The sequence below is a fragment of the Lithobates pipiens genome, unplaced genomic scaffold (assembly GCF_037356315.1).
Source record: "Lithobates pipiens isolate NorthernLeopardFrog02 unplaced genomic scaffold, aLitPip1_a1.2 Scaffold_19, whole genome shotgun sequence".
In the NCBI taxonomy this organism is placed as follows: Eukaryota; Metazoa; Chordata; class Amphibia; order Anura; family Ranidae; genus Lithobates; species Lithobates pipiens.
The window spans coordinates 293,357,626-293,429,714 of NW_027507764.1; positions in this window are offsets into that span (position 1 = coordinate 293,357,626).

The window sequence follows — 72,089 nt, forward strand, 5'->3', positions numbered from 1 at the left end:
CTCCCCTCCCTTCCCTCCTCTCATCCTTTGCCCCGGCCCTCTCCCTACCCTTCGTTCCCCTCTCTCCCAGGATCGTAACTGAATTATTATTAATCCATACCATAGCATGAAGCAGTGAAACAATAATGGTGGTATTTATTATTCCTACAATACTATGTATCACTAGCGATAGCTATATTGTATTATTGATGTACTGTCACTTTATGTAATTCCCCTTGGGCATTATGGATCTGTTGTTCTGATTGAGGTTGGACCATGTCGGGGGTTTCGCTGGCTTCCCGGCACGGGGAGGGGACGTTGGAGCACTTTTTTATTGCTTCCCGTCCCCGATCTCCCTAGGCTAGGTTGAGCTGGGGGTGGTAAATCCCGTGCCGGCGACATTCCGTGATCGCTGCTGGACGTCGCGGTCTGCGCAGTGCGCCTGTGCGGGCTATGGGGGGTCTTGAACTGCGCAGGCGCGCACGCATAATTGCGACGTCAAGTGGGTTGCATCGGAGACGATGGGAATTCCGGGCCATTATGTGCCTTCCGGAACGCCGAGGAATTGACAGGAGCCATAAATATGGCTCTGATGGTTGAGAGCAGCAGATGGGTGGAGAGCTGACACACCCCTAAATAGAAGGAGAATTCCACCTGTATCTAATTTAACAAACAAGTAAGTGCTATAAATAAGGTGTAATAGCCAGGACCTTTTCATTTGAGTCCTGGAACACCATTCAAACAGATCATTGAAACAGGTATGGAGTATGCTGAAGAGAGATATCTCCCTTTTCGCTGCATCTCTTTTTATTGATATAATATGAAGTTTGGTAACTTTATCACTTTTGATTTAGCTTTAGGGCCATTGAGGCACTGGGGGCTTTTCGTTATTCGTTTTAAGGGGCTATTTTACTTATCTGCAGACTACAATATAAGTGCGGCAGATACAATACGCAGGTAATACATTATTATTCACTGACGCTCTTAATATTTTTTATCACTATTCATACTATCACTTTTTTAGGCATCACCACATGTTTATGGGGTTATTGATTCAATACACACTTTTATGGGGTTTTTTCATTTCCTTTCTCTTATACACAGTCACGTATTTTGGTTCATTTGCATCACTAGTTTATTATTATTATTATTATTATTATTATTATTATTATTATTACTATTATTATTATTGTTATCATTTTTTAACTACATTCACACTATTCAGCATAATACTGATTGTCACAATATGGAATATCACACCTGTTTATTATTTGTTTAAACATTACTTGGGAAATAAAGTGGCATTCCCCTCTCATTTCACTATTCCCACTTATCTATGCTTTTGTAGATTAGCACAATATACACAATACTCCACTCAAATAACTAGTTATAATATACATTTTTTGTGATGTATTTGCTCCATATGATATTGTATTTCATTATTTTTAGGTGTGGCCACTTTGGGTGTCCGAAGAACCTCCTCCTCTGTTCCTCTGATCACCCTGGGGAAACTCCAGACACTGTAAATTCTTGTAAGCTAGCGTTTGATGCCCCCGTGAAGTCGTGTTCTGCCTTTTTTCTCCCCTTCTTTTGTCCCCCCCCCCCCCCTCCTGTGTCCATCTTGGTGGGTGGCTGAGGTGGGTCAAAATAGTGGGGCAGCGGATCCAGGATGACCCTTTGAGGGAAGGCACTGTTCCGTTTTTCAGATTTTATTAGAAGTCCCTGGTTGAAAAGCATTGGTTCGGTGGAACTGGTAAATGTTATCGAAATAAGTTTTGATATTACATACATTTTTCGGTTAAAACCTATTATATTGAAAGTCTTTTTTCTTTGATTACCTGCAGAATATACAATATAACTACTCCTTTCGCCAGGGCTTTGTTGCTTTTTACCCCCTGAAGAAGACCCTGACTCCCTGAAGGTCGAAATGCATTGGGGCAGCCCGGGTGCTATTTTGCAACTTTTGAAAAAGTGCTGTACTTGTAAATTGTTCCTGTAACCTATTTTGTATTAAATGTTGCATATACTGTTTATCCACTGATATGCTATAACATTATATACCAGAGCCTGTATTTTTAATCTATGATGGCAAATAAACCGTTGAATTAATAAAATAAATATAACTTTTACAGATTTATCTCTGCTTCTTGTTGCTGCCTGAAAACCCCAAGGGGAACTCTTCTTTTTATTCTCTCTAGAAGATTAGGAGGATTGTGTCATCATGAAGGTGGAGCCTGGCACTCAGCATCAGCAGCAGTCTTTTAGGGATGATTTACAGTCCCAAGGGACTTGACCCAGAGGACTCCAGACCGAATGCCTCAGCTAACCTACGCTGCATGGCCTCCCTGATCCTGCAAAGCCTGCAGAAGGATCCTCGTATTTAGCGGATCAAGGAGAGGGATCATTACTGGCTGTCAACTCTCCTTGATCCACAGTACAAGGGTAAGGTTGCGGACCTTATATTGCCGTCACAGAGGGAGCAGAGGATGAGACATCTTCGGGAGGCCTTGCAAAAAGGTCTGTGCAATGCGTTCCTAGAGACTGGGAGGTTAAAAATTCCTGGTCCTGGACAATGTGTTGCTGAGGCTTCGGTGAGTCACAGAAGGCGTGGTGGAGAAGCTGGCCATCTGACCGATGCGTTCAGACAATTTTTTACTCCGCAGCCCCAAGGTATGATCGGTTCCAGCAACCATTGCCAGCATCTGATTTACATGGTGCAGGAATACCTAGGGGCAAGATCAGACTTGGACACCTTTCCTACCAAAAAATCCTCTGGGTTACTGGGTCTTGAGGATGGATCACTGGCCAGAGCTTGCACAGTATGCAATTGAGCTACTGGCCTGTCCTGCATCCAGTGTTCTTTTGGAACGCACATTCAGTGCTGCTGGAGGCTTTGTAACCGGTCACAGGGTGCGCCTGTCCACTGACTAGGTTGATCAACTGACCTTCATAAAGATGAATCAGTCTTGGATCACCATCAGCTACCAAGCACCTGAAGCTGATGTAACCGAATAATTTTTTTTGAAATGTCAGATCCCTTCAAGACTGCCTATGCTGATGCAGAGTGACTATCCTGTTTTGCTGACTTACTATCCTCTTCCTCCTCAATGATCATTAGTGATGGACGAACTTCAGATGGGACGTTTCGCGAACCGCAAACGCAGCCAAAAGTTTGCGAACTGCGGCAGACCCCATTGACTTTAATAGCAGGCGAACCTTAAAAACCTCCAGGCCATATTTTCAGCCACAAAATACTTACCAGCTGTGCACACATAGTCCCACAACATGGACACTGACATAACAAAAGTATTAAGTGAATCTGGGATCGACAACGACAAGCATTCTTTTTTTGACAATTCAGGAGCGCATGAAGGCCATGGAGGAGAGGCAAAGTCAGGGTAGGCTAGGAAGGGGGTGCAGGAGATGATCAGTGCTACAGTCAGGGCAGCGGAGTCCTGTGCTAGTGTCCCAGTGTGCCAACCTGTGCTTAACCACTTGCCGACCGCCGCACGACGATATACGTCGACAGAATGGCACAGGCAGGCATATGGCCGTACCTGTACGTCCCTGCCTTCCCGCGGGTGGGGGGCCCGATCGGGCCCCCCCGGTGCCAGCAGCGGTCGGTATCCGTTCAGGAGCGATCCGGGATGAGGGGGCGGCCATTCATTCATGGCCACCCCCTCGCGATCGCTCCTGACGAATGGAAGTGAAGCATTGCATCACTTCCTCTCCTGTAACGTAAACACAGGCAGAGGAAGTGATGTAATCTCTCCTCCGTGTCGGTATTTTTCGTTCCGGCACCGAGGAGAGAGGATCGGTGAGTTGCACCAACACGACACTACACAGTAGAACATGCCAGGCACACTCACACCCCCCCTTCACCCCCCGATCACCCCCCCAATTACCCCTGCCCCCCCAGTCACAGTGACACCAATTGCATTTTTTTTTTTTTTTTGCATTGGTGTCATTTGTGACTGTAATAACTGTTAGGGCAGTTAGGGTTAGCCCCCTTTAGTTCTAAGGTACCCCCCTAACCCCCCCAATAAAGGTTTAACCCCGTGATCACCCCCCGTCGCCAGTGTCACTAAGGCTGGGTTCACATTGCAGCGGTTTATGAGAACGGATGTGATTCGCACCGCACTGCAGTGCAAATCACATCCGATCTCTGTGCAATTCGAGTTCAGCCATACAGATAGTATGGCTGAATTTGCGCCGCACCCGCCGCAAATTCGCACGGGACCCTTTTTTTGGTCCGCAGCAGAATCGGATCGCATGGGTGTTCACACCATGCGATCCGAGTTTGCAGATCGCACTGCGATATGCGAACTGATCTGAGGGTGTCATTAACATTTCACTGACACTCCCAGCAGTTCGCATAGGGCAGGGTGAACTTCCGCCGGGAGGCATGCGATGCGGGAACCCGCCGCGGATTTGTGGCGTTCCCGCATCGCTCCAGTGTGAACCCAGTCTAATAAGCGATCGTTTTTCTGATCGCTGTATTAGTGTCACAGGTGACGCTAGTTAGGCAGGTAGGTATTTAGGTTCGCCGCAGCTTTTTATAGCGCCAGGGACCCCCATATACTACCGCATAAAGCCCCCTGATTGCCCCCTAGTTAACCCTTTCACCAGTGATCACCATATAACTGTTACAGGTGACGCTGGTTGGTTAGTTATTTTTTTAAAGTTTCAGGGCACCCGCCATTTATTACCTAGTCTCACTAGTGTACCCCTAAATTTAGGGGTGTCTACTTTCCAAAATGGGGTCATTTGGGGGGGGTTTGTGCCATCTTGGCATTTTATGGCCTTCAAAACTGTAAGGCCGCGTACACACGCGCGGACTGTTCGCCCAACTTTGTCCGCTGAACAGTGTTTGGGCGGACAGTCCGCTCGTGTGTGGGCTTTCAGCGGACAGTTTCAGCGGACAGTTTGACGAACAAGGTTTTACGGAATTTCCGAAAAACTGTCCGCTGAAACCTTGTTTCAGCGAACAGTACGCTCGTGTGTAGGCTTGTTCGTCAAACTAAGTTCCGCGCATGCTCAGAAAGGATTTACACGCCGAAAGTTATAATGCAGTGTATAGGACGTCGTATTTTTGTCCCGTCGTACGTGCCGTTCACGTCATCGCGCACGGTTTCAGCAAACTGTTCGTTCGTCGTGTGTGGCCATGTCCGTCCATGCTAATTTTGAGCGGACTGTTTGCCGAAACTGTTGGACGGACAAAGTTGGGCGAACAGTCCGCCCGTGTGTACGCGGCCTAATAGGTAGTGAGGAGTGAAGTCAAAAATTTACTCCCTTAGAAAGCTTGAAGGCGGTGCTTGGTTTTCGGGGCCCCGTACGCGGCTAGGCTCCTAAAAAGTCCCACATATGTGGTATCCCCGTACTCAGGAGAAGCAGCAGAATTTATTTTAGGGTGTCATTTCACATATGCCCATGGCATGCGTGAGCAATATATCATTTAGTGACAACTTTGTGAAAAAAATAAATAAATAAAAAAAGTTTGTAATTTTCCCGCAACTTGTGGCAAAATATAAAATATTCCATGGACTCAACATGCCTCTCAGCAAATAGCTTGGGGTGTCTACTTTCTAAAATGGGGTCATTTGTGGGGGTTTTGTGCCATCTTGGCATTTTATGGCCTTCAAAACTGTAATAGGTAGTGAGGAGTGAAGTCAAAAATGTACGCCCTTAGAAAGCCTGAAGGCGGTGCTTGGTTTTCGGGGCCCCGTACGCGGCTAGGCTCCCAAAAAGTCCCACATATGTGGTATCCCCGTACTCAGGAGAAGCAGCAGAACTTATTTTGGGGTGTCATTTCACATATGCCCATAGCATGTGTGAGCAATATATCATTTAGTGACAACTTTGTGAAAAAAATATAAAAATAAATAAAAGTTTGTAATTTTCCCGCAACTTGTGCCAAATATGGGGTCATTTGTGGGGGTTTTGTGCCATATTGGCATTTTATGGCCTTCAAAACTGTGATAGATAGTGAGGAGTGAAATTACAAATGTATGCCCTTAGAAATCCTGAAGGCGGTGCTTGGCTTTCGGGGCCCTGTACGTGGCTAGGCTTCCAAAAAGTCGACCACATGTGGTATCCCCGTACTCAGGAGAAGCAGCAGAATGTATTTTGGGGTACAATTCCACATATAACCATGGCCTGTGTGAGCAATATATCATTTAGTGACAACTTTGTGTAAAAAAAAAAAGAATTTTTTTTTTGTCATTATTCAATCGCTTGAGGCAAAAAAATAAAATATTCAGTGGGCTCAACATGCCTCTTATCAATTTCCTTAGGGTATCTACTTTCCAAAATGGGGTCATTTGGGGGGGTTTTGTAGTGCCCTGCCATTTTAGCACCTCAAGAAATGAGATAGGCAGTCATAAACTAAAAGCTGCGTAAATTCCAGAAAACGTACCTTAGTTTGTAGATGTGACAACTTTTGCGCAAATCAATAAATATACAGTTATTGACTTTTTTTTTACCAAAGACATGTGGCTGAATACATTTTGGCCTAAATGTATGACTAAAATTGAGTTTATTGGATTTTTCTAATAACAAAAAGTAGAAAATATCATTTGTTTTCAAAATTTGCGGTCTTTTTACGTTTATATCGCAGAAAATAAAAATCGCAGAGTCAGTCAAATACCTTTAAAAGAAAGCTCTATTTGTGGGAAAAAAAGGACGCAAATTTTGTTTGGGTACAACATTGCATGACCGCGCAATTACCAGTTAAAGCAGCGCAGTGCCAAATTGTAAAAAGACCTCTGGTCATTGACCAGCAAAATGGTCCGGTCTGAAAGTGGTTAAGCCCCTCCCTCTGCCCGGCCTTTACCCCCACCTATACAGGGCTCCACTGCGGTGGTCCGGAGGTGCCAGTCCAGTGCTGATCCTCAACCATGGTGCTGGCACTGCCTGCTGATCGGCTTCTCCGCTGCTATTTCCCTCACTGACACCAGCACTGAGATAGAGACTGAGCACTGACACCAGCACCGAGATAGAGAGCACTGACACCAGCACCAAGATAGAGAGCACTGACACCAGCACCAAGATAGAGAGCACTGACACCAGCACCAAGATAGAGAGCACTGACACCAGCACCGAGATAAAGAGCACTGACACCAGCACCGTGATAGAGAGCACTGACACCAGCACCGTGATAGAGAGCACTGACACCACACCAGCACCGAGATAGAGGTCACTGAGACCACACCAGCACTGAGATAGAGAGCACCAAGACCACACCAGCACCGAGATAAAGAGCACTGACACCACACCAGCACCGTAATAGAGAGCACTGAAACCACACCAGCACCGTGATAGAGAGCACTGACACCAGCACTGTGATAGAGAGCACTGAGACCACACCAACACCGAGATAGAGAGCACTGACACCACACCAGCACCGAGATAGAGAGCACTGACACCACACCAGCACCAAGATAGAGAGCACTGAGACCACACCAGCACCGAGATAGAGAGCACTGACACCACACCAGCACCAAGATAGAGAGCACTGAGACCACACCAGCACCGAGATAGAGAGCACTGACACCACACCAGCACAGTGATAGAGGGCACTGAGACCACACCAGCACCGAGATAGAGAGCACTGACACCACACCAGCACCGTGATAGAGAGCACTGACACCAGCACCGTGACAGAGAGCACTGAGACCACACCAGCACTGAGATAGAGAGCACTGACACCAGCACCGAGATAGAGAGCACTGACACCAGCACAGAGATAGAAAGCACTGACACCAGCACCGAGATAGAGAGCACTGACACCACACCAGCACCGAGATAGAGGGCACTGAGACCACACCAGCACCGAGATAGAGAGCAAGAGGCCACGCCAGCACTGAGATAAAGAGCACTGACACCACACCAGCACCGTGATAGAGAGCACTGACACCACACCAGCACCATGATAGAGAGCACTGAGACCACACCAGCACCGAGATAGAGAGCACTGACACCACATCAGCACTGAGATAGAGAGCACTGACACCACACAAGCACCATGATAGAGGGCACTGAGACCACACCAGCACCAAGATAGAGAGCACTGAGACCACACCAGCACCGTGATAGAGAGCACTGACACCAGCACCGTGATAGAGAGCACTGAGACCACACCAGCACTGAGATAGAGAGCACTGACACCACACCAGCACCGTGATAGAGAGCACTGACACCAGCACCGTGATAGAGAGCACTGACACCAGCACTGTGATAGAGAGCACTGAGACCACACCAGCACCATGACAGAGGGCACTGAGACCACACCAGCACCCAGATAGAGAGCACTGAGACCACACCAGCACCGAGATAGAGAGCACTGACACCACACCAGCACTGTGATAGAGAGCACTGACATCAGCACCATGATAGAGAGCACTGAGACCACACCAGCACCGAGATAGAGGGCACTGAGACCACGCCAGCACCGAGATAGAGAGCACTGACACCACACCAGCATGGAGCTAGAGAGCACTGACACCACACCAGCACCGAGATAGAGAGCACTGACATCACACCAGCACTGAGATAGAGAGAGAGCACTGACAACGCACCATGATAGAGAGCACTGACACCAGCACCGTGATAGACAGCAACTCGCTGCGGGACCCAAAAATATGACACCGCTCAAGCTCTTCAAACAGGAGGGTATGAACATATAGTACGGTGTGCTTTTTTTGTACAAGGAAGTAAGCCAAAGGTAGAAAAAAGGTCCGTGTGCTCGATTAAATAAATTGTTTATAGAGTTATGCATAAACATGGTCTACTGGTCACGTGTTAAATTCCTCCGAGATCCATGCCTCATTCATTTTTATAAATGTGAGGTAGTCAACACTGTCGTGAGCTAGGCGAGTGCGCTTATCGGTCACGATCCCCCCTGCTACGCTGAACGTCCTTTTCGGACAGGGCACTGGACGAGGGGCAAGCCAACAGTTCCGTTGCAAATTGGGCAAGCTCTGGCCAGAGGTCAAGCCTGCCCACCCAGTAGTCCAGGGGTTCATCACTCCTCAGAGCATCCACATCGGCCGTTAACCCGATGTAGTTGGACACCTGTCGGTTTAGGCGTTCCCTGATTCTGTATCCAGATGCGACCTGTCGATTGGTCAGCTGAAAGAATGACCTCATATCAGAAGTCACCAACACATCTTCAAACCACCCTCTTCTTGCAGGCTCTGTTGGATTGATACCTGCAACTCTTTCTATGGGAGTGGGAATTCCCAGGGTATTTGACAACGAATCGCTGCTTGACCAAGTTTAAGACGTGTGCCATGCATGGCACGTGCGTAATTTTGCCCTGTTTCAATGCGCTAAGCAGATTGGCACCGTTGTCGCACACCACTTTACCAACTGTCAAATTGAGCAGTGTTAGCCACTGATCTGCCTGTGAACGCAAAGCTGAAAGGAGTGCAGGGCCAGTGGGGCTCTTGGCTTCCAGGCACAACAGACACAGCACAGCATGGCAACGTCTCACCCGGCATGTCGAATAGGTTCTGGGGGGGGGGGGGGGGGGCAGTGGAAGAGACTTTAGCAGCGTAAAAGGAGGAGTCAGCCGAGGAGGAGAGGGAGGAGGATGGAGTAGGAGGAGGAGAAGAAGAGCCAGGCCTGCATGCAATCCGTGGCGGTATAACCAAATCTACATGGGTGCCACGGGTTACATGCTTGACGGCCGCCAGAAGGTTCACCTAGTGGGCAGTAAATATGATATACCTTCACTGCCCGTGTTTGCTCGACCACGTGTCTGTAGTCAGATGTATCTTGGCACCGAAACTGTGTGTCAGAGATACATTCACTTGCCGCTGAACATGGCCATATAGCTCTGGGATGCCCTTCTGTGAGAAATACTTCCTTACTGGGACCTTCCATTGTGGTGTTCCAATGGCCACGAATTTTCAAAAGGCCTCTGAGTCCACCAGTTCATAGTTTCATAGTTAGTAAGGTTGAATAAAGACACCAGTCTACAATTGTCCCTATTCCTGTACATTACACACTCACATTGGTCCCTACCCTCAAGGAGCCCACAATCCAAGGTCCCCATTCATATACTAGGGCCAATTTTGGACAGAAGCCAATTAACCTACCTGCATGTCTTTGGTTTGTGGGAGAAAACCGGAGTACCCGGCGGAAACCCACGCAGGCACAGGGAGAACATGCAAACTCCAGGCAGGTAGAGTCATGGTTGGAATTCGAACCAGCAACCCTTCTTACTGCTAGGTGAGAGTGCTAACCACTACACCACTGTGCCACCCAAAGTTTATATGGCAGTAGTTGGTGGGCTATCAGTTCTGACAAGCCAGCCGTCAACCGTTGGGCAAAAGGGTTATCTGGCATCATCTTTTTACGCTCAAACATTTGGCCCACGGAAGCCTGCCTATTTGCAGAAAAACATGAGGCTGGCGTAATGGAAGGTAGAGTGGAGGACAATTGTGAGGAGAGAGGAGAAGGAGAAGTAGAAGACGAGGCTGGATGGTGAGAGCCTGGAGTGTGGCTTTGTGTGTTCCGTTGCTCCCACTGGGCTTGTGATGGCAGCTCATGTGCCTTCTTAAGGCGGTTGTCCCTAGGTGAGTGTTGGGCTGCAAAGGCTGCAGATGGCAACACTATTTTCAGCAGCGGACACGTTATAAAAAGCCCACACTGCAGAGCCATGTGCTGGCATCCTGGGAGCACCAGATGTGATCGTACATGGTTGATGCCTCGCTCCTGATTAGCAGTCCGCTTTGTCCCTCCTGTGCAATATAAGTTCTGCCTGCTTCTCCTCCCTATCTGCTGGTCCATATCTCCCTCTGAACTCCCCTCCTCTTCCTCTCTTGTGGGCACCCACGTGACATCACTAGACACGTCATCATCGATGTCACCTTCCCCACAATTAAAGATCTCGGAGTAGGCAGCAACAGCGGGGACCAACCTCCTCCTTGTGCTGATCTGGGTACTGTCATCAGACTGCTGAGTGGCGGTTGTTGCTACCTCCTCTGCCAAGAGCATCGGCAATGTCTTGTGATGGATCGTAAAATTATTCCTGTGACTCAAGCGGAAGGTATATGGTGGTGGTGGTGTTGGTGGTAGTGTCTTTGGGGGTGCACACAGCAGAGAGTGAAGAAGAGGGTGCAGATCGAGAGGATGAGGAGGGTGCAGAAGAGTAAGGCTGAGTGAGCCACTCAACCAAGTCTTGTGCGTCCTTTGACATAATCGCACGCACCTTCTGCAATTTTCCACTTTGGCTCAAGTCTGTTGCCCCTCCCCTACCCCTACCACCCCTGCAGAAGGGCCTGCCTCTTCCTATGCCTGTCATTTTTTAAATGACCCTGTGACAAAAGTCTCTAGAGAAGTGCAGTATGTATGTGGAAGAAGGTATATAACACCGTGCTTCAATCTTTCATTTTTGGGGGCCACTGGTCTATCACACCAGTTATAATACTTTTTTTTTATTGCGTTTGTCACTCTTTGTAGTATCGCTGCTGAACCGTTCAGCAGTCACAATGCTGCACAGTGGAAATACACTATACTATGCTTTCTATATGTGCAAGTATTTAATACGTGTATTACACCACTATATGCTGCACACCAAATAGTACACCTATACCAGTCCTGAAAAGGACCTTTGTGGACCTAATAGTAGCTAGCTAGTAGCTAGTGAATTGCAGACTGTCCCGGCTCCAAAAACCAAACTGTCCCTCCCTACACTGAGAAACAACAGCTGCAGAATCGGTCAGCAGCACTGCATGCAGTGCACTATAATATGCTTTCTGAAAGAAAGTATATTATACGTGTACAACCCTATATACTGTACACCTATAAAAGGACCTTTGTGGACCTAGTAGCTAGTGATTTGCAGACTGTCCCTGCTCAGAACACCAAACTGTCCCTCAGTCCCTACACTGATAAAAGACAGCTGCAGAATCGGGCAGCACTCAGCAGCACAGCAGTCAGAAGTGCACCATAATATACTTTGTATATTTGAAATAAAGTATATTATACGTGTACAACCCTATATACTGTACACCTATATCAGTCCTTAAAATGACCTTTGTGGACCTAATAGTAATAGCTAGTGATTAAACTGACTGTCCCTGCTCCACACAGCGTCCTGTCCCTACACTGACAAAAAACAGCTGCAGAATCGGTCAGCAGTGCACTCAGCAATCAGCAGCACAGCAGTCAGCAGAAGTGCACCAAAACCCTATATACTATACACATATACCAGTCCTTAAAGGGACCTTTGTGGACCTAATAGTAATAGCTAGTGATTAAACTGACTGTCCCTGCTCCACACAGCGTCCTGTCCCTACACTGACAAAATACAGCTTCAGAATCGGTCAGCAGTGCACTCAGCAATCACCAGCACCGCAGTCAGCAGCAGTGCACCAGAACCCTATATACTGTACACCTATACCAGTCCTTAAAAGGACTTTTGTGGACCTAATAGCTAGCGATTTGTGTCACTGCAGTCTGTCCCTGCTCCACACAGCAACCTCTCCCTACACTGACAAAAGACAGAATGTAAAATGGCCGCCAGATCAGGTCTATTTATAAGGTAGGGGGAATGTCCAATTTTCCATGTGCTGAAATGTCTCAATTGGCTTTCCTGTACCCCATGATGGATGTGTCATGGGTCAAAGTTCTTCACAATGTAAACAAATATGGCTGCTGCGAACAGCGCCAGAAGTCCGCCGGTTTGGCGAATCGCAAACTAGCAAAAATTTCCACGAATTAACGGCCGGGCGAAACCGCAAGGCCATCTCTAATGATCATGCTGATAGCTTGTAAGAACATTTTTGGTTCTGGGCGTCGCCACCAGTGGGTAAGGCCCAATTTTTCAGCCCCTGTTTAACAGGGGCATGTGATTACAATTTTTGATGCAATATTTTGCAGGAGGGTTCGTTGCTGCTAGGGATGAGCTTCGTGTTCGAGTCGAACATACGTTCGACTCGAACATCGGCTGTTCGCCCGTTCGGCGAATTCCGAAAGTTATGGGCCGTTCGCGCCAAATTCGTGTGGCGCGCACGGCCCACAATGCACTGCGATTGCGCAGTGCATTGCTGGCTCATGATTGGCCAAGCATGCACTGTGACCCCGCATGCTTGGCCAATCAGAGCGCCGGCAGCGAGGAGAGCCATGATTGGCCACAGGCAGGATGCCTGTGTCCAATCATAGCTCAGGCTGTGTAGTACACGCCCCGCACTATATAAGGCCACCAGCGCGGCGGCCTTGTGTAGTGTGTTGGCCTCTGTAGCAGTTAGTGGGTGTTCTGTGTACCTGCAACACAGTATACACCGATCGTTATCGGCCGATTTTTCATTCTTGCTCTTCTGTAGTGGTTGTTGTCTGCGTGCCCTGACCGCAGTATACACCGCTATATTCACCTATATAGCTAGCTATATTTTTCTTTTTTAATAGAGCTTGCAGTCAGTGTTAGGAGATTGTGTGTGCTGTCTGCGTGCTCTGAACCCAGTATACACCGCTATATCCACCTATATAGCTAACTATCTTGCTTGTTTTAAATAGAGCTTTCAGTCAGTGTTAGGAGATTGTGCATGCTGTCTGCGTGCTCTGAACCCAGTATACACCGCTATATCCACCTATATAGCTAACTATCTTGCTCAATTTAAATAGAGCTTTCAGTCAGTGTTAGGAGATTGTGCGTGCTGTTTGCGTGCTCTGAACCCAGTATACACCGCTATATCCACCTATATAGCTAACGATCTTGCTCGTTTTAAATAGAGCTTTCAGTCAGTGTTAGGAGATTGTGCGTGCTGTCTGCGTGCTCTGAACCCAGTATACACCGCTATTTCCACCTATATAGCTAACTATCTTGCTCGTTTTAAATAGAGCTTTCAGTCAGTGTTAGGAGATTGTGCATGCTGCCTGCGTGCTCTGAACCCAGTATACACCACTATATAGCTAACTATCTTGCTCGTTTTAAATAGAGCTTTCAGTCAGTGTTAGGAGATTGTGCGTGCTGTCTGCGTGCTCTGAACCCAGTATACACCACTATATCCACCTATATAGCCAACTATCTTGCTCGTTTTAAATAGAGCTTGCAGTCAGTGGTAGGAGATTGTGCGTGCTGTCTGCTTGCTCTGAACCCAGTATACACCTCTATATCCACCTATATAGCTAGCTATCTTGCTCATTTTAAATAGAGCTTGCAGTCAGTGGTAGGAGATTGTGCATGCTGTCTGCGTGCTCTGAACCCAGTATACACCGCTATATCCATCTATATAGCTAGCTATCTTGCTCGTTTTAAATAGAGCTTGCAGTCAGTGGTAGGCTAATTCCTGGACTAAAACTAGAGTATATGGGAGAGGTTGCAATGTCGCGGCACCAGCACCAGTGCCTAATGCCCAATTTTCCTGCCCCTGTTTAACAGGGGCGTTTCATTACAATTTTTGATGCAATGCTTTGCAGCAGGGCTAATTCCTGCACTAAAACTAGAGTATATGGGAGAGGTTGCAGTGGCGTGGCACCAGCACCAGTGCCTAAGGCCCAATTTTTCTGCCCCTGTTTAACAGGGGTGTTTAATTACAATTGTTGATGCAATGCTTTGCAGCAGGGCTAATTCCTGCACTAAAACTAGGGTATATGGGAGAGGTTGCAGTGTCGTGGCACCAGCACCAGTGCCTAAGGCCCAATTTTTCTGCCCCTGTTTAACAGGGACATGTAATTACAATTCTTGATATAATATTTCACAGGAGGGCCCGTTCCTGTTCCCACCCAGAGTAACTGTGAAGACTTATAGTGTTGTGGCACCAGCACCACAAGCACCAAAGGTCAATTTTTCTACCACTGTTCAACAATGGCATGTAATTACAATTCTTGATATAATCGTTCACAGCAGGGTGCTCCAGCACCCACCAAGAGTCACTTTCAGGGCTTACAATGTTGTGGCAAAACCAACACCTTGTTCCGCCATTTCTGCAGAGCATATAGGTCAGGCCCCTACTTTCACAGGGGTGATAACCCTTCCCTATGTTTTCCAAAAAGCTTAAAAATAGTTTTTTTGACTGGAGCTACACTTTAAAAATGTACCAGTTGAAAATTACAAACAGATTCAACTTAACACAACAAATCTACACAGTCCCTGTCTTGTTTGCACCGCCTGTATACTGCTGTTATGAGTATATAGGGCCTGGGGGCCACACATATTTCCTTTTTTTAATATGGGTACGGGGTTCCCCTTAATATCCGTACAAGACCCAAAGGGGCTGGTAATGGGCAGGGAGGGCTACCCATGCCATTTTTCTCAATGATTTTCAACCATATTGCAGGAACCAGACATAACATTAAAACCGCAAGCTGTTTGAAATGACGTCATTTCTGTTAAATGTCATTTTGTGCAGGGACTGTTCTAAACACGGGAAACATGTGGCACTTCACAGGCATACTATAGTAACCCCCCAGGCACGATATTTAAAGGAATATTTCACTTTTTTTTTTCACTTTAATCATCATTAAAATCAGTGCTCCCGCCAAAATGGCCATTTTTAAAACTTTTTTTTGCATTGACCCATGTCCCCTGGGGCAGAAGCCATGTCCCCAAACCCTTTTTAGGACAGTATCTTGCATATTAGCTGTTAAAATTAGCACTTTTAATTTCAAACGTTCGAGTCCTATAGACTTCAATGGGGTTCTAACGTTCGTACGAATTTGGGGTCCGTTCGAAAGTTCTGGTGCGAACCGAACCGGGGGGGGGGGGGCGTTTGGCTCATCCCTAGTTGCTGCACTCAACTACAATATCTGTGAGGGGTTGCAGTGTTGTGGCACCAGCACCAGTGCCTAAGACCCAATTTTTCAGCCCCTATTGAACAGGGGTGTGTAATTACAATTTTTGATGCAATATTTTGCAGGAGAGTTCATTGCTGTGCTTAACTACAATATCTGTGAGTGGTTGCAGTGTTGTGGCAACAGCACCAGTGCCTTAAGCCCAATTTTTCAGACCCCGTATAACGGGCGTGTAATTACAATTTCTGATGCAATACTTTGCAGCAGGGCTCATTCCTGCACTCCAACTAGAGTATCTGTGAGGGGTTGCCGTGTTGTGGCACCAGCACCAGTGCCTAAGGCCCAATTTTTCAGCCTCCATTTAACAGGGGCGTGTAATTACAATTTTTGATGCAATACTTTGCAGCAGGGCTTATTCCAGCACTCCAACTAGAGTTTCTGTGAGGTGAAGTATTATGGCACCAGTGCCTAAGCCCAATTTTTATGCCCCTGTTCAACAGGGACATGTAATTACAATTATTGATCTAATATTTCACAGCAGGGCCCATTCCTGCACCCACCAAGAGTAACTGTGAGGGCTTACAGTGTTGTGGCAACACCACCACCATCAAAGGCCCAATTTTTCTGCTCTGTTCAATAGGTGCATGTAATTACAATTATTGATATAATATTCCCCAGCAGGGCTCATTCCAGCGCCCACCAAGAGTAACTGTGATGACTTACAATGTTGTGGTACCAGCACCACCACCACCAAAGGCCCAATTTTTCTACCACTGTTCAACAATGGCATGTAATTACAATTCTTGATATAATAGTTCACATCAGGGCATTCCAGCATCCACCAAGAGTAACTGTGAGGGCTTACAGTGTTGTGGCAACACCAACACCTTAGGCCCAAATTTCTGCAGAGCTCATAGGGCAGGCCCCTACTTTCAGACATCCAACTTACAAATGTCTCCTACTTGCAAAGGGAAGGAGACAACAGGAAGTGAGATGAAATCTACCCCTAGAAGGAAAATTCTTTCCTGCAAGAGTTGATATGGAAAAAACCCCAAATTTTCAAAAAACATTTGTCATTGGGACAGAAAGTGAGGTGAAATCTTCTGAAGAGGTGCACAGACAGCAAACAAAAAATGTTACAGGGGTGATAACCCTTCTCTATGTTTTCCAAAAAGCTTAAAAATAGATTTTTTGACTGGAGCTACACTTTAAAAATGTACCAGTTAAAAATTACAAACAGATTCTCTTTAACAACAAACCTATAGTCCCTGTCTTGTTGGCACCGCCTGTATACTGCTGTTCAGAGTATATAGGGCCTGGGGGCCTCACGCCTTTTCTTTTTTTTAATTTGGGTGCAGGGTTCCCCTTAAAATCCATACAAGACCCAAAGGGCCTGGTAATGGCCTGGCGGGGGGGGGGGGGGGGATACCCATACGGTTTGTCTCACTGATTTTCATCCATATTGCTGGGACCAGACATTACATTAAAGCTGCAAGCAGTGTTAAATGACTTTTATTCCAGGTACGATATTTAACCACTTTCAGACCGGACCATTTTGCTGGTCAATGACCAGAGGTCTTTTTACAATTTGGCACTGCGCTGCTTTAACTGGTAATTGCGTAGTCTTGCAATGTTGTACCCAAACAAAATTTGCGTCCCTTTTTTCCCACAAATAGAGCTTTCTTTTAAAGGTATTTGACTGACTCTGCGATTTTTATTTTTTGCGATCTAAACGTAGAAAAGGCCGCAAATTTTGAAAAAAAAATGATATTTTCTACTTTTTGTTATTAGAAAAATCCAATAAACTCAATTTTAGTCATACATTTAGGCCAAAATGTATTCAGCCACATGTCTTTGGTAAAAAAAAAGTCAATAACTGTATATTTATTGGTTTGCACAAAAGTTGTCACATCTACAAACTAAGGTACATTTTCTGGAATTTACACAGCTTTTAGTTTATGACTGCCTATCTCATTTCTTGAGGTGCTAAAATGGCAGGGCAGTACAAAACCCCCCCAAATGACCCCATTTTGGAAAGTAGACACCCTAAGGAAATTGATAAGAGGCATGTTGAGACCATTGAATATTTTATTTTTTTGCCTCAAGCGATTGAATAATGACAAAAAATATTTTTTTTTTTTTTTTTTACACAAAATGTCACTAAATGATATATTGCTCACACATGCTATGGGCATATGTGAAATGACACCCCAAAATAAATTCTGCTGCTTCTCCTGAGTACGGGGATACCACATGTGGTCGACTTTTTGGAAGCCTAGCCACGTACGGGGCCCCGAAAGCCAAGCACCGCCTTCAGGATTTCTAAGGGCATACAGTGGTGTGAAAAAGTGTTTGCCCCCTTCCTTATTTCCTGTTGCTTTGCATGTTTGTCACACTTAAGTGTTTCGGAACATCAAAACAATTTAAACAATAGTCAAGGACAACACAAGTAAATACAAAATGCAATTTGTAAATGAAGGTGTTTAATATTAAAGGTGAAAAAAAATCCAAACCATCATGGCCCTGTGTGAAAAAGTGATTGCCCCCTAAACCTAATAACTGGTTGGGCCACCCTTAGCAGCAACAACTGCAACCAAGCGTTTGCGATAACGTGCAATGAGGCTTTTACAGCGTCCTGGAGGAATTTTGGCCCACTCATCTTTGCAGAATTGTCCTAATTCAGTTACATTAGAGGGTTTTCGAGCATGAACGGCCTTTTTAAGGTCATACCACAACATCTCAATAGGATTCAGGTCAGGACTTTAGCTAGGCCACTCCAAAGTCTTCATTTTGTTTTTCTTCAGCCATTCGGTGGTGGACTTGCTGGTGTGTTTAGGATCATTGTCCTGCTGCAGAACCCAAGTTCGTTTCAGCTTGAGTACACGAACAGATGGTCGGACATTCTCCTTCAGGATCTCTTGGTAGACAGCAGAATTCATAGTTCCTTTTATCACGGCAAGTCTTCCAGGTCCTGAAGCAGCAAAACAGCCCCAGACCATCACACTACCACCACCATATTTTACTGTTGGTATAATGTTCTTTTTATGAAATGCAGTGTTCCTTCTACGCCAGATATACTTGGACACACACCTTCCAAAGAGTTCCACTTTTGTCTCATCGGTCCACAGAATGTTGTCCCAAAAGTCTTGGGGATCATCAAGATGTGTTGTGGAGAAATTGAGACGAGCTTTGATGTTCTTTTTGCTCAGCAGTGGTTTTCTCCTTGGAACTCTGGCATGCAGGCCATTTTTGCCCAGTCTTTTCCTGATGGTGGAGGCATGAACGCTGACCTTAACTGAGGCAAGTGAGGCCTGCAGTTCCTTGGACGTTGTTGTGGGGTCTTTTGTGACCTCTTGGATGAGTCGTCGCTGCGCTCTTGGGGTAATTTTGGGCGGCCGGCCACTCCTGGGAAGGTTCACCACTGTTCCATGTCTTCGCCATTTGTGGATAATGGCTCTCACTGTGGTTCGCTGGATTCCCAAAGCTTTGGAAATGGCTTTATAACCCTTTCCAGACTGATAGATCTCAATTACTTTCTTTCTCAATTGTTCCTGAATTTCTTTGGGTCTCGGCATGATGTGTAGCTTTTAAGGATCTTCTGGTGGACCTTACTGTGTCAAGCAGCTCCTATTTAAGTGATGCCTTGATTGTGAACAGGTGTGGCAATAATCAGGCCTGGGTGTGGCTAGAGAAATTGAACTCAGGTGTGGACAACCACAGTTATAGTATGTTTTAACAAGGGGGGCAATCACTTTTTCACACAGGGCCATGATGGTTTGGATTTTTTTTCACCTTTAATAATAAACACCTTCATTTACAAATTGCATTTTGTGTTTACTTGTGTTGTCCTTGACTATTGTTTAAATTGGTTTGATGTTCCGAAACACTTAAGTGTGACAAACATGCAAAGGAACAGGAAATGAGGAAGGGGGCAAACACTTTTTCACACCACTGTACATTTGTAATTTCACTCCTCACTACCTATCACAGTTTTGAAGGCCATAAAATGCCAAGATGGCACAAAACCCCCACAAATGATTTTAGAAAGTAGACACCCCAAGCTATTTGCTGAGAGGCATGTTGAGTCCATGGAATATTTTATATTTTGCCACAAGTTGCGGGAAAATTACAAACTTTTATTTATTTATTTATTTTTTTCACAAAGTTGTCACTAAATGATATATTGCTCAAACATGCCATGGGCATATGTGAAATGACACCCCAAAATAAATTCTGCTGCTTCTCCTGAGTATGGGGATACCCCATGTGTGGGACTTTTTGGGAGCCTAGCCGCGTACGGGGCCCCGAAATCCAAGCACCGCCTTCAGGATTTCTAAGGGTGTAAATTTTTGATTTCACTCCTCACTACCTATCGCAGTTTTGAAGGCCATAAAATGCCAAAATAACACAAAACCCCCCCAAATGACCCCATTTTGGAAAGTAGACACCCCTAAATTTAAGGGTACACTAGTGAGACTCACAGGTAAAAAAGCACCTAGGCTGTCAGCGACTGTATCAAAACGCTACAAAAAAAACTGTTAGCGATCGCAGGGATCGGGCCTGACTCTGCGAACGCTGCAGTTATGTGTGTTGTGTTTTGTAAGTGACAGTGATCGAACGATACTGCACTTGGGTGGGCTGGGCTGGGCTTGGCGGAGGGGCAAAACATAGGTGCTAGCAGGTATCTGGGCTGATCCCGCTAACAATGCGTTTTGGGAAACCTAAACTGCTGGCGACGCTAATATAGATCTGATCAGATACTATATTACTATAAGGGAGGTGTATGCTTTGCGCGTGGGTGTTAGCGGTACTGGCACTAACCTGACGCTGCCTGGGGCGACGCAGACCTTATCTGACCCTCAAACTTATATCACCCGCCGGGTGATCAGGGGGTTAAACCTTTATTAGGTAATAAATGGCGGGTGCCCTGAAACTATAAAAAAATAACTAATCAACCAGCGTCACCTGTAACAGTTATATGGTGACCACTGGTGAAAGGGTTAACTAGGGGGCAATCAGGGGGCTTTATGCGGTAGTATATGGGGGTCCCTGGCGCTATAAAAAGCTGCAGCGAACCTAAATACCTACCTGCCTAACTAGCGTCCCCTGTGACACTAATACAGTGATTAGAAAAACGATCGCTTATTAGGCTGGGTTCACACTGGAGCGATGCGGGAACGCCGGGAATCCGCGGCGTTTTCCCGCATCGCATGCCTCCCGGCGGCAGTTCACACTGCCCTATGCGAACTGCAGGGAGTGTCAGTGAAATGTTAATGACACCCCCAGATCAGTTCGCATATCGCAGTGCGATCTGCAAACTCGGACAGGAATCGGATCGCATGGTGTGAACACCCATGCGATCCGATTCTGCTGCGGACCAAAAAAAGGGTCCCGTGCGAGTTTGCGGCAGGTGCGATGCGAATTCAGCCATACTATCTGTATGGCTGAACTCGCATCGCACAGAGATCGGATGGGATTTGAACTGCAGTGCGGTGCGAATCACATCCGTTCTCATAAACCGCTGCAATGTGAACCCAGCCTTAGTGACACTGGCGACGGGGGTAGATCACGGGGTTAAACCTTTATTGGGGGGGTTAGGGGGGTACCCTAGAGCTAAAGGGGGCTAACCCTAACTTCCCTAACAGTTATTGCAGTCACAAATGACACCAATGCAATAATAAAAAAAAAAAAAAAATGCAATTGGTGTTACTGTGACTGGGGGTGCAGGGGTGATTGGGGGGGTGATCGGGGGGTGAAGGGGGGGTGAAAGTGTGCCTGGCATGTTCTACTGTATAGTGTAGTGTTGGTGCAACTCACCGATCCTCTCTCCTCGGTGCCGGAACGAAAAATACCGACACAGAGGAGAGATTACATCACTTCCTCTGCCTGTGTTTACATTACAGGAGAGGAAGTGATGCAATGCTGCAATTCCATTCGTCAGGAGCGATCGCGATCGCTGTATTAGTGTCACAGGTGACGCTAGTTAGGCAGGTAGGTATTTAGGTTCGCCGCAGCTTTTTACGCCCATATGCCTGCCCGTGCCATTCTGTCGACGTACATCGTCGTGCAGCGGTCGGCAAGTGGTTAAAGGAATATTTCACTTTTTTTTTTTCACTTTCACTACTCTTGAAAAAATGGCCATTTTTAAAACTTTTTCTTGCATTGATACATGTCCTCTGGGGCAGGACACGGGTCTCCAAACCCTTTTTAGGACAATAACTTGCATATTAGCCTTTAAAATTAGCACTTTTGATTTAGAACGTTCGAGTCCCATAGACTTTAACAGGGTTCTAAAGTTCGCCGAAATTTTCGGTTCGTTCGCAGGTTCGCAAACCAAACCGGGGGGGGGGGGGGGGTTCACAGTCCACGGTCACAGTATCCTAGTCACAGTATCTTATCTTCTTCCCTGCGGCCATCAGATCCCATCCAGCAAGCAGCACACTGTGTCAGCAGGTCATTTCAAAATATCCAAATCAATTCATCAATGCCAACAATGCCATTGTCTGCTGTCCTCAGGGACAGATCCAATCCAGAGATCGCCCTACAGTGGGATCTCTGTATCGGAACTGTCCCTGAGGACAGCGTATAATGCAAAGTACGGACGGAGCTGCAAAGACGTCACTCCCGCACACGTGTGTGGGAGCCCTTGGTTCTAGTACGGTGTTCTGACATCACCGGCTGCATCTAGTGTGAAAATCTACTAAACCATGCAGGTTTAGGAGATATTCATTTTAACTACATGTAAGCCTTATTATAAGCTTACCTGTAGTTTAAAAACAACAAAGCAGGCTTTACTAGGCTCCCTTTCTTTAGCATTGCACTCTTTACCTTTTAAGTGTTATATCTTATATTTTATCAGCAGCTTTAATAAATGACTTTTAGGTAACCCTAGAGCAACTTCATTTGTGTATAATATTATTATATATAAAAAATATGGGGGGGGGGGTGACACCTTGTTTTACCACACCAGGTGACACCAACCCTAGTGACGCCATTGAGCAGCCCCTCAGATCACGTCTATGTCTCTCTCACTCCCTCATCTACTAACTTTTACCTCAGGACACAAAATGGAGTCTTTTACTTTCCTGTCAGCAAAGCCTGCTGGTATTTGTATTTCTCCCTGTATACCACTCTATGGGGTCGTGTTGTGTGGGAACTGCATGTCCCAGAATCCATTGCAGCTCTGTCTGCAGTTCAGTATAGTCTCACCCATTGGTTGTTGTAACTGTGCCTTTAATTTGTTTTTCTGGCCAATAGGGACACAAGAGAGGCTGCTGAATGCACAGCTCTGTGTTTGTCAACGCACATTACCTTACTCAGTTAGTGAAAACAGGAAGAAGGAGGGCAGGTGAAAAAGCCCATGCAGACATGACAGCCAGCTCTCCCTTCTTTGAAGCTGGAAAGCCTGTGTACATGCAGTCAACTATGTTAATGTACATGCAGCCTATCTGTGTTAATGTAAATCTTTGATTGTAATACCCGCTACATGTTTAGCAAAGTCCCTTCTTCTCATCTCTATAATTCCACCTTGTTTGACACACAAATTGCTCTGTCCACTCCCAAATTACAACCACTACTTCTATCTCAACTGTGTGGTGCCTGCTGGGCGGAGGAACAGCAGAAACTGTTAAGGCTAGGCTCAGCCCTTCCTTCTCAAAGCTGGCCACTCAGCTGTCAGCTAATTGCCAGCTCCTTTGTCTCTACAGTATCTCACCTGTTGATGTTATCCTGCTCGTCATTCCTGCCTACTTAAGCTGTCCAGCCCAGATGATCTCTGCAACCTCTAAAGATGTTCTCCTGTGTTCCTGTTAAAGACTTGCTTGGCTGACATTACTTCTGGCTCCAGATCCTGCTTGCTGTTCTATTACATTCATCTCTAACTCCCTGAATTTTTTGCTTTTCTGACAATCCATTGCGGTTCCTGAACTCTGGCTATGTTTTGACTACGTTTACTCTGTTCACCTTTTTATTATTAATAAACAAGTGTGATTTAACTGTACTTCTGTCTCAGTCTGGTTCATGGTTTCTGATAGTAGGTGAAGGCAATGAATTCAGAAGATGCAGCCAATCCACATGTTGGTAATATTTTTTCCAGATCGGATGAGCAGGATCACAGCATGGATCAGTTTGGCATGGCATTAATAATGCTCCTGAGTCCCATGGCTCACCTGGAATCTCCCACTGTGGCTGCTCCAGTACAACCTTTGTTGCAGGCCATCCCTGCTGCTGCTCTGTGCAGGCACTCGCCTCGAGTATTACCTCTATAAGAGGTATGTCTGGTTCCGCTCCGCTTTCCCAGCAATTTGGGGCAATCCAGTTCAATGCAGAGGGTTTCTCAAACAGGTTGTGATATACTTTGAGATGCTGCCCCAGGCATTTTTCATGAACAGAAGCAAAGTAGGTTTTATGATATCTTTGCTTTCTGAGAGAGCCTTGGCCTGGGAAAACCTTCTATGGGAGATGCAAAAACCCAGAGTTTGTTGCTTCTTTTAAAAGGCTATTTGACATTCCTGCATGCTCAGCTTCTGCTGCCAAGTGCCTCATGTCCATCAAACAGAGTACAAGAACTGTTGCTGATTACACCATTGAATTCCGTACTCTGGCAGCAGAGGTTGCTTGTAACAGTGAGTCCCTCATGGCTGCTTTTTCTCATGGTCTCTTGGATACCATCAAGGATGAAATAGCAACCTGAGATATACCCACTGAGCTAGATGAGTTGATTACGTTTGCCATCCTCATTGACTCCAGACTCAGAGAAAGACTTACTTTTAAGGAGCACTTGCGGAAGCCTCCTGTACATTTGTCTCTGAACTTTGCAGTCCCACCCTTGCCTCCCTCACCTCCCATGCCTCCTGCTACCGAGTCAGTCTGTGAAGATGAACCCATGTACTCGGGCTTCATGTGTCTCTCTGCGGATGAGAGAACCCTTAAGAGAGGGGGGAGGTTGTGCCTTTATTGTGGCCAGGAAGGTCACTTTCTGAAGTCTTGTCCTACCCATCCAGGGAACGCCCATACCTTGAGGTCCTGTCATGGACAGACCTTAGATGGCATTGTTTCATCCCCAGTTATCTAGAAGGATAAGCCCCTGGTTTCAGTTACTCTTTCTTGGGCTGAGTCGTCCATCAAGATACAGGCTCTAATCGACTCTGGGGCTGCAGGCCTGTTAATTGATGCTGCCTTTGTATCCAAGCACTCATTTCCACTGCAACTGTGTGACACTCCACTTGCCATTGAGGCTCTTGACGGGAGACCTCTACAGCCTGCCCATGTGACTCATGAGACTATTCTGTTGTCCATGGCCATAGGGACTCTTCACCATGAGATAATCAAATTCCAAGTTATTTCCTCACCTAAGTTTCCGCTGGTTATTGGTTATCCTTGGTTACAGAGGCACAACCCCTCTTTTGATTGGCTTCGTGCTGAGGTTCTCTCCTGGTCACCACAATGCAGTAAATCATCCTTCCAGAAGGTAGCCAAGGTCCTGTGAACCTCTTCACTCTCCTCCCTCCCAAAGAAGTACAGCGATTTTAGTGATGTCTTTGACAAAGTTCAAGATGGTAGTTTGCCTCCACACCGCTCGTATAATTGTGCAATTGACCTTCAACCTGGTGCCATACCCCCTCATGGCTGGGTTTACCCTTTGTCGGTCTTGGAGGATAGGGACATGGAGGAGTATGTTGCAGACGCACTTTCTCAAGGTTTTATCTGCAAATCCTCATCTCCTGCTGGTGCTGGTTTCTTCTTTTTGAAGAAGAAGAGTGGTGAACTGAGACCTTGTATTGATTATAGGGGTCTCAATCGTTTCACGATTAAAAATGCCTATCTGATTCCATTTATTACTGAGTTATTTGACCCCCTCAAAGGAGCAATGGTTTCCACAAAGCTTGATTTGAGAGGGCATACAATCTCGTGAGGATTAAGGAGGGCAATGAGTGGAAAACTGCGTTTAATCCCAGAACAGGCCATTATTAGTACCTCGTAATGCCTTTTGGCCTTTGTAAGGCCCCGGAAGTTTTCTAGGAATTTATTAATGATGTCCTCTGAGATTTGTTGCAGTTATGTGTGGTGGTTTATCATGAAGATATCCTCAATATTTATTGAGTATTCAAAATACAACATGGACAATATCTGTTGTACAATGAAATATGTTGTACAATGAAATATGTTGTACAATGAAATAAGGCAAAGTGAAATAGAGCGCAAAAATTTACAATAAAATCCCTTCATCGGCTAGACTGGCCAGAGGTGTGAGAGACATTGAACCAGAAGGAAGGTCTCAAATATGAATACAACCCCTGAAGGATTCGTACATGTGATAATATGTAAGATAATAGAAACAAGTTAAAGACCCATTAAAATTAAACCAACTCCTTGGGTCACATAGGGAGTATAACTTGTAGAAGGGGGACTATAGTCTGCCCTAAAGCGAGAGAAACCCTATAGGTAACAAAATATAACTGGATATGAAGGTCCCCCCAAGCGTGCAACCTAAGGCATGTATGTGTCCGTGAACTGGAAGTGGCTTCCTTCTGGTAGCTAAGGATATACAGACCCGCAAAGACAGTTGGATTTGTCTCCGCAAGGGCCTCTTTAACGTTAACATGTAACCCAAGTGTGCCACTGTAAGTGTTGGTCTGCATGACAGAAAATAAATCATTTCCAGGGGAGACTCCCCATGACAGCCCCCGGGATCATCACTCCACCCCTATGGGTACATACTGTGGAGTGAGAGAGCTCCAGGAACCCCCACTGCGGAGATTTCCGCTTGTCGCCCCCTGACCCCTCCCAGGAGATACACTGAGATTGTGCCCCCCAGGAATGAGTCTATGGGTCTCGTACCATAACTATCAGACCAACAGTTGTGATCCGTTTCCAGTATAGGGTAATCCAGCTCAAATATGCGGTCGAGCCTTTTAAAGTTCACTATATAGTGTAAATTCTATCAGACTAGTATCTAGTGATAGATATCAGAAAAGAGATAAAGAAGTAGAAGAAAGAGGAGAAATAGGAGAGGAATAGAAAGAGGGCAGATGGGAAGGAGGTGATAGGGTGCTGGATACAGGTGAGTGGTCTCATCGTAGAATCCTTTATGTTTGTAAATGGCCAGGGTAAAGCGGAACCTTAATGTGTATGGCCCATGGTTCCCAGATTCTCTCAAAGAGCTGAACCATGCCCCGTAATTTAGCCACTGTTTGTTCCTGTGTCATGACCCATGACATTTTTCGTTTGGCAGCCGAGATGGACATCGTTGAAGTTTTCCAGGCTTTTGCTAACATGATCTTGGCTCTGCGTGGCCTTATGGGTATTATGTAATTTGCGGTTTAGCAATATATATGTAGGATCTTGAGGAATTGCGGATTCAGTGACCTTTCGTCACAGGTGAAGAAACCTGTTCCAATAATTTCTTATGCGGGGGCACGTCCACCAGACAAGAAGCATCGTGCCTATATGTCCACAACCTTTATAACAAAGGGGAGAAGCATCTGGGAACACCTTGGAAAGCCTAGCAGGAACATAGTACCATTTTGTGAGAATTTTAATATTAACCTCTATCAAAGCTATGTTCAATATAGTTTTATATGATCTCCTGTAAGCTTGAAACCACAAGTGTGGGTTCCAGCTGGATGTCTAAATCGTTCTCCCATGATCGGGCATATGCCGGCTTGTCCATTCTATCTGCCAGGGAAGTATAAATAGTTGAGATTCCACCCTTTTGAGGTCCTATATTTGAGCACCATTGTTCATACATCGTAGCTTTGGGAATGTTTTGTTTATCCGTCCAAAGTGTTTGAAGAAAGTGCCTGATCTGTGACAGTCTGAATTTTTCCGAGGTGGGCATTTCTAGTTTACTAAGGCAATGACGTAGCGATATGGGGCCATTAGGGGTGAGGAAATGGCCTATCCTGAAAAGACCTTTATTCAACCACCAGTGGAACGCGTGTATGTTCATTTCTGGGGGGAAGTCGGGGTTATGAAAGAGATGCGTAAGAGGTTTCAGTGGGGATATCAGGTGGGTGTTTTTATGTAGTTGATCACTTAGCGCTAGGGAGTGAGATAATGTAGGGGCTAGTATGGCAGGTCTGTGCTTCACTGGTCTCCATACTAATAAGTCAAGCATGTGATGGGGTACCGCCTGTCTCTCAAGAGAGACCCAGTTCAGCCTGGGGCTATTGGCGTATATCGCGGAAAACTGTGCCAATTGTGCCACTTGGTAGTAAAGCCATAGGTTTGGTAACCCCAGACCGTGTTCAGCCTGCCTAGCCAGGATAAACCATCCTTTGACCATTTAGAGAGGTTCGCTTCTAATGATCGGAATATGGGGGGATAATTGGCTTTGTATAAGTCGCTAACGCACTTAGTCAATTTGATGCCCAGGTAGGAGATTGCATCATCTGCCCAAGAGAAGGGAAAGTGTTGTTTAAGTTGGGAGATGGTTGGTGAGTGTACAGAAATGTTGAGGGCAACTGATTTCGAAACATTGACCTGAAGACCTGAAAAGGTACTGAAGTCCTGGAGAAGTTGGAACAGATTGGGGGTGGAAATTAGTGGCGAGGTTAAAAATAATGACATGTCATCGGCAAAGAGAGCGCATTATGTTCCTCTTGTCTACATAGAACCCGTACATAGCCAGCGTCTCGATCGCTATAGCGAAAATCAAGGGCGATAGAGGGCATCCCTGTCTAGTGCCTCTATGAATGATGAATGGTGAAGAGTAGTGACCCATTAGGGTCACCTGAGCAAGAGGGGGATGAATAAAGGGTGTGTATTATCTTAATAAAACGTGCTCCGAACCCCCACGTGCTAGGATATCAAAAAGGTAAGGCCATGACACAGAATCAAAAGCCTTCTGCAGGTCCAATGACAACAGAAAGCCCTCCTGTACCGTGCCCCCATCCCATTGTGACTGCAGAAGGGATATCAAATCAATTGCTCTCCTCACCTGGTCCGGACCCTGTCTCCCCGGGATGAAGCCCACCTGGTCCTTGTGTATGTAGCTGGGTATAAAGCTGGACATCCTGTTTTCTAGTATCTTTGTCATAATTTTGAGATTGTTGTTAATTAATGATATAGGACGGTAATTTCCGACTTCATGTGTATCTTTACCAGGTTTAGGTATGACCGATATGAAAGCTGTGTTTGAATCATTTGGGAGGGGGGCTCCATCCCGGAGGGAGTTGAAAAAACGGGCCATGTGGGGTGCTAGTTGTGGGCTGAATTTCTTATAAAAGCAGACCGAGAAGCCATCCGGACCAGGGTCCGATGCTGACTTCAAGGATTTTATGACCAGTATTTCATCTGATGAGTAGGCTTTGTCAAGTAATTCACGGTGTGTTTGCTGTAGGAGGGGCAGGTTAAGGTTCTGGAGAAACTTTTCTCTGGATTTGGAATGTGTATGGGGAATTTTGTCATATAGGCGTGCGTAGTAGTTGTGGAATAATTCCAGAATCCCTACTGGGTACTGCGTTAAAGTGCCCGTCGTAGTTCTAATTTTGGGAAAGACCATGGTACAAATCTGTGGGCTTAGTTTACTTGAAAGCTTTGAACCTATTCTGTCTTTCTGTTCATCGCAGGTGCTTTTCTGCAGAGGTGGTAAGTGAGAGATTTAGTTTTACTTGTGCCCTGTCGAGCTCAGCCAGGCTATCTGGGGTAGGGTTTCGCTTATGGTGCTTACTCAGCAGATGGAAATCCTCAGTGAGCCGTAAGAGTTCTGCTTTGTTTTCCCTTTTAAGTTGAGTGGAGAGTTGTATGATTCTACCCCTCATTACCGCCTTGTGTGCTGCCCAAAGAGAGCAATCCGTGCTGTTTTCCGAAAAGAATTCCATTAAGGCAGTTTCTAATAGTTTGCAGTAGGCCGGGTTGTTCAAGAGCGATTCATTAAGTCGCCATCAAAAGGGGCCTCTCTCACCCGATCCTCCTCTGAGAGTCAGTGTCATTATGGAGTGATCAGATAGGGAATGTCATATATTTTGGAGGATTCCACCCTTGGTTATAAATGCGATGGGACAAAGATGTGGTCAGTCCTAGAAAGGGTATTATTGGGAACAGAGTAGTGCGTATAGTCTCTGGTGCGGGGATTCATCTCCCGCCAGATGTCGATCAGGCCAGCCGAATTGTATGGTCTGTGCCACCCGAAGGCTACATTTAGGAGATCTTTTGGGTTTAGGTTTCATGGGGTTGGATCTGTCTGAGGAGTGATTGAATGGGGTATTTGAGTCTCCCCCCAGGATCACTGTGCCCAGAAGATGAGGTTTCAAAGAATTAAGAGTGGTCTCAAAGAATTTATCCTGGTGGGTATTTGGGGCGTAGTATGAGATAAACGTGTAGGTTCCCTCATTAATTGTTCCGGTCACTAGAATGTAGCGACCCTCAGGGTCTCTTATGGTTTTTGAGTGAGAGAATTGTATTTTGTTAGAGAAGCAGACCGCCACCCCTCGGTGGAATTGAGTGAAGCTTTTGTGGAGGAAAGTGGGATTATACGTTGCAGTGAAATGTGTCTCTTGTAGCAGTGCTACATCCGCCTTCAGTGCATGAAACTGTTGCATTATTTTGCGTCTTTTTACAGGGGAGTTACGTCCCTGGACGTTATTTGAGAATATCCTAAGTCTTAATTCTGCCTGTGTGGAGTCAGTCATGAGGGGGTGTTCGATGTGCAAGTGGAGCTTACCCTTTAGTTGTGCTATCCCTGGCAGATAGGAGGTGACTTCGGTTCCTTTGTGGATTTGCCTGGAAATTAGAGATGTGGGAGATCCAGCCGGTCCCTGCCTCTGTGAAATTAGGTCGGAGTGGGGACGGGAGGAAAGGAAGGAAGAAAAGGGAGGGAAGAAGAATGAAATGAAAGAAAGAGAAAGGAGAATAAAATAGAGAGGCATGAAAAAATACATCATACAATACAATCCCATACACACTAGGGCCAGGCAGAAACCCTACTCTGCCTGTACCCAACCCAGAAGAGATTCGGGATGACCCAGGAGGGTCGCAAGAGTCTGGCTCCGGCAGAAGAAGAAACTAAAGTTCCCCTATCAGAGTCAGAGGGAGGCGCATTGTGCCCAACCCGGTCAACCCCGCCACGGAGGTTGTTGATCTCAACATAACATTCAGAAAGTCTGAGCCCTGTCGGAGCTAAAGTGTAGAGACTGTAAATGTTTGCGGCGATCGTTAGGCCGAAGTGGCGCGGAGCTACCGGTCTTCGCAGCCATCTTGGATGCTGCCATGCATGCGCCTGATATCCTCATATTTTCAAAGTCCCTGGAGAGCCACCAAGCAGATGTCTGTCATGTGCTTCAGAAACTAAGAGAGAACAATCTCTATTGTAAATTGGAGATGTGTGAATTCCATTGTGAACAGGTTAAATTCCTGGGCTATGTCTTTTTCACTGCTGGTTTGTTGATGGACCCAGGGAAACTTTCAGCTGTCCTACAGTGGCCCCGATCCATGGATTTAAGTCCTCTGCAGCATTTTCTTGGTTTTGCCAACTATTATCAGAAGTTTATTCGTAACGTCTTGTCTCTGGTCAAGCCCCTCACTGATATGACCAGAAAGGACAGTAACCCACAGAGTTGGTCTCCGGAGTCCATTAAGGCCTTTGAAAGTCTCAAGGCCGACTTTGTTTCTGCTCCTGTGTTGGCACATCCTGATCCTACATTACCTTTTTATCCTTGGTTGATGCTTCTGAGACTGGAGTTGGCACCCTTCTGTCTCAACGTCCTACCTCTGAAAGCCCTATGCATCCTTGTGGCTACTTTTCCAAGAAATTGTCACCTGCGGAGTGCAATTATGAGATTGCTGACAGAGAACTCTTAGCGATCATTTTAGCCCTGAAAGAATGGAGACATCTCCTTTGCCATTTTTCATTCTTACTGACCATAAGAATCTCACATTCTTGTCTGAGGCTAAATGCCTCTCTCCCAGAAGGGCACGATGGGCTCTTGTCTAGTTTCAATTACATTTTCTCATTCTTACCCGGTACTAAGAACATAAGGGCTGATGCTTTGTCACAACAATTTTTCTCCACTTCCAAGATGGAGTCGGTTCCGGTTCTGATTCTTATGATTCCTCCTGATCGTATTCTGCCTATGGTTCACACCTGTCTCACTTCTCCTTTGGGTGACAAAATTATTGGCACTTAGGTTCATGCTCCTCCTGAGAAACCTTGTGACCACTGCTTTGTCACAAAGTCTCCATACTGCCGTGCTCCAGACTTACCATTCTCCCAAAGCTGCTGGTCACCATGGGAAGAATCAACTCTTTTGCCATGTCCCAACAATTCAGGTGGCCTAGTCTACGTACTGATGTAACTGCCTTTATAGCTGCCTGTTCAGTGTGTGTTCAGAGTAAAACTCCACGACACCTTCCAGTGGGCCTCCTACAACCCATACCCAATGGAGAGAGACCCTGGACCCACCTGTCTATGGATTTAATTGTGGAGTTACCCAACTACCAGGGCAACACAGTTATCCTTATGGTGGTTGACCAGTTCTCAAAAATGTCCCATTGTATTCCACTTAAGAAGTTGCCCACTTCTAAGGCCGCGTACACACGGGCGGATTGTCTGCCCAACTTAGTCCGCTGAACCGTGTTTCAGCGGACAATCCGCTCGTGTGTGGGCTTTAGCGGACTTTTTCAGTGGACAGTCTGACGGACTAAGTCTTTCGGAATTTCCATAATTTTGTCCGTCCAAACTTGGTTTTGTCCGTCCAAACTTGGTTTCAGCGGACAGTCCGCTCGTGTGTAGGCAAGTTGGAGGGACTAAGTATGGCGCATGCTCAGAAAGGATTTACACGGCCGAAGGTTGCATTGCAGTGTATTGGACGTCGTTTTTCTAGTCCCGTCGTACGTGCTGTACACGTCATCGCGCAAGCTTTCAGCGGACTGTCTGGTTATCGTGTGTGGTCAAGTCCGTTCATTCAAATGTTGGACGGACTGTCTGTCGGATTGTCTGACGAACTTAGTTGGGCAGACAATCCGCCCGTGTGTACGCGGCCTAAGGAACTGGCTTTCCACTTTTGCTCGGGAGATCTTTTGCTTACATGGGCTACCCAAGGTGATTTTCTCGGACAGGGGTAGGCAGTTTGTGTCCCGGTTCTGGCAAGCCTTTTGTGCACAGTTGGGAATTCAGCTTGCTTTCTCCTCTGCGTATCACCCCCAGTCTAATGAGGCCGCAGAACAAGCCAATCAGTCCTTGGAGCAATTCCTACATTGCTATGTTTCTGACCATCATAACAAGTGGTCAGACCTCTTAAAAAACTATGGTTTCCAACCTTCCATGTTGCCTGATTTGTTTGTTCCGCAAAGTATTCCTGCATTAGAGGAGCATTTCTGTGGTCTTCATTCCACTTGGGCACAAGTCCATGAGGCTTTGCAACATGCTAATGATAGGTACAGACTCCATGCTGACCGCAGATGCCTGCCTGTACCTTCCTATCAGGTTGGGGACAGGTTCCGGCTGTCATCTCGCAACCTCCAACTTCGTGTTCCCTCTCTGAAGTTCACACCTCAGTTTATTGGGCCTTTCCATATTCTTCGCAGGATTAACCCAGTGGCTTACACATTAGACCTTCCTTCTAATATGCGTATCTTGAATGTATTTGATGTCTCCTTATTAAAACCTTTGGTCTGCAACCGCTTTACCACCTCGGTGCCTTGTCCTCACCTTGTACAGGTTGGGAACTATGAGAAGTATGAAATACAGTTTATTGTCTACTCCCGTAGGTTCTGTGGGTGCATACAGTATCTGGTGCATTGGAAAGGGTACAGTCCGGAGGAATGCTCTTGGGTCTCATCCTCAGACGTGCATGCCCCTGTCCTCCTTTGTGATTTCCATAGACACTTTCCCCTCAAGCTTGGTGGTCCCCGAAGGGGGAGGGGTCATTGAGGAGGGGGTACTGTCAGGGCTGGGCTCAGCCCTTCCTTCTCAAAGCTGGCCACTCAGCTGTCAGCTTATTGCCAGCTCCTTTCTCTCCACAGTTACTTACCTGTTGATTATATCCTGCAGTCAGTTCTGCCTACTTAAGCCGTCCAGCCCAGATGATCTCTGCCTTTGCCTTGGTCATATCTCTAGAGACGCTCTCCTGTGTTACTGTTAAAGACTTGCTTGGCTGAAATTCCTTCTGGCTCCAGATCCTGCTTGCTTTACTACTATGCTCACCTCTGGCTTGTCTGACTATCCGTCCGGTTCCTGAACTCTGGCAATGTTTTGACTATGCTTACTCTGTTTACCTTTTTATTATTATTATTAACTACAGTCCGGAGGAATGCTCTTGGGTCTCATCCTCAGACGTGCATGCCCCTGTCCTCCTTTGTGATTTCCATAGACACTTTCCCCTCAAGCTTGGTGGTCCCCGAAGGGGGAGGGGTCATTGAGGAGGGGGTACTGTCAGGGCTGGGCTCAGCCCTTCCTTCTCAAAGCTGGCCACTCAGCTGTCAGCTTATTGCCAGCTCCTTTCTCTCCACAGTTACTTACCTGTTGATTATATCCTGCAGTCAGTTCTGCCTACTTAAGCCGTCCAGCCCAGATGATCTCTGCCTTTGCCTTGGTCATATCTCTAGAGACGCTCTCCTGTGTTACTGTTAAAGACTTGCTTGGCTGAAATTCCTTCTGGCTCCAGATCCTGCTTGCTTTACTACTATGCTCACCTCTGGCTTGTCTGACTATCCGTCCGGTTCCTGAACTCTGGCAATGTTTTGACTATGCTTACTCTGTTTACCTTTTTATTATTATTATTAACTACTTCAGCCCCGGAAGAATTGGCTGCTCAATGATCAGGCCATTTTTTGCGATAAGGCACTGCATCACTTTAACTGACAATTGCGTGGTTCTGCGACGCTATAACCAAACAAATTTGACGTCCTTTAATAATAAATAATAAATAGCCCATTTAAAAAAAACAAAAAACATATTTTTGGTAATAAAAATCGCAAAAAGCGTATATTGGTTGGTTTGCACAAAAGTTATAGCATCTACAAAATAGGGGATAGATTTATGGCATTTTGGTTATTATTATTTTTTTACTAGTAATGGCAGTGATCTGCGATTTTTATCAAGACTGCAACATTATGGTGGACACATCGGACACTTTTGACTCATTTTTGGGTTGATTGACAATTATACAGTGATCAGTGCTATAAAAATACACTGATTACTGTATAAATGTCACTGGCAGGGAATGGGTTAACACTAGGGGTGATCAATGGTGTTAACTGTGTTCCCTATGTGTGTATTTTAACTGTGGGGGATAGGACTGACTATAGTTACATAGTTACATAGTTAGTCAGGTTGAAAAAAGACACAAGTCCATCCAGTTCAACCTTAAAAACAAATAAATAAAATAAAAAATAATCGTACAATCCAAATACCATAATTTTATGCCCACAATTGATCCAGAGGAAGGCGAAAAAAAACCCCAGCAGAGCATGCTCCAATTTGCTACAGCAGGGGAAAAAAATTCCTTCCTGATCCCCCAAGAGGATTTTCCCTGGATCAACTTTACCTATGTTAGTACCCAGTTATATTATGTACATTCAGGAAAGTATCCAGGCCTTTCTTAAAGCAATCTACTGAACTGGCCAGAACCACCTCTGGCGGGAGTCTATACCACATTTTCACAGCTCTAACTGTGAAGAAACCTTTCCGTACTTGAAGATGAAATCTCTTTTCCTCTAGACGTAAAGAGTGCCCCCTTGTCCTCTGGGTTGCCCGTACAGAGAACAACTGAACACCAAGTTCACTATATGGACCCCTAATATATTTGAACATGTTGATCATATCCCCCCTTTTTCTCCTCTTCTCAAGAGTGAATAAATTCAGTTCCTCTAATCTTTCCTCATAGCTGAGTTCCTTCATGCCTCTTATCAGTTTGGTTGCCCTTCTCTGCACTTTTTCCAGTTCCCCGATATCCTTTTTGAGAACTGGTGCCCAAAACTGAACTGCATATTCCAGGTGAGGTCTTACTAATGATTTTAACAGGGGCAAAATGATATCTCTCTCTCTGGAGTCCACACCTCTCTTAATACAAGAAAGGACTTTGCTCGCTTTGGAAACAGCAGCTTGGCATTGCATGCTATTATTGAGATTATTGAGACTATAGGAGATGAGAGATTGTGGTTCCCAGCTCATAGGAACTCACAATCTCTCTCTCCTCTCCTCACAGAACTGGGATGTGTGTGTTTACACACACAAGCCCCTGTTCTGCCTCTCGTGCCCCTGGTCACTTGTGGCCAGTGGTAATTGCGACCGCCTTTTACGAGAATCGGCACCCCTACTGTGCAGCACGCACGCGTGCGCCTGCTATCCTGTTTAAAAGAACCAACGTATAGTTACGAAGGTTCGCAGGACCGTGACGACCTGCCGCCATATGACGGCGGCTGGTCGGCAACTGGTTAAACAGGTGTGATTTAACTGTACTTCTGTCTCAGTCTGATTCATGGCTTCTAACAGAAACATGGTTTGGCATTCTCACACAAACAGGTTCTTTTGGACCCCATTGCACATAGCACACAACTTCAGAACAGCCCAATGTTTGCTATTTCACCTTTCTTGTAATCTTTTAGATGAAGGTTTTGGGTCATCATCATGCTGGTGGAATAATGACATGCAAGTGTTCTGCTTACATTTGTCTTTTCTTATATGTGACATGCCAAAAAGCCCTACTTTTGTTTCATCTGTCCAAAGGATGGTCACCCAAATGGACTGTGGCTTGTCAACATGCATTTCATCATCATTCCATTAAACTCCCTTCCATTATCTGTGTTTGCATTTTGGAAGTGTGGTCCTCCAGGACTTCTACTAGACAAGCCACTTTTATTCAGATATCAGTAGATATTGTTTTATGTTGATCTTGGACATCAGCTAGATCTGTTTTGTTGTTTTCCTTGGTTATTTCTCCACCATTATTATTAGGGTCTATTTTCCCCTTGTGGCCACATTAAAGTGGATATAAACCCAATGTCCTCCTTTCTAAACTACTGCCATAGGGGATATCTATAAGGATATACATGCCTCCTGCATGTATCTTTACCTGTCAAATGTCTCCCCTCTGTCTGCTATGAGACCCGAAAAACTGCATATTCTGTGGGTGGGTCTGTTGTCTGGAGGTCGATGGGTGGAGTCGTGATGTCAGTAGACTCCCCGTCCACCTCTACACTCCCCTTGTCAATATGCATATTCTCCTGTGTATTTCTTACACTGAACTTCTGCTATGATCACTAACATCCAGTGAAAAGACAAGAAAGTAACCACTTCATGACTTCAGCATGCCAAATCATGCTGAGGTGGGGAACAACCAATTCTGGCAGAGCAGCAGAAGAAAGGAGTGGGAGGGAATTAAAAAATAATGCATGTCTCTTAGGCTAGTGCACAAGATATGTAAATAACCTGTCACTCACAACAAGGGGGAGGATTTGACGAAGTTTTTCTCTGATTGTCAAGATTTAAATCACTGAATAATAAAAGAGGATTGCTCAGAGATAGAATAACTCTTTGTGGCAAGACCAGGATCAAATGATAGGAAATCTTCTACTCTACATTATGAGATCAAAAAAAAAAATCAATGTCGGGTTTACATCCACTTTAAGGAAGTGTTTGAAAGTGTTGGATAGAGATTAGTTCCTCAATTGCAAAATATGGTACCAACATCCCAATTTTCAGAAAAAGCATAAAATAAATGGTTATTCAAATATATTTGCATAACATAGAATAAATATTGTAGCAAACCTACTCCTCTCTACGGGTTTTTTGGCACTTTGTGGACCATTTTTTGGCTTACGCGCATAACAGGACCTTTGGGAACTATTTGTGTACTGGATTTGACCCTCATGGCCCCCTTTTTTGGAGGTAGGGGGAACATGTAATATCATGTTTTGTAGTGGGACATATATTTTCAGTATTCTTGCTGGGGATATGGGATTCTGAATAGTGATGGACGAACTTCCGACGGGACGTTTCGCGGTAGTTTGCGAACCGGAACGTTCGCGGCAGGCCCCATTGACTTCAATGGGAGGCGAACTTCGCAAACCTACAGGTCAAATTTGCAGCCACAAAATAATTAATAGCTGTGCAAACATAGTCCCACAACATGGCCAATGACATAACACATGTATGAGGTGAATCTGGGATTGACAACTACAAGCATTCTTTTTTTATATGGGAAAGTGTTGTGACAATTCAGGACTGTGGAGCGCATGAAGGCAATGGAGGAGAGGGAAGGTCAGGGACCAGGGTAGGCAAAGAAGAGGGTGCAGGAGATGATCACCAGCAGCGTGACATACAGCAATGACACCTGCACCGTGATAGAGTCATCTGACACCAGCACCGCGATAGAGAGCACTGACATCAGCAGCGTGACATACAGCAATGACACCTGCACCATGATAGAGTGATCTAACAACAGCACCGTGATAGAGAGCACTGACATCAGCAGCATGACATAAAGCACTAACACCAGCACCGTGATATACAGCACTGACAGCAGCACCGTGATAGAGAGCACTGACATCAGCAGCGTGACATACAGCAATGACACCTGCACCGTGATAGAGTCATCTGACAACAGCACCATGATAGAGAGCACTGACATCAGCAGCGTGACATAAAGCACTAACACCAGCACTGTGAAATACAGCACTGACAGCAGCACTGTGATAGAGAGCACTGACATCAGCAGCGTGACATACAGCAATGACACCTGCACCGTGATAGAGTCATCTGAAACCAGCACCGCGATAGAGAGCACTGACATCAGCAGCGTGACATACAGCAATGACACCTGCACCATGATAGAGTGATCTGACAACAGCACCATGATAGAGAGCACTGATATCAGCAGCGTGACATAAAGCACTAACACCAGCACCGTGATATACAGCACTGACAGCAGCACCGTGATAGAGAGCACTGACATCAGCAGCGTGACATAAAGCACTAACACCAGCACCCTGAAATACAGCACTGACAGCAGCACCGTGATAGAGAGCACTGACATCAGCAGCGTGACATACAGCAATGACACTTGCACCGTGATAGAGTCATCTGACAACAGCACCGTGATAGAGAGCACTGACATCAGCAGCGTGACATAAAGCACTAACACCAGCACCGTGAAATACAGCACTGACAGCAGCACCGTGATAGAGAACACTGACATCAGCAGCGTGACATACAGCAATGACACCTGCACCGTGATAGAGTCATCTGACAACAGAACCGTGATAGAGAGCACTGACATCAGCAGCGTGACCTAAAGCACTAACACCAGCACCGTGATATACAGCACTGACAGCAGCACCGTGATAGAGAGTACTGACATCAGCACCGTGATATACATCACTGACACCTGCACCGTAAGCAGCCCCAGGAGGAAGTCAGCATAGCACAGGGATGGTGGGAGCCCCTCATAATGAGCATAGCACAGGGATGGTGGGAGCCCCTCATAATGAGCATAGCACAGGGATGGTGGGAGCCCCTTATAATAAGCAGCCCCAGGAGGATGTCAGCATAGCACAGGGATGGTGGGAGCCCCTCATAATAAGCAGCCCCAGGAGGAAGTCAGCACAGCACAGGGATAGTGGGAGCCCCTCATAATGAGCATAGCACAGGGATGGTGGGAGCCTCTCATAATATGCACAGCAGAGGTACAGCCCCAGGAGGATGTCAGCACAGCACAGGGATGGTGGCAGCCCCTCATAATAAGCAGCCCCAGTAGAAATATGACACCGCTCATCCTCTTCAAAGAGGAGGGTACGGGCATATAGTAGGGTGTCCTTTTTTTGGACAAGGAAGTGAGCCAAATGAAGAAAGAAGGTCTCTGTGCTCGATTAAAAAAATTGTTTATAGACATATACATGGTCTACTGGTCACATGTGTTGAATTCCTCCGAGATCCATGCCTCATTCATTTTTAGAAATGTGAGGTAGTTAACATTGTCGTGAGCTAGGCAAGGACGCTTATCGGTCACGATCCCCCCTGCTGCGCTGAACGCCCTTTCGGACAGGACACTGGATGAGGGGCAAGCCAACAGTTCGATTGCAAATTGAGCAAGCTCTGGCCAGAGGTCAAGCCTGCCCACCCAGTAGTCCAGGGGTTCATCACTTCTCAGAGCATCCACGTCGGCCGTTAACCCGATGTAGTCGGACACCTGACGGTCTAGGCGTTCCCTGATGCTGGATCCGGATGACACCTGTCGATGGGTCGGCTGAAAGAATGACCTCATATCCGAAGTCACCAAGACATCTTCTTGCAGGCGCTCTTGGATTGGTACCCGCAACTCCTTCTCTGGGAGTGGGAATTGCTCCTCTGCCAGCGCACGCAAAAGCAGAATGCAGCATTTCTCGAAGCAAGGCCTGGAAGTGCTCCATTCTGCCAGCCCTCTGTGACGGCGGTAACATTTCCACCATTTTGTGTTTGTACCGGGGGTCTAAGTACGTTGCCACCCAGTACTGGTCCTTGACCCTTATGCTTTTTATACGGGGGTCCCTATTAAAACACTGGAGCATGAAGGCCCCCATTTGCACTAAAGTGAAAGCGGTGTGGTGGCCTGGCTCCTGCTCATCATCCAGGATAATGTCATCCTCTTCATTCTCCTCTCCCCATCCACGCACAACAGGGGTCCCAGAAAGGTTTAAAGCATGCTCTTCTTGCTCCTCCTCATCCGCCCCAGCACCATCCTCCTCTGACTCCTCTTCAGACTCCTGTTGTTGACTTGTCTCAGATAGAGTAGCCCCCCCTGGGAATTCATCCAGCATTGCGACTTCCTCATCTTCCCGCTCCTGCACAGCTTGATCAATGACACGCCGCAATGCACGCTCCATAAAGAAGGCATAAGGTACCATGTCACTGATGGCGCCATGGCTGCGACTGACCAGTTTGGTGATCTCCTCAAATGGGCGCAGAAGTCTGCATGCGTCGCGCATGAGCAGCCACTGGCGCGGTGAAAAAAACCCAGCTCTCCAGAACCTGTTCTGCCGCAGAGTTCATACAGGTAGACGTTAACTGCACATTTCTGCTGGAGCAGCCTATCAAGCATATAGAAGGTTGAGTTCCATCGCGTCGGGCAATCGCAAATAAGACGTCTGACCTGCATATTGTGTCGCCGCTGAATGTCAGCAAGGCGAGCCATGGCCGTGTAAGATCTTCTGAAATGGGCCGAGATTTTCCTTGCCTGCCGCAAGATGTCCTGGACCCCAGGGTATTTGACAAGGAATCGCTGCACGGCCAAGTTTAAGACGTGTGCCATGCATGGCACGTGCGTGATTTTGCCCTGTTTCAATGCGCTAAGCAGATTGGCACCGTTGTCACACACCACGTTACCAACTGTGTTAGCCACTGATCTGCCTGTGAACGCAAAGCTGAAAGGAGTGCAGGGCCAGTGTGGCTCTTGGCTTCCAGGCACAACAGACGCAGCACGGCATGGCAACGTCTCACCTGACATGTCGAATAGGTTCTGGGGAGCTTGGGTGGTGCAGCGGAAGAGACGCTAGCAGTGGAAAAGGAGGAGTCAGCCGAGGAGGAGAGGGAGGAGGATGGAGTAGGAGAAGGAGGAGAAGAAGAGTCAGGCCTGCATGTAATCCGTGGCGATAAAACCAAATCTACACGGGTGCCACGGGTTACATGCTTGACGGCTGTCAGAAGGTTCACCCAGTGGGCAGTAAAAGTGTGTCTGTGGTCAGATGTATCTTGGCACCGACACTGTGTGCCAGAGATACATTCACTTGCCGCTGAACATGGCCATATAGCTCTGGGATGCCCTTCTCTGAGAAATACTTCCTTCCTGGGACCTTCCATTGTGGTGTTCCAATGGCCACAAATTTTCGAAAGGCCTCTGAGTCCACCAGTTTATATGGCAGTAGTTGGCGGGCTATGAGTTCTGACAAGCCAGCCGTCAACCGTTGGGCAAGAGGGTTATCCGGCATCATCATTTTTTTACGCTCGAACATTAGGCCCATGGAAGCCTGCCTTTTTGCAGAAAAACGTGAGCTTGGCGTGATGGAAGGTGGAGTGGAGGACAATTGTGAGGAGAGAGGAGAAGGAGAAGTAGAAGACGAGGCTGGATGGTGAAAGCCTGGAGTGTGGCTTTGTGTGTTCCGTTGCTCCCACTGGGCTCGGTGATGGCTGCTCATGTGCCTTCTTAAGGCGGTCGTCCCTAGGTGAGTTTTGGGATTACCGCGACTAATGCGTTGACTGCAAATATTGCAGATGGCAACGCTATTGTCAGCAGCGGACACGTTAAAAAAAGCCCACACTGCGGAGCCATGTGCCGGTGTCCTGGGAGCGCCAGATGTGACCGTACATGGTCGATGACTCGCTCCTGATACATTTGCAGTCTGCTTTGTCCCTCCTGTGCAATGTAAGTTATTCCTGCTTCTCCTCCCTATCTGCTGGTCCATATCTCCCTCTGAACTCCCCTCCTCCTCCTCTCTTGTGGGCACCCACGTGACATTACTAGACACGTCATCATCGACGTCACCTTCCCCACCGCTATAAGTAGAGATCTCGGAGTAGGCAGCAACACCGGGGACCAACCTCCTCCTTGGGCTGATCTGGGTACTGTCGTCAGACTGCTGAGTAGCGGTTGTTGCTACCTCCTCTTCCTGATCCAATACCAAGAGTGGCTGCGCATCAGAAATGTCTTGATATGGATCGCAAAATAATTCCTGTGACTCAAGCGGAAGGTATGTGGTGGTGGTGGTGTTGTTGTTGGTAGTGTCTTTGGGGGTGCATATAGCAGAGAGTGAAGAAGAGGGTGCAGATCGAGAGGATGAGGAGGGTGCAGAAGAGTAAGGCTGAGTGAGCCACTCAACCAAGTCTGGTGCGTCCTTTAAAGTAATTGAACGCACCTTCTGCAACTTCCCACTTTGGCTCAAGCCTGTTGCTCCTGCCCTACCCCTGCGGAAGGGCCTGTCTCTTCCTTTGCCTGTCATTTTTTAAATGATCCTGTGACAAAACTCTCAGTCCCTATACCGATGAAGGACTGCTGCCGTATAGGGCAGCAGTCAGCAGTAGTGCACCTCAACCCTATTTATTGTTGACCTATACCAGTCCTTATAGAATAGCAGACTGTACCTCACTTAACCCTATGTACTGTAGTACCCTATACCTTACCAGTCCTTATAAGGACCTTTGTGGAACAAGTAGGTTGTGTGTGACTGATTAGCAGACTGTACGTCAGTCCCTATACCGATGAAGGACTGCTGCAGTATAGGGCAGCAGTCAGCAGTAGTGTACCTCAACCCTATGTATTGTGGACCTATACCAGTCCTTATAGAATGGCAGACGGTACGTCACTCAACCCTATGTACTGTAGCACCCTAGACAGACCAAGTTACCAGTCCTTATAAGGACCTTTGTGGAACAAGTAGGTTGTGAATGATTAGCAGACTGTACGTCAGTCCCTATACTGATGAAGGACTGCTGCAGTATAGGGCAGCGGTCAGCAGTAGTGCCCCTCAACCCTATGTATTGTGGACCTATACCAGTCCTAATAGAATGGCAGACTGTACCTCACTCAACCCTATGTACTGTACAACCCTAGACAGACCAAGTTACCAATCCTTATAAGGACCTTTGTGGAACAAGTAGGTTGTGACTGATTAGCAGACTGTACGTCAGTCCCTATACCGATGAAGGACTGCTGCAGTATAGGGCAGCGGTCAGCAGTAGTGCACCTCAACCCTATGTATTGTGGACCTATACCAGTCCTTATAGAATGGCAGACTGTACCTCACTCAACCCTATGTACTGTAGTACCCTATACCTTACCAGTCTTTATAAGGACCTTTGTGGAACAAGTAGGTTGTGACTGATTAGCAGACTGTACGTCAGTCCCTATACCGATGAAGGACTGCTGCAGTATAGGGCAGCGGTCAGCAGTAGTGCACCTCAACCCTATGTATTGTGGGCCTATACCAGTCCTTATAGAATGGCAGACTGTACCTCACTCAACCCTATGGACTGTAGTACCCTATACCTTACCAGTCCTTATAAGGACCTTTGTGGAACAAGTAGGTTGTGAATGATTAGCAGACTGTACGTCAGTCCCTATACTGATGAAGGACTGCTGCAGTATAGGGCAGCGGTCAGCAGTAGTGCACCTCAACCCTATGTATTGTGGACCTATACCAGTCCTTATAGAATGGCAGACTGTACCTCACTCAACCCTATGTACTGTAGCACCCTAGACAGACCAAGTTACCAGTCCTTATAAGGACCTTTGTGGAACAAGTAGGTTGTGACTGATTAGCAGACTGTACGTCAGTCCCTATACCGATGAAGGACTGCTGCAGTATAGGGCAGTGGTCAGCAGAAGTGCACCTCAACCCTATGTATTGTGTACCTATACCAGTCCTTATAGAATAGCAGACTGTACCTCACTCAACCCTATGTACTATAGCACCCTACACCAGGTTATTACCAGTCCTTATAAAGGACCTTTGTGGAACAAGTAGGTTGTGAATGATTATCAGACTGCAGCAGAAGGGCAGCAGTCAAGTATAATATTCTTTCTATATTTGGAAGAAAGAATATTATACATGTACAAGCCTATTACCATACCACTGATACCAGTCCTGAAAAGAACCTTTGTGGACCTAATATAGTAACAGCTACTGATTAAACTGACCCTCACTGCCTCACACACTGCTTCCTGCCTGTCCCTATATAAACTGACAAAACAGAGGCTACTGGAACAATAACTGGAATAGCACTTTTGTGGACCTGATAGTAACAGCTAATGACTAAACTGACTGTCCCTTCAGCAGACACACCGCCCTGTCCCTTTCTCTAAACTGACAAAAGACGCTCAGACTGCTGCAACAATCAGTAGCACAGCAAACCTATATACACCTAACACCTATACCAGTCCTGAAAAGACCTTTTGTGTACCAAATAGCTAGCGATTTGGGTCACTGCAATCTCTCCCTGCTCCACACAGCAACCTCTCCCTATAGTGACAGAAGAAAGAATGTAAAATGGCAGCCGGATCGGGTGTATTTATAAGTTAGGGGGAATGTCCAAGTGTCCATGTGCTGTAATGTCTCAATTGGCTGTCCTGTACGCTATGATGGATGTGTCATCATAGGTCAAAGTTCTTTTACATAGTAAACACGGAAGTCCGCTGGGCGAACGGCGGCAATAGTCCGCCGATCGGGCGAATCGCGAACAGCCGAAATTCGCCGCAAAACGACCGCCGGGCGAACCGTTCGGACATCACTAATTCTGAAGCCACGCATCTGCAAAAAAATGCTTATTGTACTTTGTTTGTGTTAATATAGTCTCTATGTATTTCTTTTCCCAACAATTTGCAGAACTCTATGTCTCCGATCAAAATATATGTGTCGATGAGTCCCTGGTACCCTTTTCAGGCCGGCTAGGAATAAAGCAATATATACCTAGCAAAAGGGCAGAATATGGAATAAAGTTATACAAGCTGTGTGAGAGAGCCACGGGATATCTGTATGCGTTCCGCATATATGAAGGAAGAGATTCCCAGCTCCAGCCCCCTGAGTGCCCGGCCTACATGGGCAAAACTGGAAAGATTGTATGGGACCTGGCATACCCACTTCTGAACAAAGGATATCACATATACCTTGATAACTTTTACACCAGCCTGCCCCTTTTCAGACACTTATACCTTGCAAAAACCCTGGCCTGCTGAACCTCCAGAAAAAATAGAAAGGGCTTCCCACAATCACTGCCAAACATAAAGCAGCAAAGGGGGGAAAGAGCATCACTGAGATGCAACGAAGTGCTGGCCTTGAGGTGGAAGGATAAAAGGGACGTGCACATGATGTCCACCATCCATGAGGACACTACAATTGAGGTTCAAAGAAGACGAGGTCCCATTGAAAAGCCAACGTGTGTCCAAGATTATAATCTCTACATGGGGGGGTGGATTTCAACGATCAAATGATTCAACCCTATTTGTCAATAAGGAGGTCCCGATTCTGGTACAAGAAAGTAGCAATCTATCTAATCCATTTGGCCATTTATAATTCCTACCTAGACTACACCAAATCCATGGAAAGCCCCGCCCCTTCTGAAAATTCATCGAAGAAGTTGTCATGTCGCTCATCTATCACCAATGACCCCCCCCAGAAGACCTTCACTCTGAGGCGGTTTGCCGACTTCGTGAGCGCCACTTCCCCTTCAGAATTCCACCATCTGAAACAGGCCGAAGACGGCAAAAAAAATGTTGCGTATGCACCAAAAAAGGGTTTAGAAAATATACAAGCTACTATTGTCCCCAGTGTCCCTCCCAAACTGGCCTTTGCATTGGTGAATGCTTCCAACTTTATCATACATCCCTAAAATATTAGCCCATATTTTTGACCATTTCCCCATTTTCATCATCTGTGCTGACCATTTTTCATGCTTCCCCAAATAACCATGCCACTGCCTTCCACGTGAACTAACCCTGGCCTGTTTTTTGACTATGCCTCTGCCTACTGTTTGGATTGCTTCTAAGTGAACTGACCCTGGCCTGTTTTGTGACTATGCCTTTGTCTACCGTTTGGATTGCTTCCACGTGAACTGACCCTGGCCTGTTTTACCAACTACGCTTATGCCTACCGCTTGGACTTCTTTCACGTCACCTGACCCTGGCCTGTTTTATGGACTATGCTTTTGCCTACCGCTTGGACTGATCTGTTGCCCTGCTACTCTAGGACACAGGGGTCTCACATGTGAGGGGCTCCAGAAATGTTTTTCCAGATGGAGGAAACTATTTTTATTGTTTTTTCTGGTTTTCGGAAGAGGGTCTGGAGTCCGGAGGCTTCATAGAGATTTGGGTTGGTCGAAGCCTCTACCCCTGCGCCCCTGTGCACAGGTCTTACGTGATTGCGGCCCTCAGCCTGCCGCTGACACCACACCGCTACCTGGACTATGCAAATAATTAGCTGTAGTAAGAGGCAGTATGTTTATGAAGGGCTGGAGAGTGGTACGATAATGAGTGTCTGCAGGTAACAGTGTACCAGGACCAATATTATGGCTGTGCTGGCTGTCTCTGTCTGGACAATTTCTATGGACTGCTGTGCTGACAATATCCTTGTGCTGACTATAGACAATATTCCTGCCGGCTGCCTGGATAATTACCATTGCTGTCGCTAAGCACATCCCAGCCTGCTGCCTGGACCAGTGCTCTGGTGGATACTACTAAAAGCACAGGTAATGCTTTTTTTTTACCCTTTCCACAATAGAATTTATTTTGGATTGTAATTCTTGGTATGTACATGCTATGTGCTAGAAATATGAAGGGCCTTCAAAAATGATAGGTTGCCAGGAAACTCTATGTCATTTATGCTCCTAGAACGTCTGATGGTGCTACTTGGATGTTGGGCCTTTGTATGTGGCCAGGCTGTGTAAAAGTTTCACACATGTGGTATCGCCATACTCAAGAGGAGTAGCAGAATGTATTTTGGGGTGTCATCTTTGCTATGTACATGCTATGTGTTGGAAATATCTGATAAATAGACAACTTTGTGTAAAAAAAAATGCGTTTTAATTTTTTTCTACATTTTCCAAAAACTTCTGGAAAAAAATGAACCATTCAACAGACTCATTATGGCTCATAGATTATACCTTGGCGTGTCTGCTTTCCAAAATGGGGTCATTTTGTGGGAAATTCCATTGTCCTGGTGCCCCAGGGCCTTCCTAAGTGTAATAGGTGGTTGAGAAATGAGATGTGTCATTGATGCTCGTAGAATGCCTATAGATGCTATTTCAGTGTTGGGCCTTTGTATGTGGCAAGGCTGTGTAAAAGTCTCACACATGTGGTATCGCCATACTCAGGAGGAGTAGCATAATGTATTTTGGGGTGTCATCTTTACTATGTACATGCTATGTGTTGGAAATATCTGATAAATGGACAACTTTGTGTAAAACAAAATGCGTTTTAATTTTTTTCCCACATTTTCCAAAAACTTCTGGAAAAAAATGAAATGTTCTAAAGACTCAATATGCCTCATAGATTATATGTTGGGGTGTCTGCTTTCCAAAATAGGGTTATTTTAGGGGCAATTCCATTGTCCTGGTGCTCCAGGGCCTTCAAAAGTGTAATAGGTGGTTGAGAAATGAGATGTGTCATTTATGCTCGTAGAATGCCTAAAGATGCTATTTCAGTGTTGGGCCTTTGTATGCGGCCAGGCTGTGTAAAAGTCTCACACATGTGGTATCGCCATACTCAGGAGGAGTAGCAGAATGTATTTTGGGGTGTCATCTTTTCTATGTACATGCTATGTGTTGGAAATATCTGATAAATGGACAACTTTGTGTAATTTTCTCACATTTTCCAAAAACTTCTGGAAAAAAATGAACCGTTCAAAAGACTCATTATGCCTCATAGATTATACGTTGGGGTGTCTGCTTTCCAAAATGGGGTCATTTGGGGGGCAATTCCATTTTCCTGGTACTCCAGGGCCTTCAAAAGTGTAATATGTGGTTGAGGAATGAGATGTCATTTATGCTCGTAAAACGCCTGAAGATGCTTCTTCAATGTTGGGCCTTTGTATGTTGTCAGGCTGTGTAAAAGTCCCACACATGTGGTATTTCCATACTCGGGAAGAGTAGCAGAATGTATTTTGGGATGTAATTTTTTGTATGCATATGCTCCGTGAGAGAAATAACCTGTTAATATGACAATTTTGTAAAAAAAAAATATTCATTTTGCAAAGAATTGTGGGAAAAAATTACAACTTAAAAAAATTCATCATGCTACTTACTTAATACCTTGGAATGTCTACTTTCTAAAAAGGGGTCATTTGGTGGGTATTTGTACTTTCCTGACTTGTTAGTGTCTCAAGAAATGAGATACACCTGATATACTGAAGGCCTGATCAGATGTGATACATTTTCAGTGATTGGTACCATAGTTTGTAGACTCTATAGCTTTCAAAAAGACCAAATAATTTACACTAATTTAGGTTATTTTTACCAAAGATATGTAGCAGTATAAATTTTGGCCAAAATGTATGAAGAAAAATTACTAATTTGCTAAAAAAAAAATTTCACAAAATTTACGGCATTTTTTATTTATAGCACAAAAAATAAAAAACCCACTAGTGATTAAATATCACCAAAAGAAAGCTCTATTTGTGTGAAAAAAGGACGCAAGTTCCATATGGCTACAGTGTTGCATAACTGAGTAATTTTCATTCAAAGTGTGAGAGCGCTGAAAGCTGAAAATTGGTCTGCTCAGGAAGGGGGTGTAAGTGCACTGTATTGAGGTGGTTAAGGAAGGTTGGGCCTTAAATCTATTGATAATATTTGCAAACATTTTGATAGCAACACGTTTTTTTTTTCTCAAATTAAATAGGCTGAGTGCCTGATTATTATTCTGAAGACATGTAATACTAATTAAAGTAAATCATTTATGTGAAAGATAACTAATATACAATAATGTATCTTGTCTTCTAAAGCCGCGTACACACGTGACGGACTGTCTGGCCAACTTAGTCCGTCAGACAATCCGACGGACAGTCCGTCATACTTTCGAATAAACGGACTTGCCCACACACGGCACTTTTTGAGCGGACTAATACGGCGGACTAAGTCCGCCATACTATCCGCCCTACTTTTGAAATGAACGGACTCGCCCACACACGCGGAGGAAAGTCCGCTCATTTCGAGCGTGTCTCCAGGTAGGCAGGGCCCGCGAAGGAGACGTCGCTGGCCCCGCCGCCTGGTATGGACTTAAAGGGGAACCCCAACGCCGAAAAAAATCGGCGTGGGGGTCCCCCCAAGTCCACAACAGACCCTTGTCCGAGCACGCTACACGGCCGGTCAGGAAAGGGGGGGCGAGCGAGCGCCCCCCTCCTGAGCCGTACAAGGCCGCGTGCCCTCAACATGGGGGGGTGCCTCGGCGCCCGCCCCCCCCCCCACCCCAAAGCACCTTGTCCCCATGTTGATGAGGACAAGGGCCTCTTCCCGATAACCCTGGCCGTTGGTTGTCGGGGTCTGCGGTCGGGGGGCTTATTGGAATCCGGGAGCCCCCTTTAATAAAATACTTAGTCCGCCAGACTGCACGCTGAAAAAGTCCGCTGAAGCCCACACACGAGCAGACTGTCCGCTGAAATGTGTTTCGGCGGACTAAGTAGGCCAGACAGTCCGCCCGTGTGTACGCGGCTTAAGAGCTACTAGTAATTATGACCATGCTATTTATATTAGTTTTATTATTTAAAATGATATGTTAAGTCATAAAGTGTCAGCTCTATGAAATTTTTAATAAAGAATGGTGGATGCCAATTGAGACACTTATGGAAAGAGTAGAGGGGTGCCAATATACTTTGCCATGTGTTGAGCTAGCCCTAAGGTCGGTCAGATATTTGCACAACCAACCAACCAATTTGAGTAATCTGTAAGAGAATGTTTCTCCGTATACTGTATGTACAAATATATCAATAAAAAAGTGATGGCCTTTTTAAGGAACAGCACGCAATCTTTGTGACACTCGTGTGAGATTACAAGTGCATTCTCTTATATTTTATTATATTTTGTTTCATGTATACAGTATCTATAAGTTTCCTTTTGTTGCTGTGCAGATTGACAGATATTCATTTGTTTACCATCTTCAAGATTTCCTATTGGAATTCCATGACATATCATCTCAAATGCTTTGCTGCTAGAAGTATCTGAATATATCAGAAAGGCAATCAGTTTTCATCAGGACTTTAATATGAAGCTTAATGAATTCATTCAGTTTCTATTTCTTAGACACACTTGTATTTGCATGTCATTACATTGATGGGTTTCACTGAATATACAGTACGTTAACACTGGAAGAAATCTAAAGAACTGATACAATGCATCTTGCACACCATTATTAGGGATGAGCTCATGATTCAGTCTGAACACAAATTTGAACTTTGACTGTTTAGGTGTTCATCCAATCACTGGGCTTTTATCCAGTTCAGTTGGAGCTGAACATTATATATTATATCATATGCTGTATATTATATAGGTATTCTACTATATATGGTAGTTTCCTATCAATCAAAGTTTGCTAAGGATGAAAACCGTTACATTCATTTACTGGTTGAGAATGCCCTGCCATGTAAAAAAAGGGTCCAGGATAGCATAACGTCACTGACCAAATATGGCCATGCGACCATATATGGGCAATGACATCGACCAACAATGGCCATATTTGGTCAATAACCTCAACCAGGTGACCCCCACCTCATATTTTACTTTTAACTGTGGGGCCTCGAGAGATGTCTTTTGTGGCAAGTTGAGATTGGGAGTGTCCATGAGTTGGTGGGATTTTGTTCTTTTATGAGCATAATCCATAATTTTTTATGGTTGACGTAGATCTGCCTTGTTGGATGACGTAGTTGATAATGGACTTTCTATTTATAATAAAGGACTTGTCAAAAGACAAGTGAAGTCAAAAGACTTCAGTGGGGTTTGGATTTGATAGCAAAACTTTAGTTATACTCTGTGAACTCACCTCCAGTCAAATCCAAGTACATTTGGCTCATCCCTAGTCACCAACAGCATACCTGTAAATTATGCTCAACTAGAAATTCCAGTACTACATGTAGTCATTATTTACTTTTTCAGTAGGTGTTGTGAGTTTTTTTTAATTTTATTTGCAATAATGCTATATATATATATATACAGTATTTTCCTTGGTTTGATCTTCCAATTCCTATAAGATTAATATTTGGCAACCCATACAGTACAGCACTGAACAACATTGTTGCTATGATCTACTCATGAAAACATCTAGTATTTAAAGAGGAAGTAAACCCTGATGAGTTTACTTCCTCTTTCATTCCCTGCAAAGCATAATGGACTACTATGCATCGCATAGTAGTCCATTATGTGTCACTTACCTGACACAGGAGCCAGCAATGTCACCGCTGTCCCCTGTAGTCCGGCACATCCATCTTCTTGGTGGGGTCTCATTGCTCCGCCGCTGTCATTCGGCGAAGCCGCGATGACGTTACTCCCGCACATGCGCACGGGAGCCGACACTCGCGGTATCTTCGTCGTTGATGATGCCGCGCTCAGTGCGCCTGCGTGCCGCTGTCTACAGTGCATGCGCCGTAGACAGCAGTGCCTGTCTTTCAGTAAATATCTCCTAAACTGTGTAGGTTTAGGAAATATTTCTTGGACCTACAGGTAAGCCTTAATCTAGGCTTACCTGTAGGTCAAAGTGTGTTGTATGGGTTTACAACCACTTTAATGGTTATCACAAAGCATTAATGGAAAACAAGACTTGTTACTAAACACAAAGTCAGGAATGAACATGTCAATAGATGAAAATTAACCTTTATTTTGTCATTAGGGCCTTTTTGAAAAAAGGCTAGAGTAGACAAGTTGTGAATGTCATTGTGACACCCAACATACATTATAAAACAGGATGCCATGTGTTACTTTTGTGCTGCATAGATGAAAATGCTTCATACACCAGTGTGGTTTGGTGTATTAAGCAACCCATTCAAACTAACATTTGGCTGCCTATGCAATGCATATGTAGGTAGTGGCTTTATTTTTTGGTCTGTACTAGTCTGTCTGCTTGGTCTGTTCTAGTTGATCTGTACTAATGATTGGGAACCAGCAGGGCTGGCTACTGTACAGTATAATACTTTTTTTTTATTGTGTTTGTCACTCTTTGTAGTATCGCTGCACAACCGCTCAGCGGTCACAATACTGCACAGTGGAAATGCAGTATACTATGCTTTCTATAAGTGCAAGTATTTTATACGTGTATTACACACACATATATACTACACACCAAATAGTACACCTATACCAGTCCTTAAAAGGACCTTTGTAGACCTAGTAGCTAGTGATTTGCAGACTGTCCCTCAGTCCCTACACTGATAAAAGACTGCTGCAGAATAGGGCAGTAGTCAGCAGTAGTGTATCACAATTCTATATATTGTACACCTATACCAGTCCTTACAAGGACCTTTGTGGACCTAGTAGCTAGTGATTTGCAGACTGTACCTCAGTCCCTACACTGATAAAAGTCTGCTGCAGAAACCAGCAGTAATCTGCAGCACAGCCCTGCACCAGCACCCTATATATTGTACACCTATACCAGTCTTTAAAAGGACCTTTGTGAACCTAGTAGCTAGTGATTTACAGACTGTACCTCAGTCCCTACACTGATAAAAGACTGCTGCAGAAACCAGCAGTAATCTGCAGTACAGCCCTGCACCAGCACCCTATATATTGTACACCTATACCAGTCCTTAAAGGGACCTTTGTGGACCTAGTAGCTAGTGATTTGCAGACTGTCCCTCAGTCCCTACACTGATAAAAGACTGCTGCAGAATAGGGCAGCAGTCAGCAACAGTGCATCACAACCCTATATATTGTACACCTATACCAGTCCTTACAAGGACCTTTGTGGACCTAGTAGCTAGTGATTTGCAGACTGTACCTCAGTCCCTACACTGATAAAAGTCTGCTGCAGAAACCAGCAGTAATCTGCAGCACAGCCCTGCACCAGCACCCTATATATTGTACACCTATACCAGTCTTTAAAAGGACCTTTGTGAACCTAGTAGCTCGTGATTTGCAGACTGTCCCTCAGTCCCTACACTGATAAAAGACTGCTGCAGAATAGGGCAGCAGTCAGCAGAAGGGCACCACAACCCTATATTGTACACCTATACCAGTCCTTACAAGGACCTTTTTGGACCTAGTAGCTAGTGATTTGCAGACTGTCCCTCAGTCCCCACACTGATAAAAGACAGCTGTAGAAATGAGTAGTAATCTGCAGCACAGCACCCTATATATTGTACACCTATACCAGTCCTTAAAATGACCTTTGTGGACCTAATAGTATTCGCTAGCTAGTGATTAAACTGGCTGTCCCTGCTGCACACAGCGTCCTGTCCCTACACTGACAAAAGACAGCTGCAATCACCAGCACAGCAGTGCACTGCACCCTATATACTGTACAACACCTATACCAGTCCTTAAAAGGACTTTTGTGGACCTAATAGCTAGTGATTTGTGTCACTACAGTCTCTCCCTGCTGCACACAGCGTCCTGTCCCTACACTGACAAAAGACAGGCTGCTGCAATCACCAGCACAGCAGTGCACTGAACCCTATATACTGTACTACACCTATACCAGTCCTTAAAAGGACTTTTGTGGACCTAATAGCTAGCGATTTGTGTCACTACAGTCTGTCCCTGCTCCACACAGCAACCTCTCCCTACACTGACATAAGACAGAATGTAAAATGCCCACCAGATCAGGTCTATTTATAAGGTAGGGGGTATGTCCAATTGTCCATGTGCTGAAATGTCTCAATTGGCTGTCCTGTACCCCATGATGGATGTGTCATCATGGGTCAAAGTTCTTTCACGCTGTAAATACATATGTCCGCCGGGCGAACAGCGGCAATAGTCTGCCTATCGGGCGAATCGCAAACACGCAAAATTTGCCGCAAACCGACCGCCGGGCGAACAGTTCGGCCATCCCTAATCTGGAGTTCTACCCCTTAAGAGTCATAAATGGGAGGATGGGACCACTGCCCTTGCAGCTGACTGGTGACTGCTAGGCACTTTATATTAGGTCTGTACCCAGGACAGACGAGGACGAAAGCTTTACATATGTTTTATTTTTTTTAACAGGATGATTAAGCTCTATCCTATGCAGGTGCTAAAATAGCTTGATATGACGTTTTCAACACTTGTTTATAACACAAAGTCTTTTCAATAGATGATATGGAAATAATGCTAACTTAGCTGAGGGATATTTTTGGTCACAACTCAGGTCAACTTTATGGTTAATGGGATGAAACTCGTTGACGTTTGGGACAATGAGCAGGGGGGGCTGGGGAAGTTTGTATTTCTGTGTCTTTTTTTTGTTTTTTCATTTGTGTTTTTTTCACACTGCACATATATGCTCCAATAAAGTACTATTAATGAGTAGATGCTGTCAGTACCAATATAAGGTAATGCTGATTTACGCCGTGCAGGATATAACTGTAACAGGGAAACCTCAGTGGACCCAAGAATGTAGCATAATATCGTCTGAACCATTGTCTTTTCATCCCAAAGATGAGTCTTAGATGCCTGACATGGAATGTTAGAGGCCTAAACTCAAAGATTAAGCAGTCTTTAGTACTTGATTATGTCAAACGCACTAGATAGCAAATAATGCTACTTCAGGAGACTCATCTTGTGGGGTCTAGGGTCATGGCCTTAAAAACCCTATTAATAAATAATATTATGTGGGGCTACCTCACTTCTAATATTTCTAAATACAATATTACAATATTGAATAAAAATCAATAATAATACATAGCTTGTGTAATAAAGTGCAAATAGTGATATAAAGTGCAAACACGTGCAAATGTAAATGTGCACATACACAATAAATATTGTGCAAATAAATACCAATAAAGTGCAATATGCTGATAAGGTAATCAATATTAGCAAAAAGTGTCCGTGTATCACACTAATTCACAAATCAATAATGTGAACATCAAATATATAATTGATTGATGATGCAGTATATGCAGTCCCAAAATTCCACTTATAGTGCAATCCACTTCAAAACAGTGCAACCCACCGATGCTTGTGCTCACAAGTAATCCAGGTGCGCCCCTTATTTCCCCCAGCCTCTCATCTCCATAAACGGCCACTATGGGCCATATACTGCTGTGTACGCAAAGCAGGATGCTATCTCTCTGATCCACTCCTCCAATGGCAGCTAGTGTAGACCATATACTGCTAGATGTAATGCTGGCTATTGTTCTCTTATCCGCTCCGGGGGGAGGGGCTTTCTAGAAACCGTGTGACTGGAAGGGAAGGAACGGCAGTGTTCTCTGGGGAAATTTAGTGGTATTTATGAGTATGGATACCGATGACCTGTACTGATGTGTGACAGGCTGACCCCGGAGCAGTGGATAAGAGAAAAATAGCCAGCATTACATCTAGCGGTATATGGTCTACACTAGCTGCCATTGGAGGAGTAAGGATTAATCTCCTGCCTTGCATAGAGGCTTTTAAAAACAAAATGACCAGGTGGGTAAACATGTCATTGACACTATTGGGTAGAGTAAACCTCTTTAACATTGTATTTTTACCCATGTTTTTATATATTCTGGCAAATAGTCCGGTGTACGTACCCAGGAAAAATTTTCAGGAAATTGACTCTTTATTGTCGACATTTCTTTGGATCCTAAGAACCACAGAATAGCTTTGACTAAACTGCATTTACCTATGAACCAGAGGGGATTGGCCCCAAATTTAAGACTATACTATTACGCCTCGCAACTGGGGTACATACACTGGTGGCTTTTCCCACAGCTGGACAATGCTGCCACTGCAGCCGAGGTGCTCCTGCTTTATTCATATGAGACTCTAAACAATGTAATATAAGCAGAATGGTAACAGAAGATGAGGGGACAGACATGATAAAGGTCTCTCTTAAAATATACAAACATTGTCTCTCTTTGGTTCCAGAGGATCAGACCTCAATATCCCCCAATCATCCTATATGGTTCAACCCCACACTGCATTATTTTTATGACCTGCCTGACGCCTGTCTTTGGGCTTCAAAGGGACTAAAATACATACATCAATTATTTGACCAAGGTCAATTTAAATCTTTTCCAACATTACGGCAGGAATTTGGGATACCTAATGCATAGAGTTTTAAATATTTCCAATTAAAACATGCAGCCATGTCCCAGCTGGGCCTTAGAAATTACTTTTTTCAAAATTCTACCTTAGAGGGTGCATTAATACAACCAGAACATACAGGGTTGATCCCCACCTATTATAAGATTTTGGGGCAACATAGATCCTCTCGATTACAAGCTCTAAAAAATCATTGGATAGCAGTTATACCAGATGATAATTGGGAAGAAATTCTTCATACATATTTTGTCACTGCAATTTCTGCTAGGGACAGAATGATACAGTTGCGTATCTTCCATAGAATACACTACACTCCTCTATGGCTCTTCCACATGCGAAAACAAACCAGTCCCATCTGCCATAAATGTAATCGGAGCACAGGTGATTTACTCCGCATACTCTGGAGCTGCAAAAAAAGCGTCCATTTTGGTCACAAGTAACCCACTTGTGACCAACCGCGATTAACTTTAATTTACCGAATATCTGTAGTGCAAAGTGGTGTATACTTGTGGTTTTCGAGGATGTGAAGTTAGGCTCCTATCAAAAACAATTCCTGCGTTTCTTATTGTATTATGCCAGAAAAAAACTATAGTTTTGCAGTGGACACAATCCACACCAATCTCTCTTAAAGCGGTTCTTCACCCTAAAGGGGAAGTTCCGCTAGTATTATCCCTCCCCCCCTCCGGTGCCACAATCGGCACCTTTCGGGGGGGAGGGGGGTGCAGTTACCTGGATAATCCAGGTAACTGCACCCACTTCCGGCCAGACCGCCGCATGGCTCCGCCCACCGCCGCATGGCTCCGCCCCCCCCATTGTGTTCTGGGAAACACACAGTTCCCAGAGACACAGCGGGGAACCAGCGCAGCGCGACTCGCGCATGCGCAGTAGGGAACCGGGCAGTGAAGCCCTCTTGCTTCACTTCCCGATTCCCTGACAGAGGATGGCGGCGGTGGCTGCAGCGAGACGAGCGATCGCTCGTCATCTGCCGCCGACATCGCTGGAACCTGGGACAGGTAAGTGTGATATTATTAAAAGTCAGCAGCTGCAATATTAGTAGCTGCTGGCTTTTAATATTTTTTTTTTTTTGTGCAGCTCCTCTTTAATCATTGTAAAAACCTGATTAATCAGGTATTGTCGACATATAAACTTATATATGAAGCCAGGGGATGTGCTGGTAAATTCAGGAAGATATAGGGAGAATGGATTGAACTCTCAGATACATGTGAACTTCCTAAATGATGAGCTGTACTCCTGATCAGTGATCAAAGAGATGAGACTGTTAAGTTAAGAGGGGGGATAAAGCTACTACCTACCTGGTAACATATGAGAAATAAGAATTAAGGCACCTTAATGCCCCGTACACACGATCTGATTATCGGACCACAAAAGTCGCTTTCGGACAGATCGTTCGATAATCTGATTGTTAGTATGCAGCTTTCGACAGCCGATCACGACAGTCCATCCAACCAAATCCGAAGGGATAAACAGGAAAACTTTGGTCAGATGACAGCCCATCGTACGACAATCGTGTAATCAGTACAGTATGTGTCCAATAAAAGTCGTTCGACAAACACCACGCATGAGCGGAAAGACAAAAATAAACCAGAAGGACACACGGGTTACACGTATTTGACATAATTTAAAATACGTAGCTACGACGGAAGATTTTTCCAGAATCGTACGACAAAAATCTTACACACATTTTGCACTGTTGTATTTGATCTTAGTTGTATGCAACAAAATGCGAACGATCTATCTTACAATAATCGGAATGTGTGTACGAGGCATAAAGCCGCGTACACACGTAGCCGTCTATCCGATGGACTTAGTCTGGCGGACTTCCCGCCAGACTGCTGGCGGACTTCCCGCCAGACTGTGCGCCGTACTTTCCGAACGGGCTACTTGCCCACACACGGCACTTTTTCAGCGGACTAATACGGCGTACTAAGTCCGCCGTACTATCCGCCCTACTGAACGGACTCGCCCACACACGCGGAGGAAAGTCCGCTCATTTCGAGCGCGTCTCCAGGTAGGTGGGGCCCACGAAGGAGACGCCGCTGGCCCCGCCACCTGGTATGGACTTAAAGGGGAACCCCAATGCCGAAAAAAATCGGCGTGGGGGTCCCCCCAAGTCCACAACAGACCCTTGTCCGAGCACGCTACCCGGCCGGCCAGGAAAGGAGGGGCAAGCAAGCCCCCCCTCCCCCCCCCGAGCCATACCAGGCTCACGTGGCCCCCCCTCACCCCAAAGCACCTTGTCCCCATGTTGATGAGGACAAGGGCCTCTTCCCGACAACCCTGGCCGCTGGTTGTTGGGGTCTGCGGGCGAGGGGCTTATCGGAATCCGGGAGCCCCCTTTAATAAGGGGGCCCCCAGATACCGGCCCCCCACCCTATGTGAATGAGTATGGGGTACAATGTACCCCTACCCATTCACCTGTAAAATAAAGTACAAAAAAAACACAACACACAAGATAAAATAATTTATTGCACAGCTCCGGGGGTCTTCCGTCTTCGGGGGTCTTCTCGCCGGACTCCTCCGCTATCTTCTTATAGCTCTTTTGCTAGCGGAGGAGCCCGGCATTCTTCTTCGTTGCTGCGGCCTCTTCTTCCGACTTCGGGGGTCTTGTCCCCCTCTTCGGTTCTTCTGCCGGGCCACCGCGCCTTCTTATAGCTCTTTTACAGGCGGTGGCCCGGTCTTCTGTCGCCGCCGCCGCCTTCCGTTCTTCTTCTTCTCCTGTAGATGTTGACTCGAAGCTCTCTCCGGACGCAATGCCAGGGACGCGCTGCGCGGGGACTTATATAGGGACAAGGGGCGGGGTCATCGGCTGATGTCACATGGGTTGATGTCACATGGTGACCCCACCCCCTTACAATGTCACAGTCCCGTAGGATGCTGGAACTGTCGCCATGTGACATCAACCCATGTGACATCAACCCATGTGACATCAACCGATGGCCCCGCCCCTTGTCCCTATATAAGTCCCCACGCAGCGCGTCCCTGGCATTGCGGCCGGAGAGAGCTTCGAGTCAACATCTCCAGGAGAAGAAGAAGAAGAAGAAGAAGAATGGAAGGCGGCGGCGGCGGCGACAGAAGGCTGGGCCACCGACTGTAAAAGAGCTATAAGAAGGCGCGGTGGCCCGGCAGAAGAACCGAAGAGGGGGACAAGACCCCCGAAGTCGGAAGAAGAGGCGACGAAGAAGAATTCCGGGCTCCTCCGCTAGCAAAAGAGCTATAAGAAGATAGCGGAGGAGTCCGGCGAGAAGACCCCCGAAGACGGAAGACCCCCGGAGCTGTGCAATAAATATTTTTATCTTGTGTGTTGTGTTTTTTTTGTACTTTATTTTACAGGTGAATGTGTAGGGGTACATTGTACCCCATACTCATTCACATAGGGTGGGGGGCCGGTATCCGGGGGCCCCCTTATTAAAGGGGGCTCCCGGATTCCGATAAGCCCCTCGCCCGCAGACCCCGACAACCAACGGCCAGGGTTGTCGGGAAGAGGCCCTTGTCCTCATCAACATGGGGACAAGGTGCTTTGGGGTGAGGGGGCCACACGGCCCCCCCTTCCCCAAGGCACCCCCCATGTTGAGGGCAGGCGGCCTGGTACGGCTCGGGGGGGGGGGGGGCGCTCGCTCGCCCCTTCTTTCCTGGCCGGGCCGGACGGGTAGCGTGCTCGGACAAGGGTCTGTTGTGGACTTGGGGGGGACCCCCACGCCGATTTTTTTAGGCGTTGGGGTTCCCCTTTAAGTCCATACCAGGTGGCGGGGCCAGCGACGTGTCCTTCGTGGGCCCCGCCTACCTGGAGACCTGCTCGAAATGAGCGGACTTTTCTCTGGGAAAAGTCCGTTCATTTCAAAAGTACGGCGGACTGGCATACACACGGCCAGATTGTCCGCCGAAATGCGAGTCCGGCGGGAAGATTGAAGTGCAAAACTACTTTCTAAGTCCGCCGTACTTTCGGGTCAAAAAAGTATGCCGGAGGCTACACACGGGGGGATTTTCCGGCGGACTTCAGTTTGCCGGACTTTTCCACCCGCTTGTTTGATCGTGTGTACGCGGCATAAGAGTGTATTGTTACTAGCTACATGTGCAAGTGTTTAGTTGGCTAGAGTTGTTTCATTTTTTTAAAGAGAACATATGCCTATTCGTCAGAAATCTGACTAAAAGACAGGGGCGGACTGACAACCCATGGGGCCCCCGGGCAATAGGGGATCATGGGGCCCCCTTTGTCACCACCCACCCACGCACAAGCCACACCCTCACAAAGCCCCACATATATATTGCACTGTTACATTACATGCATTGGTCACAGAATTTCTCTACTGCATGTTCAAAATATATGTTTAAAGAGTTAAGAAGATAAAGAACAATAAACGCACATATATTACCACGTATATTTTCTGTGGGGCTGCGTCTCCTGTGAGCAGAATCACGCACAGGTATGGTACTTCTACACTTGTGGGTCTGTGCGCTGTTTGACCCACTGCTGCTTTGATTGGACACACCGAGAGCTAATTAGTGGGTCTGGTGGACCAGATGTCCACTGGGTCCAGACGATCATTTCCATCAGAGGCAGAACGGTGGTCTGCCGATGTAAACAAGTTAGATCGCCATTCTGTTAGTAGGGAAGACCGAGATCCTGTGTGTCTGCTAAACAGGAACACAGATCTGTCTTCCCACATTTAAAGCACCTCCCCCACACAGTTAGAAAGCACTTTCTAGGAACACATTTAACCCTTTGATTGCCCCCTGGTGTTAACCCCTTCCCTACCAGTGTCATTAGTACAGTTAACCATTACTAGTAACAAAAAACAAAAAACAAAATTCTATAAAAATATCCCATAGCATATTGGGATTTTTACCAACATGTAGAAAATACATATAGGCCTAAACTGATGGAGAAATTAGATTCTGAGGCTAGAGCCTATAGCAGCAAAGTAAAGAAAGTATATAATATACATACACACACACACACTGAAAAGGCTGCAGACAGGGTACAGGGGTCAGAGGCTGCAGACAGGGGCCAGAGGCTGCGGTCACGGTACAGGGGTCAGAGGCTGCGGTCATGGTACAGGGGTCAGAGGCTGCGGACATGGTACAGGGGTCAGAGGCTGCGGACATGGTACAGGGGTCAGAGGCTGCGGTCATGGTACAGGGGTCAGAGGCTGCGGTCATGGTACAGGGGTCAGAGGCGGAGGGGTCTTACTAGGCTGTGATGAGAGGTGCGCGCCACTCCTGAAACCTCACAAAGTGCCACTGCTGCCTTACATTTAAAAATGGTGCTGCCCGGTGCCATTATGTCACTGCGCATTCATGTTTGAAAATGACTGAGCGTGTAAGGGCTTGCACACGCGGCAGCGATGCATGTGCAGAGGAAACTCCAGCCCCCCTCATCATACCATAATGTTACTTTATGGTATGTGATGAGGCTGGGGTTTTAGAGGAACAGAGCAGTGCAGCTGGCTGGAGCATGAAAACAGGTAGGTGAAAAAGGCCCCCCACCCCCCAAACACACACACTGCAAGAATGGACTTTATCTTAATTTCCTGGAGATGGGCTGTATTTTGGCACCACATCCTTTGCTGTTATTGCACAAATTCATGAATATGTTAGAAATATACAGGGAATTTTCAGATGCTACAGAGATATTCTACATACACATATATTAAAAATAATTATTTTGTGAAAATACATCTGATGTATGTAGTAGGTGAAAAGTCCCAGTATATTCTTAACATATTCAAGAATTTTACTTTCACCGGGACCTGTCCTGCTGAGGTACAGGACAAGTTTAAAGCACAGATTTATACAGCGTGGAAGGCAGAACAATTGTAACTCACAGAAGAATGCAGTCTGCCATCCGTCCTGTTATCTTGTCTTGAGCTCTGTTGACTACTTTATGGGTAGCAATGATCGCTACTTTGTTATCCTGCTTACTCTATTTTCCCCCGACAAGGGAGGGGGGGGGGGGAGGAGGCTTGGGTGCTGCCTGACACACACAAGCATGGAAGAGATCGAGTTTCTCCTTTATTCATAGACTCGAGGGGTATCTTACATGAGCAGTGACAATGTCCAGGCTCCTGGGGTGGTGCTCTCCCCCTCCCTCACTCCGTCACCTCAGCTCAGTGTCCTATGTGCGCTAGTTGTCAGCGCTGACATTTCCGATGCTTCCTCCAGCTAGCTCCTCTCCTGCTCAGGACTCAGATTTGCCGCCACAAATTCAGCTTCTCTGGAGCCAATGATAGACGAGGGGTGTGGATTGAAGGCAGAAGCCTCCACCCCCAATTGGAGAATAGCGAGCGATTCTCTCTCTTGCATTTACACACAGCCACAGCACCGATAAGAGACTCGGGGCTATGAGCTTCTCACAGGCCCCCTACTGGCCACGGGCCCTCGGTCGGCGCCCGAATGACCTAATGGTCAGTCCGCCCCTGCTAAAAGATCACTCAGTGATGAATATCTGTAGACTATGGTTAAGTAGAGGAAAAGAGGGTAAAATATATGAATACACCTGTTGCTGGCGAATTGTTAAATGTACATTGAATTGGCTATGTACAATGTTACTCAATGTATCCTATATGAGATAAAGCTTAATAAAAAATGCAGTTTAAAAAAAAAACAATGGCTTTCTTCTTGTCAATGACCATAAAGGCCAGATTTGTGGAGTGCACGACTAATAGTTGTCCTGTGGACAGATTCTCCCACCTGAACTGTGGAAGCTCAGCAGCTCCTCCAGAGTTACCATGGGCCTCTTGGCTTCTTCTCTGATTAATGCGCTCCTTGCCCAGCCTGTCATTTTAGGTGGACAGCCATGTCTTGGTAGGTTTACAGTTGTGCCATACTCTTTCCATTTTTGGAAGATCAATTGAACAGTGCTCTGTGAGATGTTCAAAGCTTTGGATGTTTTTTATAACCTAACCCTGCTTTAAACTTCTCCACAACTTTATCGCAGACCTGTCTTGGGTGTTCCTTGGCCTTCATGATGCTGTTTGTTCATTACAGTTCTCTAACAAACCTCGGGGGACTTCACAGAACAGCTGTATTTACACTGAGCCAAATTACACACACGTGGACTCTATTTACTAATTAGGTGACTTCTGAAAGCAATTGGTTCCACTACATTTTAGTTAGAGGTATGACAGTAAAGGGGGCTGAATACAAATGCACGCCACACTTTTCACATATTTATGTGTAAAAAAATTGAAAGCCATTTGTCATTTTCCTTCCACTTCACAAATGAAGCTGTTTGCCCCAAGCTTGTTTGAATCCTCTTAGCCCTTGTACACATGGTCGGAGTTTCCGAATGTGTCCGATCGGAGCGTTTTGTCGGATATTATGACTGTGTGTGGTCTGCATCGGACTGTTTCCGTCGGAATATCCGTCGGACCAAATTTTCCAACTTGCCGGAAATATTTTCCGACAAACTGCTCCGATCGGACATACTCTGATCATGTGTAGCCTACTCCGACGGACAAGGTGCCACGCATGCTCATATTCAAATTCCGACACGGAAGCGCTCGTTCAGGTAAAACTACTGCTCGTAATCGATATAGCACATTCGTCACGCTGCAATGTTAAAAATTCTTTCATGAAGCGCATTCTCTTGTTCTTTACAATGCTGCAAGAAGGAACTTCTTTTGATGCTCATAGTCACACACACTTCTCCCGAACGTATTTCCTGACTCTTTTTTCTTTCAAAAATGTTTATTAATGCAAGATACATACAACGCATAGAAATCTGCAATTCGTCTTGTACAACATTAAGAAAAATAATAACAGATAGTACCTAAGTCCGCATCAAGTTGTAATAGTAGTGACATAAAAGCGATGTAATATAATATACAGCTTTTTGTGAGCAAATATTCACACGGTCAGGCCTTTAGAGGGTATAGAAAACATGAACATCTTATGCACAGGCCAGGATGTCAACATTAAGGCTCCATGCACACTGGAGCTCATAAACTGCAGTTTATTGGAGTTTGGGCGTTTTTTTTAAAAGCCCATAAACTCCACTCTATGTTAGCCTATGTGTCCATGCACACATGGACGTTTTTCAGCTTTAATGAGCAGTGGAGTTTATGGGCTTTTTTCTGAACGCCAGAAATTCGCGTTCAAAGTGCCGTTTTTCACCGCCAAAAAACGACAAACGCTGATAAACGCTCATAAACGCTTATAAACGCTCATAAACGCGCGTTAATTAGTGTTCGGCATTCTATTTTTCCAATGCATTGTGGGAGTTTGGAATGTACTGTGGGATTTTTGGAGTGTCCACTGTGTATTTTTATTGAAAACGCTAACGCTAATAAACGCTCATAAACGCTAGTACAAAACGCTGTTAAAAGCAAGTTTTTCAATCAGCGTTTTCTGCCAGCAATCTGGCGTCCAGAAAAAGCTTTTTTGAGCTTCAGTGTGCATGGAGCCTAAAAAGGTGAGCAAAACATCTATTTCCGTGTTTGCAAACAAATACAAAACATTCAAACCATAACTGGTTATACCCAAGGTCACCACTAGGGTGAGCTTTTATCACAATTGGGTACATCGTTAAGACAGAAATCAAAGTACAAGGCAAAAAGAGTAGATGAAGAAAAGAAGAAAGAGGAAAAAGAGAGAAACGAAGGGGGAAGAAATGAGAGAAGAAAAGTGAAAGAGGGGGAGAGAGATGGCAGGATGGGATTGTAGAGGGAATGAAGAGAGAGAGATCAGAAGGGTGGGTAGGTCGGCCGGCCGGTTCCTATATAACTACCAAAGGTCAGGAATAGGTTGTTAATCGGGGGGGGGGCTGGGACTTATGGTACTAGTAGCCGATGGTCAAAATGTGGGGGTAAGTAGTGATCAACCCATGGTTGCCAGATTTTAGTATGTCTAGGGACAGTATCTTGAACAGTAGCTTCAATTTTACTATGTATCATTGCCTGCGTAACTCTATTCTTAACTTCAGTCAGACGCAAGGTGGAGGTCTTCCATGCTTTAGCTATTGTTTGTTTAGCTGCAGTGGTGATCTGCAGGGCAAGGCGTATCTGGGCCCTGGTGAAAGAATCGGGGTAAAAATTGAGAAGGGCCAATGCTGGATCAGGATCCAGTGAACTGGCGAACAGAGTGGACAGAACCAAAAATATTTCAGTCCAGAAGCACTGGGCCACTGGACAGGTCCACCAAATATGCAAGTGCGTGCCCCTCTCGTCACAGCCACGGAAACAGTTTGGAGAATATGAAGGTAAAAACTTTGCAATTCTATCTGGCACTAAGTACCAACGCATGAGAACTTTGTAGCTCGCCTCTAGAGCCACAATATTTAATGAGGAGAGTTTAGTGTGTAGCCATACATCAGACCAGTCGTTTTCATCCAGATTTAAGTTCAGATCCCTGGACCAACACTGCGCATATGTCGGGAGTGTTGACGGCTGGGAGGTAAGGTGTGAGTATAACTGTGATATTTGTCCCGGGGCATGTGGATCAGTATTGCATAATTTTTCAAATAACGTGTATGTGTTCGTATCCCTAGTCAAGCTAATAGTCTGCTGTACAAAGTGCGATATTTGGAGATAGCGAAAATATTCATTATTCAGTAACTGTGATTGAGCTTGCAGGGAAGAGAACGATTTGACTGTATCACTGGCCACCAGGTCGCATATACGAGTTAGGTTTGCATGTTCCCAAGCTCGGAATGAGGAAGGGGAGGTGTAGGCAGGATAGAACTTTGGGTGACCGATATAGGACAACAAAGGGGAGAGCGGGGAGATCAAATGAAACGTTTTACAAAGTTTATCCCAGAGTTTGACAAAGGTAGAGGTTATGGGGTTGGATATTGGGCCTCGGGCCGCAGGGGGGAGCCAGAGAAGATTAGTTAGGGGTATAGGGTGAAGATCTACCGCTTCAAGGCTCACCCAGATGGGGATTTCCACTTTAGCATGATAAAGCGTGGCTTGGGCAAGTTGGGCCGCGTGGTAGTAATGTTGAAAATTGGGTATGCCCAGACCACCGGCCCTATGATGGCGAAGTAAGGTGGGTCTAGAGATTCGTGGTTTCACAGGGCCCCATATATAATTAAATACCCGGCCTTGGATTATGCGATGAAAATAAGGGGGAACCGAGATGGGGAGGACTCTATATAAGTAAAGAAGCTTAGGGAGTAGGGACATTTTGACCGCGGCAATGCGTCCCATCCAAGAGATGGAGAGGGGGCGCCAATCCTGGAGTAAAGAGGAGAGATGCCTCAACATTGGGAGGTAATTTGCTTGGAAGAGGTCTGCAGGATCACTGGTAAGTTTAATGCCCAAATATGGGATAGACGAACCAGACCATTGAAATGGAAAATTAGTCTTAAGAAGCGCCAAGGTGTCATCTGACAGTGATACATTAAGGGCTTTGGATTTTGTCTGATTAACTTCTAGGCCAGAGATTTTAGAGAATTTATCAAGGAGATTTATTAAATTAGGGATGGAAATGTGTGTAGAGGTGATAAACAATAGAGCGCCGTCAGCAAACAGGCATAGTTTATGGGTGGTAGAAGCAACTTCTAGTCCCCTAATATCCGGGTGTGCTCTAATCAAAGCGGCCAGGGGCTCTATTGCTAAAGCAAAGAGTTGTGGCGACAGGGGGCACCCCTGCCGTGTCCCTCTTCGTATTGGAAAACTTTGGGAATTAAACCCAGAGTATGTCACTGATGCTCGCGGGTCGGCATACAAAGACATGATCCACTGTAGGAAGTGGGGGCCAAAACCCCAGCGTTTCAAGATGAAGTGGAGATAGGACCACGAGACTGTATCAAACGCTTTTCTGATGTCTAAGGATAGGAGGTGCATGGGGATGGAGCGCGTCCTCGCAAGGTGTTGTAACAAGACTACTCGGCGAATGTTATCGCTAGCTTGCCTACGGGGGATAAAACCTACCTGGTCTTTGTGAACCAGATTTCCTATGATCAGATTGAGACGTAATGCCAAGATTTTAGATAAAATTTTTATATCTACATTTAGTAGGGAAATGGGTCGATAGTTGGACCATTGGGTGTCATCTGAGTTGGGTTTAGGAATCATTACTATCTTGGCCATTAGAGAGTCTCTACCAAGAGGTTGCTGCCTCAATAGGGCGTTAAACGAATTTGCTAATAGGGGAGCTAGAATATCTGAGAATTTCTTATAATAATTGCTAGGTAAACCGTCCGGGCCTGGGCGTTTGTGTGGCTTGAGCGATTTTATAGCTACAAGTACTTCTTCTGTAGTGATTAAAGCATAAATGGAATCTCTGGCTGTGTGGGATAGTTCAGGTAAAGACAAGTTCTGAAGTAGGGATTCAGCATGCTGAGGGGAGAACTGGGTTTTGTCTGAGTAAAGGTCAGCCAACTTCTCACGGAATTCGGCTAGAACTTTGATGGGGTTGCTTGTGTGGGAATTCTTAGCGATTTTAAGTCTAATCGGCTTACGGGTTTTATCTGGTTGTCTGAGGCGTAGGGCCATAAAGGTATCCGGTTTATTAGCTTTGGTGTATATCGTGTGACTAGACTTACGAAGAACCTTGTCTGCTGATTCAGCTAACAAAAGATCCAGCTCCAATTTAGTTTTTTCAAGGATAAGCTTATGGGACTCTGTCGGTGAATTTTGGAACTGGAGAAAATGTGAGTGATATTCTTCTTCTAATTTTTGCTGTCTGGCCTGTCGGTCTTTCTTAATATGTGTGGCTAGGGAGATGCAACTGCCTCGAATTACCGGCTTATGAGCCTCCCAGAGTAGCACCGTGGAGATATCTGCGTTGGAATTATGTTGCAAATAGTCTGTAAGAGCAAAACGAATATCAAAGCAGTATGATTGATCAGTAAGGTGTGCTTCGTTCATGTTCCACGACCTTTCCTTGGATCTAGGGATCAGTGAGGCAATAGTAGTGACTACAGCACAGTGGTCAGTCCAGGGAATCGGACATATGTTAGACTGGAGTACAACTGGGAAGGAGGCCACTGGTGTCAGAATATGATCAATCCTAGAAAATGAATTGTGAGGATATGAATAAAACGTGTAATTTTTTTTCAAAGGATTACATTCCCTCCAGGTATCTAGGAGGGAAGCCGAAAGGAACTGTTTCCGAAGCTGAGCCGAAAGGGAATGACCCTCAGGCGTATACGGCGATTTATCTATATGTGGTTGTAGGGTTAGGTTGGAGTCCCCACAAATAAAAAGTGTACCCCTACTGTGGGTCTTAATAACCTGTAAAAGGTGCGAAAAAAAAGGGTTAGGGTTAACATTCGGGGCATAATAAGAGACCAAAGTGGTTTCAGTATCCTGGAGAAGGCCTACCAATATAATATACCGCCCCTCTGGGTCTTTAATTTCTACTGTGGGCGTAAAAGGCAGAGAATGATGGAATGCTATCAATACACCCCTTTGTTTAGTGTCTGCAGAGGCCGTAAAGACCTGAGGATAGCGGGAACTGAAAAACTTGGGTGTTTGGGAACCTGAAAAGTGCGTTTCCTGTAAGGCAACTATCCCAGCTTTCAGAGAATGAAAATTTCGGAAGGCCTTAACCCTCTTACCGGGGGAATTAAGGCCTTTGACATTAAGAGATAGGATATTCAGAGGGGCCATCAAGAAACAGGGTGAGAAATATTATAGAGTAATATGCAAGGAGTAGGAACCGACCGACCAAAAAGAGATAAAAGAAGTGGAAGGGAGGGAGGAAAGAAAGAACAGAGAAAGAAGAGATAGGAGAAGAGAGGAAATTCGTCTGCAGGGCAAACCATGAGATGACAGAAACAGTCTGATACCAAAACGGGTTGCTCGGCCAAACAATGCTCAGTCCCCGGGGTCCAACACAGGCGGCCCAGGAGAGAGCGCATTAAGAGGGAGGGGAGCAGTGGCTGTTCTCCACCACCGTCGGGACAGCAATTGTACATAAACACTTCAATTTACAGAACCAGTAAAAAACCAAAACGAAAAAGGAAATAATATAAAAAATGAACATTAGGACTCATCTCAATGGACATGACACCCAGAGGTGCCGGACATAATATTAGAATGGTATATAGCACCTCACCAGGACAGGAATACAGGGGTCTTTGGAGGTGCAGGTGTATGGGGGTGGGGAAGAGGGAGAAAGGGGGAGGGTTAGTCAGGATAGGGAAGGATAGGCTAGGGAAGAGGGGAGAGGGAAAGGGGAGGGACGGAGGGCATCAGGAAAATTGGGAAGGGATAGGAGCCAGAAAAGGTGAGAGCTGAGGGGGGAGGGATAATGGGGGGCTGGTAGGTATATAGTAGATAACTAAAAGGAGCTAACATCATCTACAAATGTAATTGTTAAATCATGTATACAAAATAATTGTGGGTATAACCTTATATCACTGGACCTATATAGTGCAGGTGTAAGGCTCCTTTGGCACAGTAATAAAAATATAATCACAATACAAAGGACCGGTATGAGAGTTAGACTCCATGTGGGGACAGAGCCCTAGATCAAAAGAAAAAACGGTTAAAAAGTCAAAAGGTTTCAATTTAGGGGTCATCAGAGCTGAAAAACTTGGAAAAATAAAAAATAAAAAGAAGAACAAACAAGATCAAGTACGTACGGAACAGCAGGTCGAAAGGATTCGGTGGAAGAAGTCCTCCGGAGTAGGGGACATCATTCATCTTCCGCTCGGATGTCCGAATCCTAGAAACCTCGCAAGGAAATATAAAAATTTAGCGAGAGAAAGCTGAAAAAGAAGGGGGTGAAAATTTCCGAGCAGTTAGTTCAGCGCGGCGGGCGAGATTTGGGAGTAGAAGCTATGTCATCCGGCAATCTGGCGGGGGTTCCTTTGCGGACAGACAACGGGCCAGGCTGGTTACGGTGCGGCGTAGCCGAGTAGGGATGCGCTGCCGAACGTGCTGGAGTGCGGGGCAAGCTGGTCTCCGAGTGTGAGTCAGGACGAACTAGATGAAGGCTTTCCAGCAGACGTTGTAACGATTCCGGGGACGAGCAAGTGTGTTGTTGTCCCTGATAGGAAAACTGTATAGCAAATGGGAACCTCCAGGTGTACTTTAATTGGTGATGAAGTAAGATCTGTAGCTGTGGCTTCATGGCCCGGCGCTTGGTGATGGTAAGGGGAGCCAAATCCGAAAAAAGCTGATAAGTGTGGCCCTGAAACTGCAACGATTCTTTATTGCGTGCTGCAGTGAGTAGTTGCTCTTTCGTGCGAAAAAAATGCAGCTTAACAATGATATCCCTGGGAGGTCCGTCCGCCTGTCTGCGAGTCAATGCCCTGTGGATTCTATTGAATTCTAGGCGTTCGATTGGTATGCCCGGGGCTAGTTCCTGAAACATAGCCGTTACGAAGGACTGAACATCGTCAACTGTCTCAGGGATACCTCTTATTCTTAGGTTGGCTCTACGAGAGCGATTCTCGGCGTCTTCCCATCTTGAGAGGAGGGTGACATTCTCCTCTCGGAGGGCAATTTGTTCTTGGGCTTGCTCCTGTAAGGTGAGTTCAATGTCATCCATTCTGGACTCCAAGGCAGCAGTACGCTGACCAATGTCACGTATCTCCCGCGAGAGTCTGTCAGTGATCTGCTCCGAGGTAACTTTCAGGGCTTTCTGTAACATGGTTTCCATGTGTTTAAGAAAGTCACTGGGAATCATACTTGATGGTAACGAGGAAGTATCCGTGGGATCATGTATGCTGTCCTCATGGTCATTATCGCTGTCCGAAGTTTCGCGGCTGGGGGCGGAGGAAGCCCGCTGGATAGCAAGGGCCTTAGCCGCCATTTTAGACGAGGCACGGGCGAGGGCCTCCTTGATGGGTTTGGGTTTGTTCTTACCTCTGTGACCCGTGAGCACCATACCGTTAGATGCCAGGGTTTGCGAGGTGGAGATACAGTCCAATAAAATGAATGTTGCGGGTCCGGTTCCGTAGTTAGGTCCCGAAACAGTGGTGGAGAGTGCGGAGCCTTAGCAGGATGCGACCGCCATGCTAGACTTCGCGCATGCGCCCCCCTCCTGACTCTTTTTTAACCATTTCAGCAATACAATTTTTGATTTTGTCACATCTACACAATTTTATATATATATATATATATATATATATATATATTTTTTTTTTTTTTCCGAAACATCTCCTTTTTTGACAGTTTGCTAATTTTTCAATTTTTTGGGGTGTGTTTTGTGTGTAAACTTACCACAACAACATTATTGTATTTTTTATATTTTGATTTTCTTTTTTAATCTACAGGAGGTTGTTTAGTGTTGGTACCCTTGTTATTCATGTAACTTTTTGGGGGGAAATGTACCTGCCTGCTCACAAATAAACTGGCCTTTTGGAAGGAAAACACATACGCAAGTATTTCATCAAACAAAAAAAACTTTATTTTGGTTGCAATAAAATAAAAAGAGGAAGGCAGCGCTGGGTAAACTTGTTACTTTGGTGCAGCCTTTGGCCCCCAGGGCAGACATGAACAAATTAGAATAAGAAAAATTGGTGGCCTGAGGAGTACATATCTCAGGGAGAGAAGTCTGGTCCAGAAGTCCTAGAGATCAGGAAATTCAGATGCCATCTATGTCCCCAGGATGTGGTTCTTCAAGAGGCTGCATCTTCTGGCAGACCAGACTGAACCCAGGCCATCACTCTCTCTTCTTTCTTAGGCACTTCCCACCAGGCATCCTTCGAGGCTGTGGGTGGGCTCCTGTAGTTGGGGCAGGAGTTGGAGAAGGAGGGCATTGATCGACCTCCTGGCTGCCACTTGCCACAGCCTCCCCCCGAATGAGGTCTTCCTGTGTATGAAAATGGGACATAGTTTTAGTTTTTTGCTCATCAATC